Below are 72,089 nucleotides of genomic sequence, written 5' to 3'. Positions count from 1 at the left end.
GCAGCCTAAAGGCCTCTGCAGAATGTTCCGTTGGGTTTGCAGCCTAAAGGCCTCTGCAGAATGTTCCGTTGGGTTTGCAGCCTAAAGGCCTCTGCAGAATGTTCCGTTGGGTTTGCAGCCTAAAGGCCTCTGCAGAATGTTGGGTTTGCAGCCTAAAGGCCTCTGCAGAATGTTCCGTTGGGTTTGAAGCCTAAAGGCCTCTGCAGAATGTTGGGTTGGGTTTGAAGCCTAAAGGCCTCTGCAGAATGTTGGGTTTGAAGCCTAGCAGAACTCCACTAGGAGAAGTGAATGTCTGTGCCTCGCATACTCCCTTAAAATAAATGTTCTTAAAAAACCGCAATAATACTCTTTGTCCCTCTTGAGACTCCGTAGCCAGTATACACTTCCTCAAAATAATCAGAATTCATCGAAAATAACTCAAGAAATCTGTAATAAATTGACAGGTTTTTTTTTCCAGAGGGGGTTCTTAGTCACGCAATTTTGCATGTAACTAAGATGTTTGGTTCAGTATTTCTCTAGGGAATAAATGTGAAAATGAGTCGTCTCATTGAATGACAACCATCACTACATTGAAGAATCCCTACTGTTGACCGATCACCGCCTTTAAAAAGGCGTAGACTTCGGCTACCGAACTTCGGCTTGCCTCAAGAAAAATGTTGTGTGCACGAACAGACGGAAAAAAACATTGCCAAAGACCAAAACGAACCTAAACGAGACAAAAAAACGGCATCATAATATAGTATACGCAGAAACTGTTTCGGATGGGAAGCATGTGGATGCCTTTAGGGTGGCTATGCAAACACAGCCTCTTAAACCAGATCTCCATCCTCCCCCATCTTAAATCAGTGTAAAGCCAGCAGGCGGGGTAGAGAAACTAGAGAGTAATCTAACCTTACCCTGGCCCAGGAGAAAGCCCCGGCCCACTGTCTCTGTTTTAGCCTTTGTTTGTTTACATCGGTAGTGAGTAAAGACTAGAAAACCCCAGGCAATAGAAACCCCAAGACCAGTTAACCTCCAGTGAATGAAACACCCCTCCTGTCTCTTTCTGATTGTACTCCCTACTCTCTATCTCCAGCAGATTAAACCCTACTGCTCTATAGAATACACTGTGTACATTATAGTAGGCTAAATAGCTCCTGCTTGACTGTTAACACTCACTTTAAATAGCCTGGGTGCCCGTCTAGGTCTGTGGTTTATTGGACAGGGATGTTATTGCCAGACCGATGGTGACGGTCAGTCCTAGCTTGTTTATAGAGATGAGGGTTGGCATCCAGGCTATTTGCTGGTTATGCTTCTCGTGGAAGAGCTAATGTGAATCTGATATATATTTCTGTTTGTTTTAAACAGTTCATTGAAAGTCTTTTTGTCTGCAATGTTACAGATGACAAGGAATTTTCACCATAACGCTTTAAAAAGCTGTGAACAGTTTACCTTTGGGGAATCGTATATTTCTGTCACTAATCTTTTAAACCAAACCCTCTGTCAATACTTTGCTTTTTCACACTGTGTTTGAATGAAGCGATGGAAATAAATTATTAAACAAATCCAAATGTATATTATTTTGTCATCATTTATCACTGATATATTTTAATTAAAAAAAATATATGTATATTGACATTCCATTGTGTGGCTCCAGAGACTCCTAAAACCATGTCTAGCACCTCAGAATGATAGGAAGGTCTGGTTAGGGAGAACCCTACTGGAGTCTGATGGGCTTTTAGCATTGGGGGGTTCTGAGTATTCTGTACTAACATTCCTGATTCTTTATACCTGGACCATCCCATTACCTTAGGACAGGGTTCCCCAACTGGCGGCCCGCGGGTAATTTTTATTTGGACCCACAAGTTCTGATAAAAAAAAGAGTTGTGTTTTTTATTGTTGGAGATAAGACTGTAAAAACACCTGCAAATCAGCTCCGAGGGAATTTTATGGAGAGATACAGAGCCATCAGAAAGTATTCACACCCCTTGTCTTTTTCCACATTTTGGTTGTTACAGCCTGAATTTAAAATGGATGCAATTTAGATTTTTTTTCTCTGGCCTCTACACACAATACCCCTTAAAGTCAAAGTAGAATGATGTTTTTCTATTTTTTTAAACAAATTAATTAATAATGAAAAGCTCAAATGTATTGAGTCAATAAGTATTCCTCTGAACAGTTGACGTTGAGATAGATGTGTTTGTTACTTGAACTCTGTGAAGCATTTATTTGGGCTGCAATCTGACTTGCAGTTAATTCGAATTAACTTATCCTCTGCAGCAGAGGTAACTCTAATGAACTTATCCTCTGCATCAGAGGTAACTCTGGGTCTTCCCTTCCTGTGGTGGTCCTCATGAGAGCCAGTTTCATCATAGCGCTTGTTGGTTTTTGCAACTGCACTTGAAGAAACTTTGAAAGTTCTTGACATTTTCCATATTGACTGACCTTCATGTCTTAAAGTAATGATGGACTGTTGTTTCTCTTTGCTTATTTGAGCTGTTCTTGCCATAATATGGACTTGGTCTTTTACCAAATAGGGCTATCTTCTGTATACCCCCCCCCCCCCCCCCCCTTGTCACAACACAACTGATTGTCTCAAACGCATTAAGGAAAGAAATTCCACAAATTAACTTTTAACAAGGCACACCTGTTAATTGAAATGCATTCCATGCACCTCATGAAGCTGGTTGAGAGAATACCAAGAGTGTACAAAGCTGTCATCAAGGCAATGGGTGGCTACTTTGAAGAATCTCAAATCTAAAATATATGTTGATTTGTTTAACACTTTTTTGGTTACTACATGATTCCATATGTGTTATTTCATAGTTTTGATGTCTTCACTATTATTCTACAATGGCAAAAATAGTCAAATAAAGAAAAACCCTTGAATGAGTAGGTGTGTCCAAACGTATGACTGGTACTGTATGTATGCCATGTTAATGATATCTGAGTTAGAGTGACTAACAAAATCAAATGAGGGCCACCCTGGAGGTCAGGGCCCCTGGAGGTCAGGGCCCCTGGGCATGTGCCCTGCACACCGGGTCAGTATTCGTATATGATTACTACACATTTTGAAAAGTGAATAACTTACCAATAAAAAAAATGTTGTTAGCTGACATCACTAATTGAGTTACTGTCAGTGACTGACTAACCTAACGTAGCAGTCATAAAATAAACACCTGAAACTAGATCCCCCCCCCCCCCCCCATTCTGTCAGGGAAGGTTCTCTTGTGTTCAACCAATCCAGGAAATGTAGAGGAGTAAAACAATGGAAATCAAAAATGGAAATCAAGTCGCTCTCATGCCCTGAAAACCGGAATATCCCGTTTTTAACGACCCAGCTGAGACTAGTGACAAAGCAAGAGGAAAAACTGCTGATGCACAGCAATATTTATAACTTGCACCTGGTGTATTCTACTATTGTAACTCTCAACAGGAAGTTCCTAAAATAAAAATAAATAAACATTTAAAAGTCGTTTTTTGGGGGAGGGACCCTAAGCAACTGCATGTGTTTATAATGGCTGCCATTTTACAGGCTTCTAACCAACTGTAGTTGCTGCTAACGTCTCTTATGACTGAAAATATCTTCTGGATATCTGAACAAAACTCACCAAGGATTTTCTCTTTAATGAGTGAGATGCAAATGATATACTCATCGCCTGGTATGGCAACTGCTCATCATCCAACCGTAAGGCGCAACAGAGGGTAGTGCGTACGACCCAGTACATCACTGGGGCCAAGCTAACTGCCATCCAGGACCTACTACTATAGTCTATGTCAAAGACTCCAGTCACCCAAGTCATAGACTGTTCTCTCTGCTACCACACGGGAAGCGGTACCGGAGAGCCAAGTCTAGGTTCAAAAAGCTCCTTAACAGCTTCTACCCCCAAGCCATAAGACTGTTGAACAATTAATCAAAATGGCCACCTGGACTATTTACATTGACCCCCCCTTTGTTTTTACACTGCTGCTACTCACTGTTTATTATCTATGCATAGTCACTTCACCCTTACCTACATGTACAAATTACCTCAACTAACCTGTACACTGACTCGGTACCGTATATTGCCTCGTTATTGTTATTTTATTGTGTTACTTTTATTTTATTTTTTACTTTGTTTAATTTAGTAAATATTTTCTTAACTCTATTTCTTGAACTGCATTGTTGGTTAAGGGCTTGTAAAGTAAGCATTTCACGGTAAGGTCTACACTTGTTGTACTCAGCGCACGCGACAAATAAAATTGTATTTGATGTCGCTTATGCCCTGACAGCTATGCCCTGTTGTCTGTTGTGTGAAGGGGGTGAGAGGGTAAATGATATTGTAGCACAGCTATGTCATGCTGAATGGTTCAATGGGGGAATATTACTCAGAGGAAGAGGATATTGAATACAAAACATGAAGTAAAGTAAAGGTTCCTAACCCTGAGTCACAGAGAGACCGAAAATCACAAACCCGAACATACACACAACATACACTGAGTATACAAAAACATTAGGAACACCTTCTGGGTATGACCTCTACAAGGTATCCACAGGCATGCTGGTCCATGTTGACTCCAATACTTCCGACAGTTGTGACAAGTTGGCTGGATGTCCTTTTGGGTGGTGGACCATTCTTAATACACACGGGAAACTGTTGAATGCAAAAAAAACTGCAGCTTTGCAGTTCTTGAAACAAACTGGTGCACCTGGCACATACTACCATACCCCTTAAAGGCCCGCTGTCACGCCCTAACCGTAGAGAGCTTTTTATGTCTCTATTCTGGTTTGGTCAGGGTGTGATTTGGGGTGGGCATTCTATGTTCATTTTCTATGTTTTGTATTTCTTTGTGTTTGGCCGGGTGTGGTTCTCAATCAGAGGCAGCTGTCTATCTATCTGATTGAGAATCATACTTAGGCAGCTTTTTCCCACCTGTGTTTTGTGGGTAGTTGTTTTCTGTTTAGTGTTTTGCACCTGACAGGACTGTTTCGGTTATTCACTTTGTTATTTTTGTTTAGTGTTCAGTTTAAATAAAAAGTCATGAACACTTACCACGCTGCGCTTTGGTCCGATTCCTCTTCATCCGACGACGACACCCGTTACACCCGCAAATATTTTGTCTTGCCCGTTCCCCCTCTGAATGGCAGACATATACAATTCATGTCTCAATTGTTTCAATGCTTAAAGATCCTTCTTGAACCTTTCTCCTCCCCTTCATCTACACTGATTGAAGTGGATTTAACAATTGACATCAATAAGGGATCACAGCTTTCACCTGGATTCACCTGGTCAGTCTATGTCATGGAAAGAGCAGGTGTTCTTAATGTTCATTGAATAGTCAGTGTAGGTCAACAGTTTTCCAGAGAAGATATCAACACTGAGAAGATATCAACACTGAGAAGATATCAACACTGAGAAGATATCAACACAGAGAAGATATCAACACAGAGAAGATATCAACACAGAGAAGATATCAACACAGAGAAGATATCAACACAGAGAAGATATCAACACAGAGAAGATATCAACACTGAGAAGATATCAACACTGAGAAGATATCAACACTGAGAAGATATCAACACAGAGAAGATATCAACACTGAGAAGATATCAACACTGAGAAGATATCAACACTGAGAAGATATCAACACTGAGAAGATATCAACACAGAGAAGATATCAACAGTGATATTAAGACTCATACTTTAATGTTGACAGTGATGATACTATTACAGACATATGCATTGAGCAATCAAGGCCAAGTCGGACAGGTTTTACGTTCCCATGAGTCTCTCCCTCTCTCTCGAGGAGAGACATCCTTCTTTCTCTCTTCCCAGGGCTCCTTACATCCTCTGGCCACATGCCAGTTTCACTCGTGTGCATGTGTGTGTGAAACTCTAGTTTCACTCCAGTCATCTGCCAGACAACAAGTATATCTAAAGATGGCTCCAGATGATTGGCTAATACATATTACCTACCCCACTACCTGGCCAACCAAATCCACCGTTACAGTTATGCCCTATAGACACTGTTATGACTTGACATTGACATGGCACTGCTGTCACCTAATGTCACTTTCTCACAAAGAGACACCGAACGAACCGACGTTGCGATGCTCTTTTTTGGCAAGATGTAACTGTAGGAATCTGAGGCAAGTTTGTGTCGTTATCTGAGGGGAGGAGGGAGGTGGGTACCACTGTGGTTCAATGCTAATTTGGGTGGAGAGTTTACCTGCCCCGATGAAGAGATACGTTTCGGGCCAATTCTGTGCAGTATACGTTACTTCTAGGGGATATGTTAGGTAGTTACAAATGTGCCTATTCTTATAAAAAGTCATCTGAAATTCTCTACTGTAGTCAAATTTGCACCAGAGTTTTGTTTCAGGAAAACAAACCAACAAAGGCGTAAAACAAGCCAACCCATCAGTCTGTCTCTACTTCCTCTATATCCTCTAACCCCAACCCATCAGTCTGTCTCTACTTCCTCTATATCCTCTAACCCCAACCCATCAGTCTGTCTCTACTTCCTCTATATCCTCTAACCCATCAGTCTGTCTCTACTTCCTCTATATCCTCTAACCCATCAGTCTGTCTCTACTTCCTCTATATCCTAGAACATCCTCTAACCCATCAGTCTGTCTCTACTTCCTCTATATCCTAGAACATCCTCTAACCCATCAGTCTGTCTCTACTTCCTCTATATCCTAGAACATCCTCTAACCCATCAGTCTGTCTCTACTTCCTCTATATCCTCTAACCTCAACCCATCAGTCTTATCTACAATAGTAGCAGCTTGACAACTAGTAAACTGTAAACCGTCAGTTTTGTCTCTCTGCCTAATTGCCCATGGGAAGACATACTGTGCCTGAAGGCAATAACTTCTCATTATTTTCCCACACACCTCTCTCTCTCTCTCTCTCTCTCTCTCTCTCTCTCTCTCTCTCTCTCTCTCTCTCTCTCTCTCTCTCTGTCTCTCTCTGTCTCTCTCTGTCTCTCTCCCTCTCACTCTCTGATGGACAGAACCTGAGTTTCGACAGAGGGTGGTGTGGTTTAAAACTGTTGTTTTTTGTCGTTTTTGAAGTGGTGTCTTTGAATTAATACATGGGAACAGTTTTTATGTGTGTGATTAATGCGAACAAAACAAACAATTAAATGTAAATCTCAATCTAACATACATTTTGTGACATAACACATTGATGACACAACACATTGATGATGCACACATTAACTCTGGATAAGTGATAAACAAGGTTAGTGGATGTGATTTACATGATTTGTATCAATCAGTGGTGTAGTTGTGCCTGGAGAAGTGGGTAGACTGTAAAAAAAAAAAAAGAATTCTCAAACGGACCTGTTTCAAAAAATTATATGAGAAACAGTAACATGTACTCTGAAGGACCTAAAAGGATCGATCCCATATTGGTCTTTAACAGTCAGGCCAACCCAAGCTGTACTGTGCAGGTCGGCTATAAGTAGGACTACTATTGAAACAGATAAATTAGTCTGTCAACTGAGGCAGAAATTCACAGGTTTCCGATTTACCATTTTTTGGGAGGTTTTTGCTCTCAAAGCCACACTTTTTAAATAAAATAAAAATACAAAAATGGGATTTTCCAAGTCCACAACAATGCTTAAACCACATCAGGAAACCACTTTTGAGGTCCGGGAAAAATCTAAGAAATTTATATTTTTTTGTGTAGTTACCCTTTAATTCAAGTGAGCAGGCACCTAGCACTGTCGTTGAGTTAGCAGTGTTTCTGTAGTACAGGCACCTAGCACTGTTGTTGGGTTAGCAGTGTTTCTGTAGTACAGGCACCTAGCACTGTTGTTGGGTTAGCAGTGTTTCTGTAGTACAGGCACCTAGCACTGTTGTTGGGTTAGCAGTGTTTCTGTAGTACAGGCACCTAGCACTGTTGTTGGGTTAGCAGTGTTTCTGTAGTACAGGCACCTAGCACTGTTGTTGGGTTAGCTGTGTTTGTGTAGTACAGGCACCTAGCACTGTTGTTGGGTTAGCAGTGTTTCTGTAGTACAGGCACCTAGCACTGTTGTTGGGTTAGCTGTGTTTCTGTAGCACAGGCACCTAGCACTATTGTTAGTTAGCAATGTTTCTGTAGTACAGGCACCTAGCACTGTTGTTGGGTTAGCAGTGTTTGTGTAGCACACATGAGATGGAGTTGGAAAACAAAAGGCCACTGGATTGATGCAAGTTGTCATGATATCATTCTGACAGGTCAATCTGATAGGCTACTTTTTAGCTGGTTAACATTTAATAGAAGGTTTTTGGGAAAGCCTTTCCATCTATCAGAAGACAGTTAGGTCTATCATTACCATAGCTATATTGTTTGAAACCTGGACCATTTTTCTTCATATTATGAGGCATGTCTTACCTTGCTTCAAAGTAGCCTAAAGCCAAAATCCCACCATAGAAATGTTAAGTGAAATATTTTATAAAGACTTCCTCATATACGTTCTATTGTTTTCTTTCAACTTTATTTCGTTGTCTAGCAGCCAAAGGCATTATCCTAGTCATATTAGCATCCCGTGCTAGTTATTTCATCTTTAGATCTCCCCTCAACCATAAAAATGTTGAGGAGTACACCAAACATTAGGAACACCGTCCTAGAATCACCCCCCCCCCCCCCCCCCCCACTGCCCCCCCTCCCCCGCCGCCCATCAAAATCATGCTTGAGTGTTATATTGTTATTTACGCCATCTAAGCTATATACTTGGCCATTTAACAGAGTCGTGCTGGAGTGTTAGTGTAATTCTAAGTATGCCACCAACCAAGATTGCCTCGTACATTTAACACCTAGAGGCTGATGAGCTGATTACCACTTCAAACAACCGATCAGAGAGTCATTACACACACTCACTGACGACCCTGGGCAACACTGGCCTGGACTCAGGACAATATCAAACACTTCACGAGGCACACAGAAACACACGCACGCACACATACGCACGCACGCACGCACGGATAAACGCACACACACACACACAGCACTTCACGACTCATCATCGTTTTGGACAGGCTGCTGTGAAGTACATCGTCCAGGGAATAAATAAAGTATATTCTGCTACCAGGTGATGTAATTAACCTGCAGTACTATACACAGACAGGCTGCTGCAGTACTATACACAGACAGGCTGCTGCAGTACTATACACAGACAGGCTGCTGCAGTACTATACACAGACAGGCTGCTGCAGTACTATACACAGACAGGCTGCTGCAGTACTATACACAGACAGGCTGCTGCAGTACTATACACAGACAGGCTGCTGCAGTACTATACACAGACAGGCTGCTGTAGTACTATACACAGACAGGCTGCTGCAGTACTATACACAGACAGGCTGCTGCAGTACTATACACAGACAGGCTGCTGCAGTACTATACACAGACAGACTGCTGCAGTACTATACACAGACAGACTGCTGCAGTACTATACACAGACAGGCTGCTGCAGTACTATACACAGACAGGCTGCTGCAGTACTATACACAGACAGGCTGCTGCAGTACTATACACAGACAGGCTGCTGCAGTACTATACACAGACAGGCTGCTGCAGTACTATACACAGACAGGCTGCTGCAGTACTATACACAGACAGGCTGCTGCAGTACTATACACAGACAGACTGCTGCAGTACCCTACACAGACAGGCTGCTACAGTACTATACACAGACAGGCTGCTGCAGTACCCTACACAGACAGGCTGCTGTAGTACTATACACAGACAGACTGCTGCAGTACTATACACAGACAGGCTGCTGCAGTACTATACACAGTTAGGCTGCTGCAGTACTATACACAGACAGGCTGCTGCAGTACTATACACAGACAGACTGCTGCAGTACTATACACAGACAGGCTGCTGCAGTACTATACACAGACAGGTTGCTGCAGTACTATACACAGACAGCCTGCTTCAGTACTATACACAGACAGGTTGCTGCAGTACTATACACAGACAGGCTGCTGCAGTACTATACACAGACAGGTTGCTGCAGTACTGTACACAGACAGGCTGCTGCAGTACTGTACACAGACAGGCTGCTGCAGTACTATACACAGACAGGCTGCTGCAGTACTATACACAGACAGACTGCTGCAGTACTATACACAGACAGGCTGCTGCAGTACTATACACAGACAGGCTGCTGCAGTACTATACACAGCCAGGCTGCTGCAGTACTATACACAGACAGACTGCTGCAGTACTATACACAGACAGGCTGCTGCAGAACCCTACACAGACAGGCTGCTGCAGTACTATACACAGACAGGCTGCTACAGTACTATACACAGACAGGCTGCTACAGTACTATACACAGACAGGCTGCTGCAGTACTATACAGAGACAGCCTGCTGCAGTACTATACACAGACAGGCTGCTGCAGTACTATACAGACAGGCTGCTGCAATACTATACACAGACAGGCTGCTGCAGTACTATACACAGACAGGCTGCTACAGTACTATACACAGACAGCCTGCTGCAGTACTATACACAGACAGGCTGCTGCAGTACTATACAGACAGGCTGCTGCAATACTATACACAGACAGGCTCCTGCAGTACTATACACAGACAGGCTGCTACAGTACTATACACAGACAGGCTCCTGCAGTACTATACACAGACAGACTGCTGCAGTACTATACACAGACAGGCTGCTGCAGTACTATACACAGACAGGCTGCTGCAGTACTATACACAGACAGGCTGCTGCAGTACTATACACAGACAGGCTGCTGCAGTACTATACACAGACAGACTGCTGCAGTACTATACACAGACAGGCTGCTGCAGTACTATACACAGACAGGCTGCTGCAGTACTATACACAGACAGGTTGCTGCAGTACTATACACAGACAGGCTGCTGCAGTACCCTACACAGACAGGCTGCTGCAGTACTATACACAGACAGGCTGCTGCAGTACTATACACAGACAGGCTGCTGCAGTACTATACACAGACAGGCTGCTGCAGTACTATACACAGACAGGCTGCTGCAGTACTATACACAGACAGGCTGCTGCAGTACTATACACAGACAGCCTGCTGCAGCCCAACAACTAGAATATATTATGGATGGTTTTTATAATTCTATGGATCCAAAGTACAATAGGTAGTATATAACGATGAGAATACCTTAGTGTTATCGTTACATATGCTGAATACAAAGCTGTGCCATTAAAACATGTTGAGTCACATTGAGTAACACACTACCCACCTTCAAAAGCAACACAATCTTATCAGCAGACACCGAGTCCTTCAATCCAGAGGACACATCTAACCACTCAACATGTTTTACAGAGCAGATCACTGATTAATGATCATTGTTGACGTACAGACACTTCAGAAAGCGAGGTGTGAGAGTCAGAGACGCCCCCAGATCTGAGAACGCTCGTCTCCATCTGTGTGAACAGAGATATTGTTCTAACACCAGATGTAGTGTAGTCTGATGTGTGAACAGAGTGTGAATGTAAATACTGACATTGTGATGAGAGAGAGAGAAGGGCATTCTATGCCATCAAAAGGAACATAAATTTCAACATACCAATTAGGATCTGGCTAAAAATACTTGAATCAGTCATAGAGCCCATTGCCCTTTATGGTTGTGAGGTCTGGGGTCCGCTCACCAACCAAGACTTCACAAAATGGGACAAACACCAAATTGAGACTCTGCATGCAGAATTCTGCAAAAATATCCTCCGTGTACAACGTAGAACACCAAATAATGCATGCAGAGCAGAATTAGGCCGATACCCACTAATTATCAAAATCCAGAAAAGAGCCGTTAAATTCTACAACCACCTAAAAGGAAGCGATTCCCAAACCTTCCATAACAAAGCCCTCACCTACAGAGAGATGAACCTGGAGAAGAGTCCCCTAAGCAAGCTGGTCCTAGGGCTCTGTTCACAAACACAAACACACCCCACAGAGCCCCAGGACAACAGCACAATTAGACCCAACCAAATCATGAGAAAACAAAAAGATAATTACTTGACACATTGGAAAGAATTAACAAAAAAACAGAGCAAACTAGAATGCTATTTGGCCCTAAACAGAGAGTACACAGTGGCAGAATACCTGACCACTGTGACTGACCCAAACTTAAGGAAAGCTTTGACTATGTACAGACTCAGTGAGCATAGCCTTGCTATTGACAAAAGGCCGCCGTAGGCAGACATGGCTCTCAAGAGAAGACAGGCTATGTGCACACTGCCCACAAAATGAGGTGGAAACTGAGCTGCACTTCCTAACCTCCTGCCCAATGTATGACCATATTAGAGACACATATTTCCCTCAGATTACACAGATCCACAAAGAATTCGAAAACAAATCCAATTTTGATAAACTCCCATATCTACTGGGTGAAATTCCACAGTGTGCCATCACAGCAGCAAGATTTGTGACCTGTTGCCACAAGAAAAGGGCAACCAGTGAAGAACAAACACCATTGTAAATACAACCCATATTTATGCTTATTTATTTTAACTTGTGTGCTTTAACCATTTGTACATTGTTACAACACTGTATATATATAATATGACATTTGTAATGTCTTTATTGTTTTGAAACTTCTGTATGTGTAATGTTTACTGTTAATTTGTATTTTTTGTTTCACTTTTGTGTATTGTCTACCTCACTTGCTTTGGCAATGTTAACACATGTTTCCCATGCCAATAAAGCCCCTTGAATTGAATTGAATTGAATTGAATTGAATTGAGAGAGAGAGAGAGAGAGAGAGAGAGAGAGAGAGAGAGAGAGAGAGAGAGAGAGAGAGAGAGAGAGAGAGAGAGAGAGACATATATAATATGACATTTGTAATGTCTTTATTGTTTTGAAACTTCTGTATGTGTATTGTTAACTGTTAATTTTTATTGTTTATTTCACTTTTGTATATTATCTACCTCACTTGCTTTGGCAATGTTAACACATGTTTCCCATGCCAATAAAGCCCCTTGAATTGAATTGAATTGAATGAGAGAGAGAGAGAGAGAGAGAGAGAGAGAGAGAGAGAGAGAGAGAGAGAGAGGTTCCCGAGCCTGACACCAGATGGTCATTGTTTCATCATCACCTAGGTGTCAGATACACACTGATTGCTGTTGATTAGGAGAAAGACTCCTCCTACTGTATTATCAACAGAACTTTGTCTGTGTAGCACCATTATTCTCCATGTTATATGTAAAATTCTCCCCAACTACAGAAATTGTCTTCTTTCCTTTAGGTTTGTTCTTCCATGACCACTGCTACTGTAGGTCAAAGGTTACGCTTTTACATCATGGTTTTCTATTTCAGCCATATTGTCCATTTAGACCAGAGGTCATGAAGGAAAGGTGATGAGGAGATGAGGATAGGGAGCTATTGTGACAGGAGACTTGTAAAGCTCTATACCTGTGGGATCCTCGGTTTCATGAAAAGTGACAGAGAAAAATGAGCATACTCCCCGTAGAGACTGATTGGCTGGAAGATCCCAGATTGGGAGTGTCCTTGTCTGGGAATCAGGTGGGGGTGATGTTCTCACACTGGGGGATGTGTGTGTGTGTGTTGTGACAAACACAAGACACACGTTAGATAAGTGGCGCAGGGGCAAGTGAGGACATGATGCCACCACCACCGAAACAACCAACATTGTTCCACACACACACACACACACACACACACACACACACACACACACACACACGCACACGCACACACACCCACCCCTCCTTTCCCAACAGTGAGAGACATTGATGACATTGACAGGAGCGCTTGTTGATACGCAGAGGTTAGTCTCGGTGGGTATTAGTTTGTACTACAGATCAGCTTTCCCACGACAGACTCATAAAGGCATGTTATGACATGTTGTGACTGACTGGTTGAGTGGACATTAGTCATACGACATCCTATTCCTCTGGATGATTCATGTCTTACAGTCTATTATACTATATCCCAGTGGTTGATTCATGTCTTGCATTGTGTCATCTGTCATGATTGGTGAGGTGATGAAATCTAAAGCCTCTGTATTGATTGTATTGTATAATTAAATTTACATTTAGTAGACACTTTTCCAGAGCTTAGAGTATAATAATATCTTGATTGTAATCTCACTAGATGGTCAACAGGCAGGCAATCTAAATACAATACAGGTCATCAGAATAGACTTGAATAGAATACTTTGTTGTCTGATCTCTTTGCATTCTCATACAGCTTAACCACACAGTCAGTTATGCAGAGAGAGAGTTATACAGAGAGAGAGAGGGAGACAGAGAGAGAGAGAGAAAGAGAGATGGAGAGGAGAGAGAGAGAGAGAGAGAGAGAGAGAGAGAGAGAGAGAGAGAGAGAGAGAGAGAGAGAGAGAGAGAGAGAGAGAAAGCCTACGGGTCAAAGCTGGGAAGCTGCAGTGACTAGACAGAAGGAGACTCCTTTTACCAGTGCACAGGGGCAGCGGGTATCCTAGCGTTTAAGAGTGTTGGGCCAGTAACTGAAAGGCCAGGGCCCCAGCTAACACACCTGACTCCAACAAGAATGTAATTTGATTAAATCAGCTGTGTTTGCTAGGGATGGAGAAAAAGCGTGACACCAATCAGGCCCTCGAGGACTGGAGTTGCCCAACCCTACACTAGACGAAAGAAATCCCAGGCCAGGAACATTATCTGTAAACTTCTTGTGTGATCCTGTGCGGAACACATTTTGACTGCATTTAGAAGCACTTCCTATACATTTATAAAAGCTTGTAATGAGACGATATGCTTGGTTATAAATGTTTATAGCAAGTATGATAATATATAAGGATATTCTAACATTATGGGGGGATAGTCTCCATTATAAAGGTGCATTATAGAGGTGCTGACTTGCTGCACCCTCGACAACTACTGTGATTATTATTATTTGACCACACTGGTCATTTATGAACATTTGAACATCTTGGCCATGTTCTGTTATAATCTCCACCCGGCACAAGCCAGTAGAGGACTGGCCACCCCTCAGAGCCTGGTTCCTCTCTAGGTTTCTTCCTAGGTTTTGGCCTTTCTAGGGAGTTTTTCCTAGCCACCGTGCTTCTACACCTGCATTGCTTGCTGTTTGGGGTTTTAGGCTGGGTTTCTGTACAGCACTTTGAGATATCAGCTGATGTAAGAAGGGCTATATAAATTGATTTGATTTGATAAAGCAGCATCAGTAACAATGGTCACTTCCTGTTCAATAGAAAGTAAATACCTCATATGGGTTTCCTGTCTGCTGGTTATGTCGTCATACCTGTCTGTACGGGTCATTATTTATTACATTTTTTACTATCGGGATATGACAACAAAACCTTCCCTAAAAGATCTCCCTCTTTTCAACTAAGTTATGCTCAAAAAGTCATCAATCATGGTTTCATCTTAACCAATGATGTCATTGGTGTCAAACGTCATTCCTGGCAGTCCACAGCAGTGGCTGTCTCAAGGCAAAGGATGCTTCCTATACAGTGCACTACTGAGCTCTATAGAGGAAAAGGATGCCGTTTTGGGAACGTGGGCGAAGACAAGACGCCACGGCAAATCAAATCAAATTTTATTTGTCACGTACACATGGTTAGCAGATGTTAATGCGAGTGTAGCGAAACGCTTTGTGCTTCTAGTTCCGACAATGCAGTAATATCTAACAAGTAATCTAACAATTCCCCAACAACTACCTGATACACACCAATCTAAAAGGGGTGAATGAGAATATGTACATATAAATATATGGATGAGCGATGGCCGAGCGGCATAGGCAAGGTGCAGTAGATGGTATAAAATACAGTATATACATGTGATATGAGTAATGTAAGATATGTAAACATGATTAAAGTGACATTATTTAAAGAGGAATTGTTTAAAGTGACTTGTGATCCATTTGTTAAAGTGGCCAGTGATTTGGTCTCCATGTAGGCAGCAGCCTCTCTGAGTTAGTGATGGCAGTTCAGCAGTCTGAGTTGGAGGCGTGCATGGCCACGCAGTCGTGGGTGAACAGGGAGTACAGGAGGGGGCTGAGAACGCACCCTTGTGGGGCCCCAGTGTTGAGGGTCAGCGAAGTGGAGATGTTGTTTCATACCTTCACCACCTGGGGACGGCCCGTCAGAAAGTCCAGGACCCAATTGCACAGGGCGGGGTTGAGACCCAGCTTGATGATGAGTTTGGAGGGTACTATGGTGTTGAATGCTGAGCTGTAGTCAATGAACAGCATTCTTACATAGGTATTCTTCTTGCCCAGATGGGTTAGGGCAGTGTGCAGTGTGATGGCGATTGCATCGTCTGTGGATCTATTGGGGCGGTATGCAAATTGCAGTGGGTCTAGGGTGGCCAGTAAGGTGGCGGTGATATGATCCTTGACTAGTCTCTCAAAGCACTTCATGATGACAGAAGTGAGTGCTACGGGGCGGTAGTCATTTAGTTCAGTTATCTTAGCCTTCTTGGGTACAGGAACAATGGTAGCCATCTTGAGAAGCATGTGGGTACAACAGACTGGGATAGGAAGCGATTGAATATGTCCGTAAACACACCAGCCGGCACCAATGATAACGTCCTACACTCTGACAGAATGCAGTGATCAGACCAGGCACTCTGCTTTACATGAGGCAGTACTTCTTCACCGAGTGACTGGGGAAGTTTTATGGCCCATAATCATCACTCCTCTTCTTACTACACCTTGAGTACCTGCACAGGTGAGTAGTCCTGCTATTCTCAATGAGACTGCTGGGGGAAGACAGAGCTCCTATGGAGGTCTGTGTCATGCACGCACACACACAGTTCTATACTTAATCTGGCTAGCATTAGCATTAGCCTCCTACTATAGAAACTCATGGAGAATGATGCTATCACTATTGGCCCTTGTTGCTGCACGCTCTTCTCCCCAGCTCTCACCAGACAGGCTGGGCAGGCTGAGTAAAGTGTAATCCATCCAAAGCGGGTAGAACAGAGAGTCACCGCAGCACAGCCAGTCTGACAGGTAGCACTGACTAGCACACCTCACTGGAGAGGGAGGGCGGGCGGGCGAAGGAGGCAGAGCAGTTTATTTTAGAAGGGTTTCATTTCAATGCCATTTTCCATTTTAAAAGTAGGCAGTTACATTAAAAGTACTACATTGGATAATGACTGTACGTGCAGGGTGAAACAGTGATCAGAGACATACACAATTACAAGGGCAAACAACCAGAATATGTACAGTATAGTCTGTCACACACTTCTTAATGAATGGTAGACTTTGGACATCAGACACTGTGGGAGGAGCAGGCTGAGGCTGGGAGGTTTGAACAGAGAACCCTGGGTAAATATGGCAACATCCGCATTGACTAACACTGAGACTGACATGTACGTACGAGGGGATGAGTGGAGGCCACCGGGCTTTCCTGTCCTGCCCAGGGAAGGGAACCCGTCTCTGGGTAAACATAAACCAAATCCCCTGTCAACTGATTAAATCACCCAGGACTAAAAACACCCTGGTTTAGAACCAATCCAATGTTGTTAGGCTATTGTACTGGTAAGGGGCTGGAATCCCAGTGTTGTTAGGCTATTGTACTGGTAAGGGGCTGGAATCCCAGTGTTGTTAGGCTATTGTACTGGTAAGGGGCTGGAATCCCAATGTTGTGAATGTGTGTAGATAGATATACAGAAGCCCTGTACACACATACGCCTACGCTCTCTGTAAACAATTTGTCTACTAAAAAACTAAATCTCTTAATCCTTGACATAACATTGGCTACAGATGTAGGATCTTAATTTGATCCGAATTGCTACAGAAGGAAAACAATCCTGAAGCAACATGAAATGTGATTTATTACTTGGAGTATAATTAACTGACATTTTCTGCTACATTTGTTGTGAGGGCATATCAAGTCTGAAATTTAAAAGTGGAAATTACAAACTTCAGAAGCCTTTTCAAACCTGAAATACACTACAAGTTTTACATTTCCTGGGGTGATCAAATTAAGATCCTACACCTGTATGGCCCAATGTGTCCCATTGGGATTGAACACAGGTCTACTGTGCACCAAAAGTGCTATCCTGATGAGCTAAAGCCTAACATGACGACAAACTGTATGTTGTCTGGATGTAAGGTACCGTCTGGGAACGATGACATCATCACACGTTAATATTTCAGAATCCTCACCCGTCTCCTCTAAAGCTTCTATTGTCAATGTTGATACGCCAGACCTAAAGACCCGGAGGCTCAGTGATCTGGTACGAACACGTCCCAATCTGGTGCTGGGACGATGCCCTCTGAGACGTTGAGGAGCAGTTGCATTATCTGTATAAAGAGAATGTAGAGCTTTCTTTTTGGGTGAGAGTGCAGTTCTTTAGAATACCGATGACTGATGTTACCGACAGACTACACTGGACTAGAAAAGCCTGACAAACACAGTCAGAATGGAGACAAAAGAAGAGAGGGAAGGAGGAGGGAGAAAGAGAGAGAGAAATAGAGAAGGATTATTAGAAATTGTGAGGGAGGAAATTTATTTTGTGAAAGAGAGAGAGAGAGATTATCGGAAATAAAGAAAAACGTTGAAGAGAACAATAGATTACAAAGATGTCAGTTAGAAGTGTATTTGAATACACAAGGCAAGCTCAGGTGACTTGAGAGAGAGATGGTGTTAGTCTCCACAATTCAGAGGTTAAATGCCTACTCTTCGCAGATGACCTATGCCTGCTGTCACCCACAGCACATGGCCTACAGCAGAGCCTGGACCTGCTAGAGCAGTACTGCCAGACCTGGGCCCTGGCAGTAAACCCCAAAAAGAGTAAAATAATGATTTTCCAGAGAAGATCCAGATCTCAGGGAATTAGACCAAAGTTCTTAAATCGGTACACAATATATAGAGCACTGTACATACTACAATTACTTAGGTTTAAAAATAAGCTCAACTGGATACCTTAATGAGGCAGTGAATGAACTGAGAAAGAAAGCACGCAGGGCATTCAATGCCATTAAAAAACAAATTCAAATTGAAATACCTATTCAAATTTGGCTAAAACTAATTGAATATGTCATTGAACCAATTGCACTTTATGGCAGCGAGGTGTGGGGTCCACTTGCAAAACAAGATTTCATCAAATGGAACAAACACCCCATTGAAACCCTGCATTCAGAGTTCTGTAAGATTCTCCTACATGTCCAGAGGAAAACTACAAACAATGCATGCAGGGCAGAATTAGGCCAATATCCACTAATAATAAAAACTCAAAAAAGTGCAATGAAGTTTTGGAAACATCTAAAATACATTGACCCCCTCTCATATCATTACCAAGCCCTGCAATGCCAAGAGCTGAGCAAAGAAAAGAGTCCCCTCATCCAGCTGGTCCTGGGGCTGAGTTCACAAACTTGTTCTACTAACACACTGAAGCCTCAGGACCAGACCATTCAGTCAATCAGAATAAAACAAATTACAACACAGTCAAAACAAAACTATATTGCTTATTGGGAAACACAAGCACAAACACAAAGCAAAATGCAGTGCTATCTGGCCCTAAATCGACAGTACACTGTGGCTAAATATTTCACCATGGTTACTGATCAAAACCTTAGAAAAACCTTGACAAAGTACAGGCTCAGTGAGCACAGCCATGTCATTGAGAAGGGTAGACACAGGAAAACCTGGCTCCCTGTAGTGGGAAGGCTGTGCAACCACTGCACAACAGCAGAACCTGAGACGGAGCTGCATTTCCTGACAAAATGTCAAAAATATAAAACAATTAGAGTGTCATTTTCCCAAATTTGAAACCCTTATTCAAGGTTTCAAAGACCTCTCTGATGAGAGTAGGCTACCCGTCCTGTTGGGGGAGGACGCAGAGAGCTGTGGGTTGGCAGCGCACATTGCTGCCTGCCATAAGATGAGGGACAGTGTCTGACAGACCAATCAACCTGCACATGTCCTCTATGACATTATTATTGTTATTGTTCAATGTATGTGTCACAATTCGTGTGTATAGGTGGCAGGGAAGTCAGGCGCAGGATAATTAAACTTGGTAAAATGGAGTAATTTAATAAAACAAAACATAACTCCAAAAACCATAAATACAAATGAAACAAATTGGGTACGAGGACCCGTCGCGCACAAAATACAAACAACACTGAACATAAAACGACACTGAACATAAAACAAACTCTGACAAAGACATGATGGGAAACAGAGGGTTTAATAGACATGATAGACTGGAAAGACAGACAGACAAACACACACAGAGAGAGAGAGAGATTCTACCATAATATAATTCAGCTTTCACCCCTGCAGTGTCTACTCTTGAATGATCTAGAACATACGACACAGTGTCTCTTGACTGATCTAGAACATAAGACACAGTGTCTCTTGACTGATCTAGAACATATGACACAGTGTCTCTTGACTGATCTAGAACATAAGACACAGTGTCTCTTGACTGATCTAGAACATAAGACACAGTGTCTCTTGACTGATCTAGAACATATGACACAGTGTCTCTTGACTGATCTAGAACATACGACACAGTGTCTCTTGACTGATCTAGAACATATGACACAGTGTCTCTTGACTGATCTAGAGCATATGACACAGTGTCTCTTGACTGATCTAGAACATAAGACACAGTGTCTCTTGACTGATCTAGAACATACGACACAGTGTCTCTTGACTGATCTAGAACATAAGACACAGTGTCTCTTGACTGATCTAGAACATACGACACAGTGTCTCTTGACTGATCTAGAACATAAGACACAGTGTCTCTTGACTGATCTAGAACATATGACACAGTGTCTCTTGACTGATCTAAAACATAAGACACAGTGTCTCTTGACCGATCTAGAACATACGACACAGTGTCTCTTGACTGATCTAGAACATAAGACACAGTGTCTCTTGACTGATCTAGAACATACGACACAGTGTCTCTTGACTTATCTAGAACATATGACACAGTGTCTCTTGACTGATCTAGAACATAAGACACAGTGTCTCTTGACCGATCTAGAACATACGACACAGTGTCTCTTGACTGATCTAGAACATACGACACAGTGTCTCTTGACTCTTGACTCACAGTCTAGCCCAGCAACCACCTACTACCTACTAACCCGTCAATCTGGGGTAGGTGGGACTCCATAGAAAACAGAGACATGAACTCCTTTGAAAAAATACCCCAAACCCCTCAGGTGTATGTGTGGTCTGTCGGCTGGGGACTGATACAGTATGTATAGCTTAGCACTGAGCCGGGCAACAAGCATCACCTCGGAAAGATGTCTATCAATCATATCACATCACATCACTATCAACCATATCACTATCAACCATATCACTATCAATCCTATCACATCACATCACTATCAACCATATCACTATCAACCATATCACTATCAACCATATCACTATCAATCATATCACATCACTATCAACCATATCACTATCAAAATATCACATCACAATCAATCATATCACTATCAATCATATCACATCACTATCAACCATATCACTATCAATCATATCATTATCAACCATATCACTATCAATCATATCATATCACTATCAATCATATCACTATCAATCATATCACTATCAAAATATCACATCACAATCAATCATATCACTATCAAAATATCACATCACAATCAATCATATCACTATCAATCATATCATTATCAACCATATCACTATCAATCATATCACATCACTATCAACCATATCACTATCAAAATATCACATCACAATCAATCATATCACTATCAATCATATCACATCACTATCAACCATATCACTATCAAAATATCACATCACAATCAATCATATCACTATCAATCATATCATTATCAACCATATCACTATCAACCATATCACTATCAATCATATCACTATCAATCATATCACTATCAATCATATCACTATCAACCATATCACTATCAATCATATCATTATCAATCATATCATTATCAACCATATCATTATCAACCATATCACTATCAACCATATCAGTATCAATCATATCACTATCAACCATATCAGTATCAAAATATCACATCACTATCAATCATATCACTATCAATCATATCACTATCAACCATATCACTATCAATCATATCATTATCAACCCTATCACTATCAAAATATCACATCACAATCAATCATATCACTATCAATCATATCACTATCAAAATATCACATCACAATCAATCATATCACTATCAAAATATCACATCACAATCAATCATATCACTATCAATCATATCATTATCAACCATATCACTATCAATCATATCACTATCAACCATATCACTATCAAAATATCACTATCAACCATATCACTATCAAAATATCACATCACAATCAATCATATCACTATCAATCATATCATTATCAACCATATCACTATCAATCATATCACTATCACTATCAATCATATCACATCACTATCAATCATATCACTATCAACCATATCACTATCAATCATATCATATCACTATCAATCATATCACTATCAACCATATCACTATCAACCATATCACTATCAATCATATCACTATCAAAATATCACTATCAATCATATCATTATCAACCATATCACTATCAATCATATCATATCACTATCAACCATATCACTATCAATCATATCACTATAAATCACATCACTATCAACTATATCACTACCAACCATATCACTATCAATCATATCACTATCAATCATATCACTATCAACTATATCACTATCAACTATATCACTACCAACCATATCACTATCAATCATATCACTATCAATCACATCACTATCAACCATATCACTATCAACCATATCACATCACATCACTATCAACCATATCACTATCAATCATATCACTATCAACTATATCACTATCAATCTGAACAGTAACACAAGTAAACAATATGGACGATTACACCGTAATATTTCTTCATAGGTTACAGCGTCGGTATTGCTTCATTTGACATTTTTTGGGGGGGGGCGTCAAAACGAGCAGCAAGGTGTGAGTCTACGGGCCGCTGTGTGTGTGTGTGTGTGTGTGTGTAAGTGTGTGTGTGTGTGTGTGTGTGTGTGTAAAATGACAGAGCAGCGTGTTGAGTTCACACTGTATGTGAGTTGGTGTGGCGGTGATGGTGTGGTACACTGCTGTGAAAAGGAGGTCTCTGACAGATTAATAGAGCCCACGACGAAAGAGAGGAGGAGGTGGAGGTGTGAAACAGTCAGGAACCAGAGGGACCAGGCCCAGAGGCAATAACCTGGGAGTGACCGACCAACACCTCCCCACATCTCAGGTCCACTGAACGGGCACAGTAAACTACAGACACCCGCGGATCTTAAATCAGAACCAGCAGGGGGTTAGAGCTGGGGATGGTAGAGGAGCTGGGAGGGCAGAGGAGAGGGGCTTTCCCAAGCAGGGGGCAGATTAGACGTGCACTGTCAGGTATCAACTCACACTCTTCTGCTTGTTTTAACGCCCCTGGAGCAGGACTGGAGTATAGGGGGGGGGGGGGGGGGTTGACACAGGGGGAGGACAGGGGGAAGTAGGGGGGGGGGGGGGGGTCTGGGTTCACAGGCCTGGAGGGCTACAAATGGTCCACAGGACAGAGGGAAAGCCCCTGTTGAGGAAGTTAATGAGGTTTGTTGAACTTTGACCTATAAGCTAAGTGGTGTTACAGTATCAGGCCTGATCCTGCTCTGATGTGCTACAGGGGTGTTATGGTTCATACCAATTCTGTTTGGCGAAGAAGTTCTCTTGAACAAATGGGGTGGCAAGTAGCCTTGTGGTTAGCACGTTGGGCTAGTAACTGCGAGGTTGCAAGATCGAATCCCCAAGCAGATAAGGTAAAAATATATTGTTCTGCTCCTGAACAAGGCAGGCACTGTTCCCTGGTAGGCTGTCATTGTAAATAAGACTTTGTTCTTAACTAACTTGCCTAGTTAAATAATGGATAATAAATAAAAACAGGTATCTTTTCAAGTGAAAGTAACCCAGTAAATAAATATTTCCTGTGAAGCAGTGATGGAGCGCAGATAAGAGCTTTTAATAAAGGAGGCAAACCTGACTAACCGCTTCAATGGCTTTATATGCAACAGAACAGATGGAGAACGGAGAGACTATTTACAGGGAGTGTTGAGGCTGAGATACAGAAGAGAGGCGTGGGACAGAAAAAACATAATTATCTGGTACGCTCAACTGAAAAAACATTGTTAAATGGCACCGAGCTTCTCTTCAGGCATTATATCAGACAGCCTACTGTGACGGTAGAGATCAAAATAAAGGAGGCCTACATAGCCAAAGGGTGCTTCCCAAATGACATCCTATTCAGTGTAGTGCACATCTTTAGTAGATAGTATTGGTGCACTACACTGAGTGTACAAAACATTAAGAACACCTGCTCTTTCCATGACATAGACTGACCAGGTGAATCCAGTTGAAAGCTATGATCCCTCGTTGATGTCACCTGTTAAATCCACTTCAATCAGTGTAGTTGAAGGGGAGGAGACCGGTTAAAGAAGGATTTTTAAGCCTTGAGACAATTGAGACATGGATTGTGTATGTGTGCCATTCTGAGGATGAACGGGCAAGACAAAAGATTTAAGTGCCTTTGAACAAGGTATGGTAGTAGGTGCCAGGCACACCGGTTTGAGTGTGTGTGTGTGTTTGTGTGTGGGGGGGGGTGCAACTCAATATTAAGAAGGTGGTCCAAATGTTTGGTATACTCGGTGTATATAAGGAATACTGTGCCGTTTGGGACACAAAGACAGAGAACTGTTATGATACAAACATTAGTGTAGCTTTGTCCAAAACTGTCTATTTAGTTAGTTATTAACGGATGGCATCGGCAGCCGCCCTGAGCACAATGTCATTTTGTCCTTGGCCTCAATCCCCATGACAACTGCTGGATTCAACGACTACCAAAAAATAATCACACACACACAAGTAAAACAAGTTCTATCAACAAACTAGCTAAATCATACCCTCATTGAGCCTATGTTAATTGGGGTTCAAACCCTTCCAACCCTCTTTAAGTCCTTATCAGTTCCTGCTGTGTTAAATACCAACAGTAGACTAGCAGCTCTAAAGCTAACAGCCACAGGGAACCTAACAGTGCTGATATTATGTCGATGAAACAGACACGTGGGTTTTGCCTACAGAACAAAGTGAGAGGTGCTCAGTCTTATGAAACGGCGCGCATCCTAAATAGCACCCGATTCCCTACATAGTGCACTAGTGGGCCCCTGGTCAATAGGGCTCTGATTAACAGTAGTGCACTACATAGGGAATAGGGTGCCATAGGGCTCTAGTCAACACTATTTAGGGAATAGGGTGCCATAGGGCTCTGGTTAAAGGTAGTGCACTATATAGGGAATAGGGTGCCATAGGGCTCTGGTTAAAGGTAGTGCACTATATAGGGAATAGGGTGCCATAGGGCTCTGGTTAAAGGTAGTGCACTATATAGGGAATAGGGTGCCATTTGTGAGACATACTTTATCTCTGGATCCCCTGGGGGAGATAAGCTCAGTACTGAACGGATGCAAAACGACCACACCGAGAGGACAGTTTGGACAGAAAACATTTCCTGACAGAAAATATACTGCATAACGAAATCACAAAGTGCTGCCCTGACTGACCCACCAGTAGTTATATAATCTAGATCAGTGGAGGCTGGTGAGGGGAGGACGGCTCATAATAATGGATGGAACGGAGTCAATGGAGTGGTATCAACCACATCAAAGAGGTGGTTTCCATGGTTTCCATGTGGTTGATACCACTCCACTGACTCCATTCCATCCATTATTATGAGTCGTCCCCCCCTCAGCAGCCTCCACTGATCTAGACCATATGACACAGTGTCTATCTAGACCCTATGACACAGTGTCTATCTAGACCCTATGACACAGTGTCTATCTAGACCCTATGACACAGTGTCTATCTAGACCCTATGACACAGTGTCTATCTAGACCCTATGACACAGTGTCTATCTAGACCCTATGACACAGTGTCTATCTAGACCCTATGACAGTGTCTATCTAGACCCTATGACACAGTGTCTATCTAGACCATATGACACAGTGTCTATCTAGACCATATGACACAGTGTCTATCTAGACCCTATTACACAGTGTATATCTAGACCACATGACACAGTGTCTATCTAGACCATATGACACAGTGTCTATCTAGACCATATGACAGTGTCTATCTAGACCATATGAAAGTGTCTATCTAGACCATATGAAAGTGTCTTTCTCCTTTCGGCAAATCTGGCCACGACTCCATTTTGCTCCTCCCTTCCTGTAGACAGAAACTCAAACAGGAAGTACCTGTGCAAAGGACTATTCAACGCTGGTCTGACCAATCGGAATCCACGCTTCAAGATTGTTTTGATCACGCGGACTGGGATATGTTCCAGGTAGCTTCAGAGAATAATGTTAACGAATATACTGATACGGTGAGTGAGTTTATCAGAAAGTGTACAGGGATGTTGTACCCACCGTGACTATTAAAACCTACCCTAACCAGAAATGTGGATAGATGGCAGCATTCACGCAAAACTGAAAGTGCGAACCACCGTATTTAACCATAGCAAGGTGCCTGGGAATATGCCAGAATACAAACAGTGTTGTTATTCCCCCTGCAAGGCAATCAAACAAGTGAAACGTCAGTATAGAGACAAAGTGGTGTCGCAAATCAACGGCTCAGACACGAGACGTATGTGGCAGGGTCTACAGACAATCACGGACTACAAAAAGAAAACCAGCCACATCACGGACACCGACGTCACGCTTCCGGACAAGCTAAACACCATCTTCACCCGCTTTGAGGATAACACAGTGCCATCGACGCGGCCCACTAACAAGAACTGTGGGCTCTCCTTCTCCGTGGCCGACGTAAGACATTTAAGCGTGTTAACCCTTGCAAGGCTGCCGGCCCAGAGAGCATCCCTAGCCGCGGCCTCAGAGCATGTGCAGACCAGCTGGCTGGTGTGTTTACGGAGATATTCAATCTCTCCCTATCCCAGTCTGCTGTCCCCACATGCTTCAAGACGGCCACCACTGTTCCTGTACTCAATAAGGCAAGGGTAACTGAACTAAATGACTATCGCCCTGACTAACTACTGTCATCATGAAGTACTTCGAGAGACTAGTCAAGGATCAAATAACCTCTACCTTGTCACCCTAGACCCACTTCAATTACCTTCCCGCCGCAATAGATCCACAGATGATGCAATCGCCATTGCACTGCACACAGCCATATCCCATATGGATGAGAGGATTACCTTTGTAAAAATGCTGTTCATTGACTATAGCTCAGCATTCAACACCAAGAGGGAGAGTGATGGAGTGCTGCATCAGATGACCTGGTCTCCACAATCCCCCGACCTCAACCAAATTTAGATGTTTTGGGATGAGTTGGACCGCAGTGGGAAGGAAAAGCAGCCAACAAGTGCTCAGCATATGTGGGAACTCCCTCAAGACTGTTGGAAAAGCATTCCAGGTGAAGCTGGTTGAGAGAATGCCAAAAGTGTGCAAAGCTGTCATCAAGGCAAAGGGTAGCTATTTGAAGAATCTCAAATCTAAAATATATTTTGATTTGTTCACCACTTTTTTGTTTACTACATGATTCCATATGTGTTATTTGATAGTTTTGATGTCTTCACTATTATTCTACAGTGTAGAAAATAGTACAAATAAAGAAAAACCCTTGAATGAGTAGTTGTGTCCAAACTTTTGACCGGTAGTATATGTATATTTAAAACCAACTACTTTTAGTCCGAATGGATAATAATTTTAACAAACCCACATCGCAACCCATGCCAACCCTAACTGTTCCCACCACTCTTGTTGGCAGAGAGCAAATGTTGCAGTTTTAAAGCTAAATTCCCACAATTCTACACATTTTTCATGGGCAGATATATTTTGTAGCAGTTTTAAAACTAATTTCCTGCAATTCTATGCATTCTTCCATGTCTTATGTGCGTACATATGATACCTGCGGTCCGTATTGACCACGTTATGGAAGATCTAGACCACATAACACAGTGTCTGTCTAGATCAGCTGGTTTCAGGCTCATCCTTAATATTTTTCTTTACCATCTGCATAATTTGGCTGTAGGCCACTATGTCAGAAACCCCAAAAATCGCTTTTTTGGTCTTAAAAATATAGGGTTAGGCATAAGATAAGAAGTGCGTTTAAGGTCAGGGTTAAGTTTAAAAATCAGATTTTACGATTAGTATTGCTGAACTTATTGCAGGACTGCAGGCTTTCCAAGTAAATAATAGCAACCGTAGGATCCCCATTAGCCGACAGCAATGGCGACAGGTGGTTCTGTTCCGAGTTAAAGGTGGTAGGTCCTGCCCTCTACTGGCGATGGAAAGAATAGCAGCTAGTGACAGTACTTTATTTATTTATTTATTTATTTAACTAAGCAAGTCAGTATTAAGAACAAATTCTTATTTAAATTACATGATAAATACTATTAACTCTTCAAATGGAATACAATATTTGTAAATATATAATAATATAAAAATTTGCATCTAAGGAAGAAAGAGGCTATTTCTAAATTCATAGTTCCAACAGGAAATCCTTCAAGTTAACGAGCTTATCAAGTAGGGAAATAGTTACAGGTAAACACTGTTCAAATAGATGTATCAAATTCTAAGACATAGAAGTAAATAACAACATTAGGTAACACCAAATAAGGACTTACATTCATAAACTACTCTCTTACTGAGAATCTTAAGAGTATAGTATATTTTAGTGGGATGACCTAATGGATCCTGTCTTGCATTACTAAAAACTGGTGTGTGGAAAATGACCTGAAAATATATATTTTTTAAAAGACAATAATTTGACAATGACATGTGTATCATCAGTTTTTCTTTCCATTGAGAATTGATAACATAATCTGAGAAATATTCAAAACATGTTGCATGACTTGGTATGCGGCGAAGTCAGTGGTTTGAAGCATCGGAATGCAGTGATGTCAGCGACTGTGCTTTTCCCAAACATGACGTCAACGTGGTTCACCCAGACGGTTTACCAAATGACCAGGATGACATCATCACCCTCAGCACTTAGCTAGAATCTCCTGGCAGCTCTTGTACACTTTGACCAGGCAGTTCAGCCTTGGTTTTGAGCTCTGAAAGAGGAATGAAAGGTAGACTAGAATCAGACAGGTGGATATAGAGGTGAGAAAGGCTTCAACACAGGGTTATATGGCTTCAACACAGGGTTATATGGCATCAACACAGGGTTATATGGCATCAACACAGGGTTATATGGCATCAACACAGGGTTATATGGCATCAACACGGGGTTATTAGGCTTCAACACGGGGTTATTAGGCTTCAACACGGGGTTATATGGCATCAACACGGGGTTATATGGCATCAACACGGGGTTATATGGCATCAACACGGGGTTATTAGGCATCAACACGGGGTTATATGGCATCAACACGGGGTTATATGGCATCAACACAGGGTTATATGGCATCAACACAGGGTTATTAGGCATCAACACAGGGTTATTAGGCTTCAACACAGGGTTATTAGGCATCAACACAGGGTTATATGGCATCAACACAGGGTTATATGGCATCAACACAGGGTTATATGGCATCAACACAGGGTTATATGGCATCAACACAGGGTTATTAGGCTTCAACACAGGGTTATTAGGCATCAACACAGGGTTATTAGGCTTCAACACAGGGTTATTAGGCTTCAACACAGGGTTATTAGGCTTCAACACAGGGTTATTAGGCTTCAACACAGGGTTATTAGGCATCAACACAGGGTTATATGGCATCAACACAGGGTTATATGGCATCAACACAGGGTTATTAGGCATCAACACAGGGTTATATGGCATCAACACAGGGTTATATGGCATCAACACGGGGTTATATGGCATCAACACGGGGTTATATGGCATCAACACGGGGTTATATGGCATCAACACGGGGTTATTAGGCTTCAACACGGGGTTATATGGCATCAACACGGGGTTATATGGCATCAACACGGGGTTATTAGGCTTCAACACGGGGTTATTAGGCTTCAACACGGGGTTATATGGCATCAACACGGGGTTATATGGCATCAACACGGGGTTATATGGCATCAACACGGGGTTATTAGGCTTCAACACGGGGTTATTAGGCTTCAACACGGGGTTATTAGGCTTCAACACAGGGTTATTAGGCTTCAACACAGGGTTATTAGGCTTCAACACAGGGTTATTAGGCTTCAACACAGGGTTATTAGGCATCAACACAGGGTTATATGGCATCAACACAGGGTTATATGGCATCAACACAGGGTTATGGCTTCAACGCAGGGTTATGGCTTCAACACAGGGTTATTAGGCTTCAACACAGGGTTATTAGGCTTCAACACAGGGTTATTAGGCTTCAACACAGGGTTATTAGGCTTCAACACAGGGTTATTAGGCTTCAACACAGGGTTATTAGGCATCAACACAGGGTTATATGGCATCAACACAGGGTTATATGGCATCAACACAGGGTTATATGGCATCAACACAGGGTTATTAGGCTTCAACACAGGGTTATATGGCATCAACACAGGGTTATATGGCATCAACACAGGGTTATTAGGCTTCAACACAGGGTTATTAGGCTTCAACACAGGGTTATATGGCATCAACACAGGGTTATATGGCATCAACACAGGGTTATATGGCTTCAACACAGGGTTATTAGGCTTCAACACAGGGTAAAACTACATCAGATCCAAAGCCAAAGGTTTTATTTTATTCGTTTTTTTCCCCCTGTGAAGCACACAGGACATTTCACATGTCCGAAATGTGATGTATAAAAAAAGCTTGATTTGATTTAGTTTAGATACAGACATGCATTTTAAACAGTATGTTAGATCAATAATGATCCTAAGCTCACCTGAAACAGCGGGACCACGCTGGACACTGCCTCTGGATCTGAGGGGTCCTTCAAGAGGATGCAAAGGTAGTAGATGACTGTTTGCTGAAACAAAAGGGGCATATAAAATAAAATATAATAATACTGTATATACCATTTATCAGACTCTTTTATCCAAAAGCGACTTTCATTGTTAACTGTCCTGCCAATCATCAACGGTTAAGATAAGTCATAGCAGGATCCATCTAGCTTCATCTGAAGTCATAGCAGGATCCATCTAGCTTCATCTGAAGTCATAGCAGGATCCATCTAGATTCATCTGAAGTCATAGCAGGATCCATCTAGCTTCATCTGAAGTCATAGCAGGATCCATCTAGCTTCATCTGAAGTCATAGCAGTATCCATCTAGCTTCATCTGAAGTCATAGCAGGATCCATCTAGCTTCATCTGAAGTCATAGCAGGATCCATCTAGATTCATCTGAAGTCAGAGCAGGATCCATCTAGATTCATCTGAAGTCATAGCAGGATCCATCTAGCTTCATCTGAAGTCATAGAAGGATCTATCTAGCTTCATCTGAAGTCAGAGCAGGATCCATCTAGATTCATCTGAACGAGAAGCAGGATCCATCTAGCTTCATCTGAAGTCATAGCAGGATCCATCTAGATTCATCTGAAGTCATAGCAGGATCCATCTAGATTCATCTGAAGTCATAGCAGGATCCATCTAGATTCATCTGAAGTCAGAGCAGGATCCATCTAGCTTCATCTGAAGTCAGAGCAGGATCCATCTAGATTCATCTGAAGTCATAGCAGGATCCATCTAGATTCATCTGAAGTCATAGCAGGATCCATCTAGCTTCATCTGAAGTCAGAGCAGGATCCATCTAGATTCATCTGAAGTCATAGCAGGATCCATCTAGCTTCATCTGAAGTCATAGCAGGATCCATCTAGATTCATCTGAAGTCATAGCAGGATCCATCTAGATTCATCTGAATGAGAAGCAGGATCCATCTAGCTTCATCTGAAGTCATAGCAGGATCCATCTAGCTTCATCTGAACGAGAAGCAGGATCCATCTAGATTCATCTGAAGTCATAGCAGGATCTATCTAGCTTCATCTGAAGTCATAGCAGGATCCATCTAGCTTCATCTGAAGTCATAGCAGGATCCATCTAGATTCATCTGAAGTCATAGCAGGATCCATCTAGATTCATCTGAAGTCATAGCAGGATCCATCTAGCTTCATCTGAAGTCAGAGCAGGATCCATCTAGATTCATCTGAAGTCATAGCAGGATCCATCTAGCTTCATCTGAAGTCAGAGCAGGATCCATCTAGCTTCATCTGAAGTCATAGCAGGATCTATCTAGCTTCATCTGAAGTCATAGCAGGATCCATCTAGCTTCATCTGAAGTCATAGCAGGATCCATCTAGATTCATCTGAAGTCATAGCAGGATCCATCTAGCTTCATCTGAAGTCATAGCAGGATCTATCTAGATTCATCTGAAGTCATAGCAGGATCCATCTAGCTTCATCTGAAGTCATAGCAGGATCTATCTAGCTTCATCTGAAGTCATAGCAGGATCCATCTAGCTTCATCTGAACGAGAAGCAGGATCCATCTAGCTTCATCTGAAGTCATAGCAGGATCCATCTAGCTTCATCTGAATGAGAAGCAGTCAACGACTTCACTGACATTCAAATCAACTGTGGACATGTACCTTCATTGGCTAGATGATACAAACAGCTCAGTATCTTTATATTTCCTCACCATGTGAATAGCTTCATTAATTACTATGTCTTTGATCTTCCTCACCATGTGAATAGCTTCATTAATTACTATGTCTTTGATCTTCCTCACCATGTGAATAGTTTCATTAATTACTATGTCTTTAATCTTCCTCACCATGTGAATAGCTTCATTAATTCCTATGTCTTTAATTTTCCTCACCATGTGAATAGCTTCATTAATTACTATGTCTTTGATCTTCCCCATCTCTATGAAGTCTGTAGACTCCCTGCCGGAGGCGTAGCTAGAAGACACCTGGACACCCAGGGAACCAATGATGAGCAGCGTCTCATGGTCCACCTTCACAAAGTGGATGTGGACCATCATACCGACCAGGGTGATGATTATGGCACTGGAGAGAACGGCTGTGTTCTGGAGAGAGATGAAGAGACTGGCATTGAAGTAAAAAAATAAATACAAATAATTTCTCTGTAGACTCAGGGTGCTCTGCATACAGCGACTTAGAGAAGAGACCAGCATTGAACTGATTGAACCACAACAGGCACAACAACAACAACAATAATACTTAGTTATAGGTGTAGGCTATATTGTTAAATGATTAATCTAGCTTAGTAGGTTACCGACACTGGCCCTAAAGCGCTATAGGGACACGCTTTTGTTCTAGACCTGCACTAACACACCTGATACAACCACACAACACCTGATGAGCAGTTGGTTGAATCAGATGTGTTAGTGTCGGGCCGGAACAAAATCCTGCACACCCAGTAGCTTCCAGGAACTGGATTGTTGACCACTGACGCAGGTGCCAGTGGGTATCTGGAGGGAGTCCCAAATGGAACCCTTTACCCTATATAGTGCACTACATTTCACGAGAGCCCCATGGGTCATGGTCAAAACTATTACACTGTATAGCGAATAGGGTGCCATTTGGGACTCTGCGCCAGTCTCCTTACCTCAGTGACGAAAAATATGATGTAGGCCGATAGCCAGACGGCGCAAGTGTAAGCCATCACTCTGCCTATGGAGACTTTAGCCGAGCTAACCGTGAACTCCCTGCAGAAACCCGAGTGACTTTGACATTCCAGAGAGATGGCCTTGCCGTCGATGTCCGTGTAGGTTTCATCTTCCATGCTGTAATGCTGGTCACCGTTCTGCATAAACTCTAGATTACTGGATATCAATAGCTGGAACTGGAGTGATGTCTAGCTAACGTCGAACTAATGTAGGCTAGCTCTAACGTCTTCGGTGAGTAGACAGCTTACTAGCTAGCTAACAATGTTGAGACTGAAAAAACTATAAAAATGAACAATGACTAACATATTTTCATACGCTACTAGTTTACTTCAAAGCCAGCAAACGTGAATCCGGGAATGCACTTCCTCTCAGTATTGACTATTAATTGCACAAAACTAGGACAACATCGATGAGAAAACCTCTTTGACCTAACTGGCAAGCTACAAACTTTGAGGTGCATTGTGGGGAATGATTCAAAAATCGATTCAAAACAACAACTCTAGGAGTAATACTACATATTCCAGGATGCTTCGCGGTCTCTAACTTTTGACCTCTGGATGAAAACAAGCCGATCAGCTGATGAAACTGTGAACAACATCTAGCTGTTGGGCAGCGAAATTATCCTTACAAGATATATATATTTTTTTTTAAATACAACGGTATCTTTGTGATTGACACTGCATACCATGTTTGTTTATTAAAAGAGTATTGCGTTGTTTTGTATGTAGAAGGTGAAGGAACGTGTTTAGGTTAGGAAACATCTGGGCAATCTAGCTAGTTTCTTGTACTAACTAGGTCAATATTTTTGGCTTGATGAAGGCTTTTGTTGATGTGTTGGTTCTTGAGAAATGGGTCGTTTCAGTTGATGTAGAGTAACTGACAAATATGTAAGTGTTTTCTTTTTATATATATTCAGATTTGTTTTTGCACAGAGTCACCGTTGTCAATTTCTACTCTCAAAGTCACTTAGCCAACAACAACGGCTAAACAAACACTAGGCTAGCTAACGTTAGCTAATGCCAATGTTATTGGTGGTTGACAGCTATCGATTGCTTGCAGGTGGTGCTAGCTGCATGTCTGGACATGTATGTAGGAAATCGTTGTGATTGTTTTGCTGACAGACAGACAGATCTGTAACTTAGAGTAATTTGATGTCAAAGTGATCTGTCACAGTTCATTTTGAAAATTGATCTGCTAAGTGTTTTGGGGAGTATAGAAGAGGCACTACTACCATAACGTACTAAAGAAGAAAACATTTAAATCTTTAACATCTTATAGACTATAGCCATAAACATATTCTACATCAGTCTGGTTTCGTTATCCTCGTGTAGTTTTCGACTCTTCAGCAACAGTTCCTCGGGCACAGATTATCGGCATAAAGGCCCACTTGTTAGCAGTACCACACCGAAGTGTTAATTATGAGTGGTCAAGGTCCGTCTGTAGATAAGGGGATGAACACCATCCTGGTGTGTCAGGAGAGCTACGCCTGCGGCGGCTCAGACGAGGCCGCCTTCGAATGCGACGAGTGCGGCAGCCTGCAGTGCGTCCTTTGCGAGCTTGAGCTCCATCGTCAGGAACGCATGAGGAATCATGACAGGGTCCGCATCGCCCCGGGACACGTTCCTTTCTGTGACTCCTGTAAAGGGAACAACAGCGGCTTTGGCGTGAACAGGGGCAGGCTGAGGGCGGTGGTGCGCTGCCAGGGCTGTAAGATGAACCTCTGTTTGGACTGCCAGAAGCGGACCCACAGCGGGGTGAATAAGAGGAAGCACCCCGTGACCCCATACCCTCCTCCGGTGAAAGCCCAGGATAGTAGCCTGGATACTGGGGATGGAGGAGAGATGGAGGCCCTGAAAGCAAAACTGGAGGAGGTGTGCAGCTTCTTACTGGTGGATGAGAAGGAGGAGATGCAGGTGAGTAACATCTTGGCTGCTTCCCAAATGGTTTCCTGTTCCCTATATAGTGTACTTATTTTTGACCAGGCCCCACAGAGTCATACTCAACCCCCTAACTGTAGACACTAATCAACCCCCTAACTGTAGACACTAATCACTAGGAACTTGTGTATATCTGAAAAGATTGGATGATAGGTATAAGGCAGTTTGCAATTTGACAATCTCTATGAAACGCCAAGGAGAAATATCTTAAATAATCATCCTTCGATTCAGATTGGAGGACTGCCGGTTGTCCAAGAAAATATTGGTTAAGAAGACCAATAATCGTGTGAGTGTCAATCTATTGTGCAATCATGCCAACTCCTTGTCAGTCATTGACATGTCAATGAACAATGGAGCTGGCAAGCGCACAAACAGATCTGGGACCAGGCTATAGAAGTAGACAACAGATCTGGGACCAGTCTATAGGAGGAGACAACAGATCTGGGACCAGGCTATAGAAGTAGACAACAGATCTGGGACCAGGCTATAGAAGTAGACAACAGATCTGGGACCAGGCTATAGAAGTAGACAACAGAATAGAAGTAGACAACAGATCTGGGACCAGGCTATAGAAGGAGACAACAGATCTGGGACCAGGCTATAGAAGTAGAAAACAGATCTGGGACCAGGCTATAGAAAGAGACAACAGATCTGGGACCACGCTATAGAAGTAGACAACAGATCTGGGACCAGGCTATAGAAGTAGACAACAGATCTGGGACTAGGCTATAGAAGTAGACAACAGATCTAGGACCAGGCTATAGAAGGAGACAACAGATCTGGGACTAGGTTATAGAAGTAGACAACAGATCTGGGACCAGGCTATAGAAGGAGACAACAGATCTGGGCCTAGGCTATAGAAGTAGACAAAAGATCTGGGACCAGGCTATAGAAGGAGACAACAGATCTGGGACCACGCTATAGAAGTAGACAACAGATCTAGGACCAGGCTATAGAAGGAGACAACAGATCTGGGACTAGGCTATAGAAGTAGACAACAGATCTAGGACCAGGCTATAGAAGGAGACAACAGATCTAGGACCAGGCTATAGAAGGAGACAACAGATCTGGGCCTAGGCTATAGAAGTAGACAAAAGATCTGGGACCAGGCTATAGAAGTAGACAACAGATCTGGGACCAGGCTATAGAAGGAGACAACAGATCTGGGTCCAGGCTATAGAAGTAGACAACAGATCTGGGACCAGGCTATAGAAGTAGACAACAGATCTGGGACCAGGCTATAGAAGGAGACAACAGATCTGGGACCAGGCTATAGAAGGAGACAACAGATCTGGGACCAGGCTATAGAAGGAGACAACAGATCTGGGACCAGGCTATAGAAGTAGACAACAGATCTGGGACCAGGCTATAGAAGTAGACAACAGATCTGGGACCAGGCTATAGAAGTAGACAACAGATCTAGGACCAGGCTATAGAAGTAGACAACAGATCTGGGACCAGGCTATAGAAGGAGACAACAGATCTGGGACCAGGCTATAGAAGTAGACAACAGATCTAGGACCAGGCTATAGAAGTAGACAACAGATCTGGGACCAGGCTATAGAAGGAGACAACAGATCTGGGACCAGGCTATAGAAGTAGACAACAGATCTAGGACCAGGCTATAGAAGTAGACAACAGATCTGGGACCAGGCTATAGAAGTAGACAACAGATCTGGGACCAGGCTATAGAAGTAGAAAACAGATCTAGGACCAGGCTATAGAAGTAGACAACAGATCTGGGACCAGGCTATAGAAGTAGACAACAGATCTGGGACCAGGCTATAGAAGGAGACAACAGATCTAGGACCAGGCTATAGAAGTAGACAACAGATCTGGGACCAGGCTATAGAAGTAGACAACAGATCTGGGACCAGGCTATAGAAGGAGACAACAGATCTAGGACCAGGCTATAGAAGGAGACAACAGATCTGGGACCAGGCTATAGAAGGAGACAACAGATCTGGGACCAGGCTATAGAAGTAGACAACAGATATGGGACCAGGCTATAGAAGGAGACAACAGATCTGGGACCAGGCTATAGAAGTAGACAACAGATCTGGGTCCAGGCTATAGAAGTAGACAACAGATCTGGGACTAGGCTATAGAAGGAGACAACAGATCTGGGACCAGGCTATAGAAGGAGACAACAGATCTGGGACCAGGCTATAGAAGGAGACAACAGATCTGGGACCAGGCTATAGAAGTAGACAACAGATCTGGGACCAGGCTATAGAAGTAGACAACAGATCTGGGACCAGGCTATAGAAGTAGACAACAGATCTAGGACCAGGCTATAGAAGTAGACAACAGATCTGGGACCAGGCTATAGAAGGAGACAACAGATCTGGGACCAGGCTATAGAAGTAGACAACAGATCTAGGACCAGGCTATAGAAGTAGACAACAGATCTGGGACCAGGCTAAAGAAGTAGACAACAGATCTGGGACCAGGCTATAGAAGTAGACAACAGATCTGGGACCAGGCTATAGAAGTAGACAACAGATCTGGGACCAGGCTATAGAAGGAGACAACAGATCTAGGACCAGGCTATAGAAGGAGACAACAGATCTGGGACCAGGCTATAGAAGGAGACAACAGATCTGGGACCAGGCTATAGAAGTAGACAACAGATCTGGGACCAGGCTATAGAAGGAGACAACAGATCTGGGACCAGGCTATAGAAGTAGACAACAGATCTGGGACCAGGCTATAGAAGGAGACAACAGATCTGGGACTAGGCTATAGAAGTAGACAACAGATCTGGGACCAGGCTATAGAAGTAGACAACAGATCTGGGACTAGGCTATAGAAGTAGACAACAGATCTAGGACCAGGCTATAGAAGGAGACAACAGATCTAGGACCAGGCTATAGAAGTAGACAACAGATCTGGGACCAGGCTATAGAAGTAGACAACAGATCTGGGACCAGGCTATAGAAGTAGACAACAGATCTGGGACCAGGCTATAGAAGTAGACAACAGATCTGGGACCAGGCTATAGAAGTAGACAACAGATCTGGGACCAGGCTATAGAAGTAGACAACAGATCTGGGACCAGGCTATAGAAGTAGACAACAGATCTGGGACCAGGCTAGACCGATACTCTGTTTGGTTGAGGAAAGTACTTCACCACAAACTGACCTCTGTTGTATTGAATCTTTAGTTAAAGGATGAGGAAGACTTTGTGAGCCGGCTGGACTGCAGGCCAGAGGAACTCCTCAAGGTCGTGTCTATCTTTGGAAACACGGGGGAGGGGAAGTCCCACACCCTGAATCACACCTTCTTCCTGGGGCGAGAGGTGTTCCAGACATCCCCCACCCAGGAGTCCTGCACCGTGGGGGTCTGGGCTGCCATGGACCCCATCCACAGGGTGGTGGTGATCGACACAGAGGGACTGCTGGGGGCAGGTACAGAATTAAACATGACTAAATGTGACACAGGAGCTGGACAAATACACTGATGGTAGCTAGAAACAACAGCAAGGCTTCAACTGACATCTGATTGGTCAAAACCTTGTTGTATCAAAAGACTAGACTAGAGTATAACTTATTTTAGTCTGAGGGGAACGCCGTGTGTCTGTCTGAGGGGAACGCCGTGTGTCTGTCTGAGGGGAACGCCGTGTGTCTGTCTGAGGGGAACGCCGTGTGTCTGTCTGAGGGGAACGCCGTGTGTCTGTCTGAGGGGAACGCCGTGTGTCTGTCTGAGGGGAACGCCGTGTGTCTGTCTGAGGGGAACGCCGTGTGTCTGTCTGAGGGGAACGCCGCGTGTCTGTCTGAGGGGAACGCCGCGTGTCTGTCTGAGGGGAACGCCGCGTGTCTGTCTGAGGGGAACGCCGCGTGTCTGTCTGAGGGGAACGCCGCGTGTCTGTCGAGGGGAACGCCGGCTGTCTGTCGAGGGGAATGCCTAAAGGCCTTTGATTACTACACTTCATCTTCCTCGGTTCCTAACTAGGATCCAATCAGGGCCAGCGTACCCGGCTGCTCCTCAAAGTCCTTGCCGTCTCCGACCTCGTCATCTACCGTACCCATGCCGACCGTCTCCACGACGACCTGTTCAAGTTCCTAGGTGATGCTTCGGAAGCCTATCTGAAGCACTTCACCAGGGAGCTGAAGGCCACTACGACCCGGTGTGGCCTGGACGTCCCTCTGTCCACTCTGGGACCAGCTGTTATTATCTTCCATGAGACCGTCCACACCAAGCTACTGAGCTCAGGTAGGTGGTTCTGGTTGGCTTAGCCTGAGTGCCAGTCTGTTTGTGCTGTCATGTCAGGGGTTGAGACAGAGAAACAGCTGGGTTCAGGTTGGGGGTCAGGGGTTGAGACAGACAAACAGCTGGGTTCAGGTTGGGGGACAGGGTCAGGGGTTGAGACAGACAAACAGCTGGGTTCAGGTTGGGGGACAGGGGTTGAGACAGACAAACAGCTGCGTTCAGGTTGGACAGGGTCAGGGGTTGAGACAGACAAACAGCTGGGTTCAGGTTGGGGGACAGGGTCAGGGGTTGAGACAGACAAACAGCTGGGATCAGGTTGGGGGACAGGGGTTGAGACAGACAAACAGCTGCGTTCAGGTTGGACAGGGTCAGGGGTTGAGACAGACAAACAGCTGGGTTCAGGTTGGGGGTCAGGGGTTGAGACAGACAAACAGCTGGGTTCAGGTTGGGGGTCAGGGGTTGAGACAGACAAACAGCTGGGATCAGGTTGGGGGACAGGGTCAGGGGTTGAGACAGACAAACAGCTGGGATCAGGTTGGGGGACAGGGTCAGGGGTTGAGACAGACAAACAGCTGGGTTCAGGTTGGCCATTCACCTCTAACATCAAGACTGTCTTCCCCTCTTTTCTCTTCCTCATCCACTGCTCTCTCTCTCTCTCTCTCTCTCTCTCTCTCTCTCTCTCTCTCTCTCTCTCTCTCTCTCTCTCTCTCTCTTCCCCTCTCTCCTCTACATCTCTCTCTGTCTTTCTCCCTCTCTCCTCTACATCTCTCTCTTCCCCTCTCCTCTACATCTCTCTCTGTCTTTCTCCCTCTCTCCTCTACATCTCTCTCTCTCTCTCTCCCTCTCTCCTCTACATCTCTCTCTCTCTCCCTCTCTCCTCTACATCTCTCTCTCTCTTCCCCATCTCTGTCTTTCTCCCTCTCTCCTCTACACCTCTCTCTCTCTTCCTCTCCTCTACACCTCCTTCCCTCTCCTCTACATGTCTCTCGCTCCCCCTCTCTCCAGACAACCCATCAGAGTCTGCAGAGCGTCTGCTCCAGGAGCGTTTCAGGAAGTTGGGTCTGTTTCCCGAGGCCTTCAGCTCCATCCAGTACCGCGGGACTCGAACCTACAACCCCCCGACAGATTTTAGTGGTCTGCTGCGTAGCCTGGAGCAACAGTTAGATAACAACACTACCCGCTCACCTCGTTCCGCAAGCGTCATATACAGAGCCCTGCAGGTTGGTGTGTGTAAGCAATGAATGACATTGTCAACACCTGTTGCAAAGCTCTCCCTCTCTCTAATCTCCCCCGCTCTCTCTCTACTCTCTCTCTACTCTCTCTCTCCCTCCCTCCCTCTCTCCCTTCTAGGCCCTGAGTGAACGTTTCAGTGGGGATATCCCAGAAGACCACCTGGCCAGTAACTCTTTCTTCCCTGATGAATACTTCACCTGCTCTGGTATCTGTCTCAGCTGTGGGTTAGTATTTCACCTGCTCTGGTATCTGTCTCAGCTGTAGGTTAGTTCTTCACCTGCTCTGGTATCTGTCTCAGCTGTATGTTAGTTCCTCACCTGGTCCAGTATCTGTCTCAGCTGTAGGTTAGTTCTTCACCTGGTCCAGTATCTGTCTCAGCTGTGGGTTAGTTCTTCACCTGGTCCAGTATCTGTCTCAGCTGTATGTTAGTTATTCACCTGGTCCAGTATCTGTCTCAGCTGTAGGTTAGTTCTTCACCTGCTCTGGTATCTGTCTCAGCTGTATGTTAGTTATTCACCTGGTCCAGTATCTGTCTCAGCTGTATGTTAGTTCCTCACCTGGTCCAGTATCTGTCTCAGCTGTAGGTTAGTTCTTCACCTGGTCCAGTATCTGTCTCAGCTGTAGGTTAGTTCTTCACCTGGTCCAGTATCTGTCTCAGCTGTATGTTAGTTCCTCACCTGGTCCAATATCTGTCTCAGCTGTATGTTAGTTCCTCACCTGGTCCAGTATCTGTCTCAGCTGTAGGCTAGTTCTTCACCTGGTCCAGTATCTGTCTCAGCTGTGGGTTAGTTCTTCACCTGGTCCAGTATCTGTCTCAGCTGTATGTTAGTTCTTCACCTGGTCCAGTATCTGTCTCAGCTGTAGGTTAGTTCTTCACCTGGTCCAGTATCTGTCTCAGCTGTATGTTAGTTATTCACCTGGTCCAGTATCTGTCTCAGCTGTAGGTTAGTTCTTCACCTGGTCCAGTATCTGTCTCAGCTGTAGGTTAGTTCTTCACCTGGTCCAGTATCTGTCTCAGCTGTGTGTATCTGACAATGCTTCCATCTGTTTTCATTTATTGTTTCTGTTACCGTCTCAGCTGTGGTACCTCGCGCTGTATTCTCTGTTTCCAGTTCTGCTTTCTATTACAGTCCAATATTGACCATTTTTTTGTGTTTTATAATTTACATGGTGAATTAGCCTTAGCTGTGTGATGGCTCAGTTTACACTAATGCTTCAGTCCACTGTTTACTTGGTATTTTGTTATTTAATGGTTAATGTGTATTACATTGGAGTTGCATAGTTATTCCCTATCGGTAGTAATTACCTGATAATCACACTAAAATAGCATCTCAAACAGGACAGAACAATAATATGTTTTCTACAGCCATAATGTACAGTAATAACAAAGTAATTAAACACTGTGGACTAACCCTTTTCCTGTCAGGTCTGGCTGTAAGAACAACACAGTAATAACAAAGTAATTAAACACTGTGGACTAACCCTTTTCCTGTCAGGTCTGGCTGTAAGAACAACACAGTAATAACAAAGTAATTAAACACTGTGGACTAACCCTTTTCCTGTCAGGTCTGGCTGTAAGAACAACACAGTAATAACAAAGTAATTAAACACTGTGGACTAACCCTTTTCCTGTCAGGTCTGGCTGTAAGAACAACACAGTAATAACAAAGTAATTAAACACTGTGGACTAACCCTTTTCCTGTCAGGTCTGGCTGTAAGAACAACACAGTAATAACAAAGTAATTAAACACTGTGGACTAACCCTTTTCCTGTCAGGTCTGGCTGTAAGAACAACACAGTAATAACAAAGTAATTAAACACTGTGGACTAACCCTTTTCCTGTCAGGTCTGGCTGTAAGAACAACACAGTAATAACAAAGTAATTAAACACTGTGGACTAACCCTTTTCCTGTCAGGTCTGGCTGTAAGAACAACACAGTAATAACAAAGTAATTAAACACTGTGGACTAACCCTTTTCCTGTCAGGTCTGGCTGTAAGAACAACACAGTAATAACAAAGTAATTAAACACTGTGGACTAACCCTTTTCCTGTCAGGTCTGGCTGTAAGAACAACACAGTAATAACAAAGTAATTAAACACTGTGGACTAACCCTTTTCCTGTCAGGTCTGGCTGTAAGAACAACACAGTAATAACAAAGTAATTAAACACTGTGGACTAACCCTTTTCCTGTCAGGTCTGGCTGTAAGAACAACACAGTAATAACAAAGTAATTAAACACTGTGGACTAACCCTTTTCCTGTCAGGTCTGGCTGTAAGAACAACACAGTAATAACAAAGTAATTAAACACTGTGGACTAACCCTTTTCCTGTCAGGTCTGGCTGTAAGAACAACACAGTAATAACAAAGTAATTAAACACTGTGGACTAACCCTTTTCCTGTCAGGTCTGGCTGTAAGAACAACACAGTAATAACAAAGTAATTAAACACTGTGGACTAACCCTTTTCCTGTCAGGTCTGGCTGTAAGAACAACACAGTAATAACAAAGTAATTAAACACTGTGGACTAACCCTTTTCCTGTCAGGTCTGGCTGTAAGAACAACACAGTAATAACAAAGTAATTAAACACTGTGGACTAACCCTTTTCCTGTCAGGTCTGGCTGTAAGAACAACACAGTAATAACAAAGTAATTAAACACTGTGGACTAACCCTTTTCCTGTCAGGTCTGGCTGTAAGAACAACACAGTAATAACAAAGTAATTAAACACTGTGGACTAACCCTTTTCCTGTCAGGTCTGGCTGTAAGAACAACACAGTAATAACAAAGTAATTAAACACTGTGGACTAACCCTTTTCCTGTCAGGTCTGGCTGTAAGAACAACACAGTAATAACAAAGTAATTAAACACTGTGGACTAACCCTTTTCCTGTCAGGTCTGGCTGTAAGAACAACACAGTAATAACAAAGTAATTAAACACTGTGGACTAACCCTTTTCCTGTCAGGTCTGGCTGTAAGAACAACACAGTAATAACAAAGTAATTAAACACTGTGGACTAACCCTTTTCCTGTCAGGTCTGGCTGTAAGAACAACACAGTAATAACAAAGTAATTAAACACTGTGGACTAACCCTTTTCCTGTCAGGTCTGGCTGTAAGAACAACACAGTAATAACAAAGTAATTAAACACTGTGGACTAACCCTTTTCCTGTCAGGTCTGGCTGTAAGAACAACACAGTAATAACAAAGTAATTAAACACTGTGGACTAACCCTTTTCCTGTCAGGTCTGGCTGTAAGAACAACACAGTAATAACAAAGTAATTAAACACTGTGGACTAACCCTTTTCCTGTCAGGTCTGGCTGTAAGAACAACACAGTAATAACAAAGTAATTAAACACTGTGGACTAACCCTTTTCCTGTCAGGTCTGGCTGTAAGAACAACACAGTAATAACAAAGTAATTAAACACTGTGGACTAACCCTTTTCCTGTCAGGTCTGGCTGTAAGAACAACACAGTAATAACAAAGTAATTAAACACTGTGGACTAACCCTTTTCCTGTCAGGTCTGGCTGTAAGAACAACACAGTAATAACAAAGTAATTAAACACTGTGGACTAACCCTTTTCCTGTCAGGTCTGGCTGTAAGAACAACACAGTAATAACAAAGTAATTAAACACTGTGGACTAACCCTTTTCCTGTCAGGTCTGGCTGTAAGAACAACACAGTAATAACAAAGTAATTAAACACTGTGGACTAACCCTTTTCCTGTCAGGTCTGGCTGTAAGAACAACACAGTAATAACAAAGTAATTAAACACTGTGGACTAACCCTTTTCCTGTCAGGTCTGGCTGTAAGAACAACACAGTAATAACAAAGTAATTAAACACTGTGGACTAACCCTTTTCCTGTCAGGTCTGGCTGTAAGAACAACACAGTAATAACATAGTAATTGAATCATCAATCCATCATGTATTTATAACGCCCTTTTTACATCAGACGATGTCACAAAGTGCTGTACAGAAACCCAGCCTAAAACCCCAAACAGCAAGCAATGCAGTTGTAGAAGCACGGTGGCTAGGAAAAACTCCCTAGAAAGGCCAAAACCTAGGAAGAAACCTAGAGAGGAACCAGGCTCTGAGGGGTGGCCAGTCCTCTTCTGGCTGTGCCGGGTGGAGATTATAACAGAACATGGCCAAGATGTTCAAACGTTCATAGATGACCAGCAGGGTCAAATAATAATCACAGTGGTTGTAGAGGGTACAACAGGTCAGCACCTCAGGAGTAAATGTCAGTTGGCTTTTCATAGCCGATCATTCAGAGTTAGAGACAGCAGGTGCGGTAGAGAGAGAGTCCAAAACAGACCAACCCGGACAGGAAGAAAACAGACTAACCCACTCAAGTGGGTTGAGACAGCAAGGGAGGTTCGTCGCTCCAGTGCCTTTCCGTTCACCTTCACACTCCTGTGCCAGACTACACTCAATCATAGGACCTACTGAAGAGACGAGTCTTCAATAAAGACTTAAAGGTTGAGACCGAGTCTGCGTCTCTCACATGGATAGGCAGACCATTCCATAAAAATGGAGATCTATAGGAGAAAGTCCTGCCTCCAGCTGTTTGCTTAGAAATTCTAGGGACAATAAGGAGGCCTGCGTCTTGTGACCGTAGCGTACGTGTAGGTATGTACGGTAGGACCAAATCGGAAAGATAGGTAGGAGTAAGCCCATGTAATGCTTTGTAGGTTAGCAGTACAACCTTGAAATCAGCCCTAGCCTTAACAAGAAGCACCTGGAGTAATATGATCAAATATTTTGATTCTAGTCAAGATTCCAGCAGCCGTGTTTAGCACTAACTGAAGTTTATTAAGTTCTTTATCCGGGTAGCCGGAAAGTAGAGCATTGCAGTAGTCTAATCAAGAAGTGACAAAAGCATGGATACATTTTTCTGCATCATTTATGGCGAGAAAGTTTCAGATTTTTGCAATTTTACGAAGATGTAAAAAAGCTGTCCTTGAAATATTCTTGATATGTTCGTCAAAAGAGAGATCAGGGTCCAGAGTAACGCCGAGGTCCATCACAGTTTTATTTGAGACGACTGTACAACCATCAAGATTAATTGTCAGATTCAACAGAAGATCTCTTTGTTTCTTGGGACCTAGAACTAGCATCTCTGTTGTGTCCGAGTTTAAAAGTAAAACATTATCCGCCATCCACTTCCTTATGTCTGAAACACAGGCTTCCAGGGAGGGCAATTTTGGGGCTTCACCATGGTTCATCGAAATGTACAGCTGTGTGTCGTCCGCATAGCAGTGAAAGTTAACATTATGTTTCCGAATGACATCACCAAGAGGTAAAATATACAGTGAAAACAATAGTGGTTCTAAAACGGAAGCTTGAAGAACACCGAATTTTACAGTTGATTTGTCAGAGGACAAACCATCCACAGAGACACACTGATATCTTTCCGACAGATAAGATCTAAACCAGGCCAGAACTTGTCCGTGTAGACCAATTTGGATTCCCATTCTCTCAAAAAGAATGTTGTGATGGTATCAAAAGCAGCGCTAAGGTCTAGGAGCACGAGGACAGATGCAGAGCCTCGGTCTGACGCAATTAAAAGGTAATTTACTACCTTCACGAGTGCAGTCTCAGTGCTATGATGGGGTCTAAAACCAGACTGAAGTGTTTCGGTTTCATTGTCTTCAGGAAGGCAGTGAGTTGCTGTGCAACAGCTTTTAAATATATTTTTTTAAAGGAATCCCCCATTCGATATATTCGATATAGGCTGATAGTTTTTTACATTTTCTGGGTCACGGTTTGGCTTTTTCAGAGAGGGTTTATTACTGCCACTTTTAGTGAGTTTGGAACAGATCCAGTGGACAGGGAGCCGTTTATTATGTTCAACATAGGAGGGCCAAGCACAGGAAGCAGCTCTTTCAGTAGTTAAGTTGGAACAGGGTCGAGAATGCAGCTTGAAGGTTTAGAGGCCAAGACTATTTTCATCAATGTGTCAATAGATATCATATTAAAAAAACTTGAGTGTCTCACTTGATCCTAGATCCTGGCAGTGTTGTGCTGACTCAGGACAACTGAGCTTTGGAGGAATACGCAGATTTAAAGAGGAGTCCGTAATTTGCTTTCTAATGATCATGATCTTTTCGTCAAAGAAGTTCATGAATTTATCACTGCTGAAGTGAAAGCCATCCTCTCTTGGGGAATGCTGCTTTTTAGTTACTTATTCTTCTCAATTTGTACTAACTGTGTACTAACCCTCTTCCTGTCAGGTCTGGCTGTGAGAACAGTATGAACCACCTGAAGGAGGAAGTGGACCACGAGGCTAAACACCGCTGTCGCTACTCTGCTCAGTATGACAACCGTATCTACACTTGTAAGGTAGGAACACACACACACACACACACACACACACACACACACACACACACACACACACACACACACACACTAGTTATTCCTCTGATCTGAACGTCTGTACTCTGATCCTCAGGCGTGCTATGAGGGAGGGAAGGAGGTGATTGTGGTTCCCAAGGCGACAGCCTCCTCTGACTCTCCCTGGTTTGGTCTGGCCATCTATGCCTGGTCAGGGTGAGTACCGGTCTACTGGTTATTCAGAAAGTAGTGCACTACATAGGGAATAGGGTGCCATTTGGGACTGGTTTGGTCTGGCCATCTATGCCTGGTCAGGGTGAGTACCGGTCTACTGGTTATTCAGAAAGTAGTGCACTACATAGGGAATAGGGACCCATAGGACTCTGGTCTAAAGTAGTGCACTACATAGGGAATAGGGTGCCATTTGGGATGCACACCGGGTGTGGTCCTTCAGAATGAAGGGAGGAAGCTATTGACTCTGTATCAGTGTATGAAAGGCTGTGGAGAAAAGGAGAATAATGGTCCTTTAAGAGTGGTATGAGACCAACGGGTAGATTCTGTTTCAACGCTATCTGCTGTCGCTGGCTGAACTGTAGTGTTGTTCGCTTGTACAGTACCAGTCAAAAGTTTGGACACACCTACTTATCTTCTGCAGAGGTAACTCTTCCCTTCCTGTGGCGGTCCTCATCAGAGCCAGTATCATCATAGCGCTTGATGGTTTTTGCGACTGCACTTGAAGAAACTTTCACATTTCATGAAATTTTCCGTATTGACTGACCTTCATGTCTTAAAGTAATGATGGACTGTCGTTTCTCTTTGCTTATTTGAGCTGTTCTTGCCATAATATTGACTTGGTCTTTTACCAGATAGGTCTATCTTCTGTATACCACCCCTACCTTGTCACAACACAACTAATTGTCTGAAACGCATTAAGAAGGAAAGACATTCCACAAATTAACTTTTAACAAGGCACACCTGTTAATTGAAATGCATTCCAGGTGACTACCTGATGAAGCTGGTTGAGAGAATGCCAAGAGTGTGTGTAACAGTATAACTTTAGTACGTCCCCTCGCCCCGACCCGGGCGCGAACCAGGGACCCTCTGCACACATCAACAACGGTCGCCCACGAAGCATCGTTACCCATCGCTCCACAAAGGCCGCGGCCCTTGCAGAGCAAGGGGCAACACTACTTCTAGGTTTCAGAGCAAGTGACGTAACTGATTGAAACGCTACTAGCGCGTACCCGCTAACTAGCTAGCCATTTCACATCCGTTACACTCACCCCCCTTTCAACCTCCTCCTTTTTCCGCAGCAACCAGTGATCCGGGTCAACAGCATCAATGTAACAGTATAACTTTAAACCGTCCCCTCGCCCCGACACGGGCGCGAACCAGGGACCCTCTGCACACATCAACAACAGTCACCCACAAAGCGTCGTTACCCATCGCTCCACAAAAGCCGCGGCCCTTGCAGAGCAAGGGGCAACACTACTAATAGGTTTCAGAGCAAGTGACGTAACTGATTGAAACGCTACTAGCGCGTACCCGCTAACTAGCTAGCCATTTCACATCCGTTACATGTGCAAAGCTGTCATCAAGGCAAAACGTGGCTACTTTGAAGAATCTAAAATATATGTTGATTTGTTTACCACTTTTTTTGGTTACTACATGATTCCATATATGTTATTTCATAGTTTTGATGTCTTCACTATTATTCTACAATGTAGAAAATAGTACAAATAAAGAAAAACCGTTGAATGAGGAGGTGTTCTAAAACTTTTTAAACTAAAGTAGTGCTGTTGTTGTTTACAGGTATGTGATAGAGTGTCCCAACTGTGGGGTGATCTACAGAAGCAGGCAGTACTGGTACGGGAACCAGGACCCAGTGGACACAGTGGTCAGGACTGAAATACAACACGTCTGGCCTGGGGTAAGAACAAGAGGAGCTAGGACTTGACATTGGTTAATCAAATCTCCCCATTCTTGCTCAATTTTGCATGCCTTCTTAAACATCTGTATATGTATTCACACATCAAGTCTTGAGATGGAACAACTGTTCAACATCTGCGCTTTTGGTTGTTTGTGGGGGAAGGGTGGAGTGTGTGTGTGTGTGTCCGTGTGTGTGTGTCCCACATCTGTTGCTATGGGGTAATGATGTTAGGGACATTACAGGATGAATCACAATAATTGTTTGCCAAAAAAAAGTTTTTATTTTGTAATGCCAATCCTGGTTGTATGTAACAATCCTTCGTATGAACTGGCAACATTATATTGCATATTATTCCTTAATTGTGGAAATAAATTAAGATATGTACGATTTTTGAAAATAATAATACAATACCAGTCAAAAGTTTGGATGCACCTCCTCATTCAAGAGTTTTTCTTTATTTTTACTATTTTCTATATTGTAGAATAATAGTGAAGACATCAAAACTATGGAATAACACATATGGAATCATGTAGTAACCAAAAAAGTGTTAAACAAAACATATTTTATATTTGAGATCCTTCAAAGTAGCCACCCTTTGCCTTGATGACAGCTTTGCACACTCTTGGCCTTCTCTTCATCCAGCTTCATGAGGAATGCTTTTCCAACAGTCTTGAAGGAGTTCCCACATATGCTGAGCACTTGTTGGCTGCTTTACCTTCACTGTGTGGTCCAACTCATTCCAAACCGTCTCAATTGGGTTGAGGTCGGGTGATTGTGGAGGCCAGGTCATCTGATGCAGCATTCCATCACTCTCCTTGCTCAATCTTTTGATTGGTACTGTACATATTTACAAAAAAAATATGGGGGATTAAAAATTATGCAGACAATTACATTGATGGAAGCTACCATCTATCTGCAGTATTAAAGCTGATCTACATAAGAAATAACATTTAAAAAAGAACAAGAGAGGAGGGAACCAGGACACAGTAGTCAGGACTGAGATACAGCACATCTGGCCTGGGGTAAGAACAAGAGACGAGGGAACCAGGACACAGTAGTCAGGACTGAGATACAGCACATCTGACCTGGGGTAAGAACAAGAGACGAGGGAACCAGGACACAGTAGTCAGGACTGAGATACAGCACATCTGACCTGGGGTAAGAACAAGAGAGGAGGGAACCAGGACACAGTAGTCAGGACTGAGATACAGCACATCTGGCCTGGGGTAAGAACAAGAGACGAGGGAACCAGGACACAGTAGTCAGGACTGAGATACAGCACATCTGACCTGGGGTAAGAACAAGAGATGAGGGAACCAGGACACAGTAGTCAGGACTGAGATACAGCACATCTGACCTGGGGTAAGAACAAGAGACGAGGGAACCAGAACACAGTAGTCAGGACTGAGATACAGCACATCTGACCTGGGGTAAGAACAAGAGAGGAGGGAACCAGGACACAGTAGTCAGGACTGAGATACAGCACATCTGACCTGGGGTAAGAACAAGAGAGGAGGGAACCAGGACACAGTAGTCAGGACTGAGATACAGCACATCTGGCCTGGGGTAAGAACAAGAGACGAGGGAACCAGGACACAGTAGTCAGGACTGAGATACAGCACATCTGACCTGGGGTAAGAACAAGAGACGAGGGAACCAGGACACAGTAGTCAGGACTGAGATACAGCACATCTGACCTGGGGTAAGAACAAGAGAGGAGGGAACCAGGACACAGTAGTCAGGACTGAGATACAGCACATCTGGCCTGGGGTAAGAACAAGAGACGAGGGAACCAGGACACAGTAGTCAGGACTGAGATACAGCACATCTGGCCTGGGGTAAGAACAAGAGAGGAGGGAACCAGGACACAGTAGTCAGGACTGAGATACAGCACATCTGGCCTGGGGTAAGAACAAGAGAGGAGGGAACCAGGACACAGTAGTCAGGACTGAGATACAGCACATCTGGCCTGGGGTAAGAACAAGAGAGGAGGGAACCAGGACACAGTAGTCAGGACTGAGATACAGCACATCTGACCTGGGGTAAGAACAAGAGACGAGGGAACCAGGACACAGTAGTCAGGACTGAGATACAGCACATCTGACCTGGGGTAAGAACAAGAGAGGACTCCCCTACTCATCCCACGGCCCATATTCATAAAGCGTCAGAGTTCTGATCGAGGATCTCTGTCACTCTGTCATCTAGGATCTCTGTCACTCTGTCATCTAGGATCTCTGTCACTCTGTCATCTAGGATCTCCATCACTCTGTCATCTAGGATCTCTGTCACTCTGTCATCTAGGATCTCTGTCACTCTGTCATCTAGGATCTCTGTCACTCTGTCATCTAGGATCTCCATCACTCTGTCATCTAGGATCTCTGTCACTCTGTCATCTAGGATCTCCATCACTCTGTCATCTAGGATCTCTGTCACTCTGTCATCTAGGATCTCTGTCACAGGGCGGCAGCGTAGCCTAGTGGTTAGAGCGTTCGACTAGTAACCAAAAGGTTGCAAGATCGAATCCCTGAGCTGACAAGGTACAAATCTGTTGTTCTGCCCCTGAACAAGGCAGTTAACCTACTGTTCCTAGGCCGTCATTGAAAATAAGAATTTGTTCTAAACTGACTTGCCTAGTGAAATAAAAGTAAAATAAAAAATAAACTCATACTACTGCCATTGTCTCTCTCTTTCTCCTCTCTCTGTCTCGCTCTTTCCTCTCTCCCTCTCTTTCCTCCCTTCTCTCCTCCCTTCTCTCCTCTCTCCAGTCAGATGGTTTTCTGAAGGACAACAACAATGCAGCTCAGAGACTGTTGGACGGTGTGAACTACATCTCCCAGAGTGTGTCAGAGCTCAGTGTGAAACCTGCCAAAGCTGTCACTTCCTGGCTCACCGACCAGATCGCCCCGGCCTACTGGAAACCCAACTCCCTCATCCTGGTACGTGGTCCTCACAGCCATACTGATATAGACACAGCATGGATCCAACATAACCTAACCCTAACCCTCATCCTGGTACGTGGTCCTCACAGCCATACTGATATAGACACAGCATGGATCCAACATAACCTAACCCTAACCCTCATCCTGGTACGTGGTCCTCACAGCCATACTGATATAGACACAGCATGGATCCAACATAACCTAACCCTAACCCTCATCCTGGTACGTGGTCCTCACAGCCATACTGATATAGACACAGCATGGATCCAACATAACCTAACCCTAACCCTCATCCTGGTACGTGGTCCTCACAGCCATACTGATATAGACACAGCATGGATCCAACATAACCTAACCCAACTCCCTCATCCTGGTACGTGGTCCTCACAGCCATACTGATATAGACACAGCATGGATCCAACATAACCTAACCCTCATCCTGGTACGTGGTCCTCACAGCCATACTGATATAGACACAGCATGGATCCAACATAACCTAACCCTAACCCTCATCCTGGTACGTGGTCCTCATAGCCATACTGATATAGACACAGCATGGATCCAACATAACCTAACCCTAACCCTCATCCTGGTACGTGGTCCTCACAGCCATACTGATATAGACACAGCATGGATCCAACATAACCTAACCCTAACCCTCATCCTGGTACGTGGTCCTCACAGCCATACTGATATAGACACAGCATGGATCCAACATAACCTAACCCTAACCCTCATCCTGGTACGTGGTCCTCATAGCCATACTGATATAGACACAGCATGGATCCAACATAACCTAACCCTAACCCTCATCCTGGTACGTGGTCCTCACAGCCATACTGATATAGACACAGCATGGATCCAACATAACCTAACCCTAACCCTCATCCTGGTACGTGGTCCTCACAGCCATACTGATATAGACACAGCATGGATCCAACATAACCTAACCCTAACCCTCATCCTGGTACGTGGTCCTCACAGCCATACTGATATAGACACAGCATGGATCCAACATAACCTAACCCAACTCCCTCATCCTGGTACGTGGTCCTCACAGCCATACTGATATAGACACAGCATGGATCCAACATAACCTAACCCTCATCCTGGTACGTGGTCCTCACAGCCATACTGATATAGACACAGCATGGATCCAACATAACCTAACCCTAACCCTCATCCTGGTACGTGGTCCTCATAGCCATACTGATATAGACACAGCATGGATCCAACATAACCTAACCCTAACCCTCATCCTGGTACGTGGTCCTCACAGCCATACTGATATAGACACAGCATGGATCCAACATAACCTAACCCTAACCCTCATCCTGGTACGTGGTCCTCACAGCCATACTGATATAGACACAGCATGGATCCAACATAACCTAACCCTAACCCTCATCCTGGTACGTGGTCCTCATAGCCATACTGATATAGACACAGCATGGATCCAACATAACCTAACCCTAACCCTCATCCTGGTACGTGGTCCTCACAGCCATACTGATATAGACACAGCATGGATCCAACATAACCTAACCCTAACCCTCATCCTGGTACGTGGTCCTCACAGCCATACTGATATAGACACAGCATGGATCCAACATAACCTAACCCTAACCCTCATCCTGGTACGTGGTCCTCACAGCCATACTGATATAGACACAGCATAGATCCAACATGGCTGACATATGCATTTTAAGAACCAACATGGAGATGCAGTGACTCACTGGCAATGAAGGTTATTTTGAGGGTTGTAATGCAGAGGTTTTTAAAGTATGTCTCTTTCTCCCTCTCTTCCTCCCTCTCTTTCACCCTCTTTCTTACTCCCTCTCTTTCCCCCTCTTTCTTACTCCCTCTCTTTCCCCCTCTTTCTTACTCCCTCTCTTTCTCCCTCTCTTTCCCCCTCTTACTCCCTTTCTTTCTCCCTCTCTTACTCCCTCTCTTACTCCCTCTCTTTCCCCCTCTTTCTTACTCCCTCTCTTTCTCCCTCTCTTTCCCCCTCTTACTCCCTTTCTTTCTCCCTCTCTTACTCCCTCTCTTTCTCCCTCTCTTTCTCTCTCTTTTACTCCCTCTCTTTCCCCCTCTTACTCCCTCTCTTACTCCCTCTCTTACTCCCTCTCTTTCTCCCTCTCTTTCTCCTTCTCTTTCCCCCTCTTTCTTACTCCCTCTCTTTCTCCCTCTCTCTTACCCTCCTCCCCTCTTTCTCCCTCTCCCTCTCTCTCTCTCTCTTATGAAGAGGTATGTAGGGCAGTCAGATGTACTTCATTCCAACCCAGGGAATCCCTAAGTTCTCAAGCCTCAGCTGTGCAGTGGAAATCTTTAGACATGTCCATGCTGTCTTGGTTTATTGTCTATGACTGTGTAAAGACTGTCCATTCCTCCTATGACTGTGTAAAGACTGTCCATTGCCCCTATGACTGTGTAAAGACTGTCCATTCCTCCTATGACTGTGTAAAGACTGTCCATTCCTCCTATGACTGTGTAAAGACTGTCCATTCCTCCTATGACTGTGTAAAGACTGTCCATTCCTCCTATGACTGTGTAAAGACTCTCCATTCCTCCTATGACTGTGTAAAGACTCTCCATTCCTCCTATGACTGTGTAAAGACTGTCCATTGCTCCTATGACTGTGTAAAGACTGTCCATTGCTCCTATGACTGTGTAAAGACTGTCCATTGCTCCTATGACTGTGTAAAGACTGTCCATTCCTCCTATGACTGTGTAAAGACTGTCCATTGCTCCTATGACTGTGTAAAGACTGTCCATTGCTCCTATGACTGTGTAAAGACTGTCCATTGCTCCTATGACTGTGTAAAGACTGTCCATTCCTCCTATGACTGTGTAAAGACTGTCCATTCCTCCTATGACTGTGTAAAGACTGTCCATTCCTCCTATGACTGTGTAAAGACTGTCCATTCCTCCTATGACTGTGTAAAGACTGTCCATTCCTCCTATGACTGTGTAAAGACTGTCCATTCCTCCTATGACTGTGTAAAGACTGTCCATTCCTCCTATGACTGTGTAAAGACTGTCCATTGCTCCTGTGTGTGCTTGTGTTTTCAGCCTGTGATATAGTCTCTCTCCTGTGCTCTCTGTGTCTCTGTAACAGAAATGTTGTAAGTGCAGTGAGGTGTTCCAGGACAACGATACTAAGCATCACTGCCGTGCCTGTGGAGAGGGCTTCTGTGACGGCTGCTCCACCAAGAACCGTCCCGTTCCAGAGAGGGGCTGGGGGCTCGCCCCCGTACGGGTCTGTGATGCCTGCTTCCAGAACCGGGGCATCTCAGAAGGTAAGGACGGGCCTCCCGAGTGGCGCAGTGCTAGCTGTGCTGTGATTCTGGTTTGAGTTCAGGCTCTGTCACAGCCGGCCGCGACTGGGAGACCAATGGGGCGGCGCACAATTGGCCCAGCGTCGTCCGGGTTAGGGGAGGGTTTGGCCCAGCGTCGTCCGGGTTAGGGGAGGGTTTGGCCCAGCGTCGTCCGGGTTAGGGGAGGGTTTGGCCCAGCGTCGTCCGGGTTAGGGGAGGGTTTGGCCCAGCGTCGTCCGGGTTAGGGGAGGGTTTGGCCCAGCGTCGTCCGGGTTAGGGGAGGGTTTGGCCCAGCGTCGTCCGGGTTAGGGGAGGGTTTGGCTGGCAGGGATATCCTTGTCCCATCGCGCACTAGTGACTCCAGTGGCGGGCCGGGCGCAATGCACGCTGACACGGTCGCCAGGTGTACGGTGTTTCCTACGACACATTGGTGCGGCTGGCTTCCGGGTTAAGCGGGCATTGGTGTCAAGAAGCAGTGCGGCTTGGCTGCGTTGTGTTTCGGAGGACGCACGGCTCTCGACCTTCGCCTCTCCTGAGTCCGTACGGGAGTTGCAGCGATGAGACAAGACTGTAACTACCATTTGGGGAGGAAAAAGGGGTAAAAAAAACTAAAAATAAAATAAAAAAACTTTCAAAAAAGAATGTAAGGACATGTTTTTTCTACAGTGATCCTATGATGTCCCAATAGGTCTTTAAAGAATACTCTTTAGATAAAACTGTATGCCATATGAACTAGAGCTGGGAATTGCCAGTACCTCACAATACGATATTAACATGATACTTACTGTAGGTGACTGTACGGTACTGTACAGTGCATTCTGAAAGTATTCCGACCCCTTGACTTTTTCAAAATGTTGTTACCTTACAGCCTTATTCTAAAATTGATTAAATACATGTTTACACACAAATCTACACACAAAACCCCATAATGACAAAGCGAAAACAGGTTTTGAGAAATGTTTGCTGATTTATTAAATAAAATGAAAAACAGAAATACCTTATATACATAAGTATTCAGACCCTTTGTTATGAGACTCCAAGTTGAGCTCAGGTGCATCCTGTTTCCACTGATCATCCTTGAGATGTTTCTACAACTTGATTGGAGCACCTGTGGTAAATTCAATTGATTGGACATGATTTGGAAAGGCACACACACCTGTCTATATAAGGTCCCACAGTTGACAGTGCATGTCAGAGCAAAAACCAAGCCATGAGGTAGAAGGAATTGTCCGTAGAGCTCCGAGACAGGATTGTGTCGATGCACAGATCTGGGGAAGGGTACCAAAACATTTCTGCAGCATTGAAGGTCCCCAAGAACACAGCGGCCTACATCATTCTTAAATGGAAGAAGTTTGGAACCACCAAGACTCTTCCTAGAGCTGGTCGCCCGGCCAAACTGAGCAATCGGGCGAGAAGGGCCTTGGTCAGGGAGGCGACCAAGACCCCAATGGTTACTCTGATAGAGCTCCAGAGTTCCTCTGTGGAGATGGGAGAACCTTCCAGAAGGACAACCATCTCTGCAGCACTTCACCAATCAGGTCTTTATGGTATGGAGGAAACCTGGCACCATCCCTACGGTGAAGCATGGTGGTGGCAGCATCATGCTGTGGGGATGTTTTTCAGCGGCAGGGACTGGGAGACTAGTCAGGATCGAGGGAAAGATTAATGGAGCAAAGTACAGAGAGATCCTTGATGAAAACCTGCTCCAGAGCACTCAGGACCTCAGACTGGGGCAAAGGTTCACCTTCCAACAGAACAATGACCCTAAGCACACAGCCAAGACAACGCAGGAGTGGCTTCAGGACAAGTCTCTGAATGTTTTTGAGTGACCCAGCCAGAGCCCGGACTTGAACCCGATCGAACATGTCTGGGGAGACCAGAAAATAGCTGTGCAGCAACGCTCCCCATCCAACCTGACAGAGCTTGTGAGGATCTGCAGAGAAGAATGGGACAAATTCCCCAAATACAGGTGTGCCAAGCTTGTAGCGTCATACCCAAGAAGACTCGAGGCTGTAATCACTGCTAAAGGTGCTTCAACAATGTACTGAGTAAAGGGTCAGAATACTTATGTGAATGTGATATTTCAGTTTTTTATTTGTAATAAATGTGCAAAAATTGATAAACAGTTTTTGCTTTGTCATTATGGGGTATTGTGATGTCATTATGGGGTATTGTGATGTCATTATGGGGTATTGTGATGTCATTATTGGGTATTTTGTGTCTATTTAATCCATTTTAGAATATGGCTGTAACGTAACAAAATGTGAAAAAGTGAATGGGTCTGAATACATTCCGAATATGTATTGCGATTCCATACTGTGATTTTTTTTTTATTGCGATTCAATGTTCCAAACATATTGCTCACCATATGTCTGCTGCAGAGGGACAAGAGAGAGACGTGAGAAAACAAGTTTTGATCAGTCATGGAAATAAAAGTGCTGAAAACAAATTGGCTCCTTATTTAAAAAGATGGAGAACAAACGATGAAAGAAAAATACTGGAGTTTTGGTGCAGGTACAGCCAACTAGCACAAAAAAATTATATTGCGATATTGTCAAAACAATATGATATATCGTCAAAAATAATATTCCAATATTTATCTGGAGTTTTCCCCCATCACTAACATGATCATCAAAATTAGGCGGGAAATCGTGTATCCAGATTAACAGACAGAGAAAATATTTCCCCCTTTTTAATGTTTATTTCTTACTATCGGATTTACAAATCTTATAAATTAATATGTGGTTGTTTTCTTCTTTCTTTCGTGTGTGTGTGTGTGTGTGTGTGTGTGTGTGTGTGTGTGTGTGTGTGTGTGTGTGTGTGTGTGTGTGTGTGTGTGTGTGTGTGTGTGTGTGTGTGTGTGTGTGTGTGTGTGTGTGTGTGTGTGTGTGTGTGTGTGTGTGTGTGTGTGTGTGTGTGTGTGTGGTAGAGCTGCTGGATGCAGAGTTGGAGGAGGAGGAAGGAGGGACACTCAGTAGAAGAGTAGGAGAGGCTGTTCAGAATACACTGGGAGCTGTGGTCACTGCTACATACATCCCTCTGGGTGAGTACTGTAGCCCTCTGGGTGAGTACTGTAGCCCTCTGGGTGAGTACTGTAGCCCTCTGGGTGAGTACTGTAGCCCTCTGGGTGAGTACTGTAGCCCGCTGGGTGAGTACTGTAGCCCGCTGGGTGAGTACTGTAGCCCTCTGGGTGAGTACTGTAGCCCTCTGGGTGAGTACTGTAGCCCTCTGGGTGAGTACTGTAGCCCGCTGGGTGAGTACTGTAGCCCGCTGGGTGAGTACTGTAGCCCTCTGGGTGAGTACTGTAGCCCGCTGGGTGAGTACTGTAGCCCTCTGGGTGAGTACTGTAGCCCGCTGGGTGAGTACTGTAGCCCGCTGGGTGAGTACTGTAGCCCGCTGGGTGAGTACTGTAGCCCGCTGGGTGAGTACTGTAGCCCTCTGGGTGAGTACTGTAGCCCTCTGGGTGAGTACTGTAGCCCTCTGGGTGAGTACTGTAGCCCTCTTTCTATCAGCCTAATAGAGTCTTAAAGGTACAACACGTTGTTTTTGCATATTTGTAACTTCAGAGAATGCCCATAATACCATGCCCTGACCAATTGAGGCTGTTCTACCTGTAGCACCTTTTAAAGGAACGGTTCACCCATTTTGAATGTTATGTAGTTTTTTGTGCATCTCTGAGCGACGTTCTTTAGGTTCCCGGGTCATTTCATGTTTTCATGTCTATCTGAGTTATATAGCTGTTCATTAAGCAGAAATACAGCCGCGATGATGACTTTTTCATCATGTGATATACATCGTTCAATATAAACTGTGATGGACTGGTCACTTTCACATAACCGCATGTCCCCGCAAAACTAATGTGTGTGTGTGTGTGTGTGTGTCCGTCTGTGTGTGTGTGTGTGTTTGTGTCCGTCTGCGTCTGTGTGTGTGTGTACGCCCTCTCCTCTCCCTCTCTCTCCAGGTCTGATGAAGGATGCAGCTCGTCCAGCCTACTGGGTTCCAGACCAGAACATCCGGTGCTGCTGTGAGTGTCAGAGAGACTTCTCCGCTCCGCGTCTCTCCATCCACCACTGCAGGGCCTGCGGCCAGGGCGTGTGTGACGACTGCTCCCCTGAACGCAGAGCGGTGCCCTCTAGGGGTTGGGACCACCCGGTGCGGGTCTGCAACACCTGCCACCAGAAACCAGGGGACCTCTAGCAGGAGACGGGGGGGGGGGGAGAACACATTGGCATCCTATTTCCTATAAACCCTGGTCAAAAATAGTATACTGTATATGAACTAGGGTGCCATTTGGGACACAGACAGTCCAGGGTTGTGTTCATTAGGTATGAAATTGAAGAAACGTTTGGCTACGGTGTGCCTTAATGAACACGGTCCAGGTTCTACCTAACAGCTGTGGAGCTGGTGGAACACCCCTCTCTCTGTGGCTGCAGTGGTTCAGCCCAGTTTTGAAGGGAATTCTTCTTACTCATTGTGATGTCATCAGTAGTAAGGCTGGGACGTGACGTCAGATGTCCTGACTTTGTCCTCAGTTCTTCCATCCTTACAGGACACCTTTTAATCCCTTTACTGCACTGTTTCACTTTATCCTGCCTGAATTCTCTCTCTCTCTCACACACACAGAGAGAGATTTATATTAATGCACACAGAAGAAACCAGAAATCTTTGAATGACAGTCTATCCGAAGGAATGACCTCGACCTAGTAGACCACCTGTACTGTACCTGACAACAGTATCTGATACCACCTGTACTGTACCTGACAACAGTATCTGATACCACCTGTACTGTACCTGATACCACCTGTACTGTACCTGATACCACCTGTACTGTACCTGACAACAGTATCTGAGACCACCTGTACTGTACCTGATACCACCTGTACTGTACCTGATACCACCTGTACTGTACCTGATACCACCTGTACTGTACCTGATACCACCTGTACTGTACCTGATACCACCTGTACTGTACCTGACACCACCTGTACTGTACCTGATACCACCTGTACTGTACCTGATACCACCTGTACTGTACCTGATACCACCTGTACTGTACCTGACAACAGTATCTGAGACCACCTGTACTGTACCTGATACCACCTGTACTGTACCTGATACCACCTGTACTGTACCTGACACCACCTGTACTGTACCTGACAACAGTACCTGATACCACCTGTACTGTACCTGACACCACCTGTACTGTACCTGACAACAGTATCTGAGACCACCTGTACTGTACCTGATACCACCTGTACTGTACCTGACAACAGTATCTGAGACCACCTGTACTGTACCTGATACCACCTGTACTGTACCTGACAACAGTATCTGAGACCACCTGTACTGTACCTGACACCACCTGTACTGTACCTGACAACAGTATCTGAGACCACCTGTACTGTACCTGACAACAGTATCTGATACCACCTGTACTGTACCTGATACCACCTGTACTGTACCTGATACCACCTGTACTGTACCTGACAACAGTATCTGATACCACCTGTACTGTACCTGATACCACCTGTACTGTACCTGATACCACCTGTACTGTACCTGATACCACCTGTACTGTACCTGATACCACCTGTACTGTACCTGATACCACCTGTACTGTACCTGACACCACCTGTACTGTACCTGACAACAGTATCTGATACCACCTGTACTGTACCTGATACCACCTGTACTGTACCTGATACCACCTGTACTGTACCTGACAACAGTATCTGATACCACATGACTAAGAGGAACTAGGAGACAACAATTAAGCAATAAGGCCCGAGGGGGTGTGGTATATGGCCAATATACCACGGCTAAGGGCTGTTCTTAAGCACGACGCAACGTGGAGTGCCTGGACACAGGCTTCAGCCGTGGTATATTGGCAATATACCACCAACCCCCGAGGTGCCTTACTGCTATTATAAACTGGTTACCAACGTAATTAGAGCAGTAAAAACAAATGTTTTGTCATACCCTTGGTATAGGGTCTGATATACCATGGCTGTCAGCCAATCAGCATTCAGGGCTCGAGCCACCCAGTTTATCATACCTGATACCACCTGGCTAAGAGGAACTAGGAGAGAAGAGGAGGAGCATCGGAGAGGAAAGATGATCTGGAGGAAGGAAAAGATCACTGTGCTCTCGTCTTTCTGCTTCGGTCCTCATCCTTCAGCATCGCGCTTGTCATAGCTTATACTGTCTGCTTGAAGAGGAATCACAACCGTTATGTAGCAGCATAGATGCATTCCATGTTTATGATGATTAGCTTAATTAACTACCGACTACCACAGTGTGACTGGCCCACAGCACAGAATGTAGAATAACATGGAAGGATATGAACACACTTTGGGGCTGGAGCCTTAAACATAATATACATTCAATTCATAGTGTATAATATCACGTAATCGTTACACTATCCTCTCAGGCTGTGTAGCAGCCAGCCGTGCTCAATATGATTAGCTGCAATTATGTAGTCTGGTCGCAGATGTGTTTCTGCTGTCTTGCCTACTGGTATGGGCAACGACCATAGGAGTTGACAAGACGGCACAAACAGATCTGGGACCCAGGCTAAGAAGTATGGGGTCGGAGCAGAATAACTGACTGGAATCAGCTTGTACATAAAATGGAACGTTGTAAAGTTCTAGAACCTTGAAGAGAACAGTGATCATGGTGATTCATCTGACAAAGGGAACCCGGCGAGAACACATCAGACTGAAGATACACACTCTTATGTTTACTACACCATGAATGCATAGTAATAAACTTGACAACCTCAATGTGTGTGTGTGTGTGCATGTAAACTGTGTATATGCATGTGATTATAGAAATTGCAGATTTCTTGTGAGGTTTGTTGACAATCCATCCCTTTAACCAGAGTATTTTCTTATAATAATTCCAGTCTCTCCTGGCTCAAAGTGGAGGAGAGATTGACTTTAACACTACTTGTATTTGTGAGAGCTATTGACATGTTGCATGCACCGAGCTGTCTGTTTGAACTACTGGCACAGAGCTCGGACACCCATCCATACCCCACAAGACATGCCACCAGAGGTCTCTTCACAGGTCCAGGTCCCCAGGTCCAGAACAGACTATGGGAGGAGCACAGTACTACATAGAGCCATGACTACATGGAACTCTATTCCACATCAGGTAACTGATGCAAGCAGTAGAATCAGATTTAAAAACAGGTAAAAATACACCTTATGGAACAGCAGGCACTGTGAAGTAACACAAACACAGACACAGACACAAGCATACACACACAATAGCATAAGTGCTATACACACATACACATGGATTATGTGTTGTGGATATGTGGTAGTGGAGTAGGGGCTTGAAGGCACACACTTAGTGTGTTGTGAATGTATTGTAATGTTTAAAAAATGGAGAACTGCCTTAATGTTGCTGGACCCCAGGAAGAGTAGTTGCTGCCTTGACAGGAACTAATGGGGATCCATAATAAACCCCAGAAAGAGTAGCTGCTGCCTTGATAGGAACTAATGGGGATCCATAATAAACCCCAGGAAGAGTAGCTGCTGCCTTGGCAGGAACTAATGTGGATCCATAATAAACCCCAGGAAGAGTAGTTGCTGCCTTGGCAGGAACTAATGGGGATCCATAATAAACCCCAGGAAGAGTAGTTGCAGCCTTGGCAGGAACTAATGTGGATCCATAATAAACCCCAGGAAAAGTAGTTGCTGCCTTGGCAGGAACTAATGTGGATCCATAATAAACCCCAGGAATAGTAGTTGCTGCCTTGGCATGAACTAATGGGGATCCATAATAAACCCCAGGAAGAGTAGCTGCTGCCTTGACAGGAACTAATGGGGATCCATAATAAACCCCAGGAAGAGTAGCTGCTGCCTTGACAGGAACTAATGGGGATCCATAATAAACCCCAGGAAGAGTAGTTGCTGCCTTGGCAGGAACTAATGGGGATCCATTATAAACCCCAGGAAGAGTAGCTGCTGCCTTGGCATGAACTAATGGGGATCCATAATAAACTCCAGGAAGAGTAGTTGCTGCCTTGACAGGAACTAATGGGGATCCATAATAAACCCCAGGAATAGTAGTTGCTGCCTTGGCAGGAACTAATGGGGATCCATTATAAACCCCAGGAAGAGTAGCTGCTGCCTTGGCATGAACTAATGGGGATCCATAATAAACCACAGGAAGAGTAGCTGCTGCCTTGACAGGAACTAATGGGGATCCTTAATAAACCCCAGGAAGAGTAGCTGCTGCCTTGACAGGAACTAATGGGCATCCATAATAAACCCCAGGAAGAGTAGTTGCTGCCTTGACAGGAACTAATGGGGATCCATAATAAACCCCAGGAAGAGTAGCTGCTGCCTTGACAGGAACTAATGGGGATCCATAATAAACTCCAGGAAGAGTAGTTGCTAGCTTGGCAGGAACTAATGGGGATCCATAATAAACCCCAGGAAGAGTAGTTGCTGCCTTGGCAGGAACTAATGGGGATCCATAATAAACCCCAGGAAGAATAGCTGCTGCCTTGACAGGAACTAATGGGGATCCATAATAAACCCCAGGAAGAGTAGCTGCTGTCTTGACAGGAACTAATGCGGATCCATAATAAACCCCAGGAAGAGTAGTTGCTGCCTTGGCAGGAACTAATGGGGATCCATAATAAACCCCAGGAAGAGTAGCTGCAGCCTTGACAGGAACTAATGGGGATCCATAATAAACCCCAGGAAGAGTAGCTGCTGCCTTGACAGGAACTAATGGGGATCCATAATAAACCCCAGGAAGAGTAGCTGCTGCCTTGACAGGAACTAATGGGGATCCATAATAAACCCCAGGAAGAGTAGCTGCTGCCTTGACAGGAACTAATGGGGATCCATAATAAACCCCAGGAAGAGTAGCTGCTGCCTTGACAGGAACTAATGCGGATCCATAATAAACCCCAGGAAGAGTAGCTGCTGTCTTGACAGGAACTAATGCGGATCCATAATAAACCCCAGGAAGAGTAGTTGCTGCCTTGGCAGGAACTAATGGGGATCCATAATAAACCCCAGGAAGAGTAGCTGCAGCCTTGACAGGAACTAATGGGGATCCATAATAAACCCCAGGAAGAGTAGCTGCTGCCTTGACAGGAACTAATGGGGATCCATAATAAACCCCAGGAAGAGTAGCTGCTGCCTTGACAGGAACTAATGGGGATCCATAATAAACTCCAGGAAGAGTAGTTGCTAGCTTGGCAGGAACTAATGGGGATCCATAATAAACCCCAGGAAGAGTAGTTGCTGCCTTGGCAGGAACTAATGGGGATCCATAATAAACCCCAGGAAGAATAGCTGCTGCCTTGACAGGAACTAATGGGGATCCATAATAAACCCCAGGAAGAGTAGCTGCTGCCTTGACAGGAACTAATGTGGATCCATAATAAACCCCAGGAAGAGTAGCTGCTGTCTTGACAGGAACTAATGCGGATCCATAATAAACCCCAGGAAGAGTAGTTGCTGCCTTGGCAGGAACTAATGGGGATCCATAATAAACCCCAGGAAGAGTAGCTGCAGCCTTGACAGGAACTAATGGGGATCCATAATAAACCCCAGGAAGAGTAGCTGCTGCCTTGACAGGAACTAATGGGGATCCATAATAAACCCCAGGAAGAGTAGCTGCTGCCTTGACAGGAACTAATGGGGATCCATAATAAACCCCAGGAAGAGTAGCTGCTGCCTTGACAGGAACTAATGGGGATCCATAATAAACCCCAGGAAGAGTAGCTGCTGCCTTGGCAGGAACTAATGTGGATCCATAATAAACCCCAGGAAGAGTAGTTGCTGCCTTGGCAAGAACTAATGGGGATCCATAATAAACCCCAGGAATAGTAGTTGCTGCCTTGGCAGGAACTAATGGGGATCCATTATAAACCCCAGGAAGAGTAGCTGCTGCCTTGGCATGAACTAATGGGGATCCATAATAAACCACAGGAAGAGTAGCTGCTGCCTTGACAGGAACTAATGGGGATCCTTAATAAACCACAGGAAGAGTAGCTGCTGCCTTGACAGGAACTAATGGGCATCCATAATAAACCCCAGGAAGAGTAGTTGCTGCCTTGACAGGAACTAATGGGGATCCATAATAAACCCCAGGAAGAGTAGCTGCTGCCTTGGCAGGAACTAATGGGGATCCATAATAAACCCCAGGAAGAGTAGTTGCTGCCTTGACAGGAACTAATGGGGATCCATAATAAACCCCAGGAAGAGTAGCTGCTGCCTTGACAGGAACTAATGGGGATCCATAATAAACTCCAGGAAGAGTAGTTGCTAGCTTGGCAGGAACTAATGGGGATCCATAATAAACCCCAGGAAGAGTAGCTGCTGCCTTGGCATGAACTAATGGGGATCCATAATAAACCACAGGAAGAGTAGCTGCTTTCTTGACAGGAACTAATGGGGATCCTTAATAAACCCCAGGAAGAGTAGCTGCTGCCTTGACAGGAACTAATGGGCATCCATAATAAACCCCAGGAAGAGTAGTTGCTGCCTTGACAGGAACTAATGGGGATCCATAATAAACCCCAGGAAGAGTAGCTGCTGCCTTGACAGGAACTAATGGGCATCCATAATAAACTCCAGGAAGAGTAGTTGCTAGCTTGGCAGGAACTAATGGGGATCCATAATAAACCCCAGGAAGAGTAGTTGCTGCCTTGGCAGGAACTAATGGGGATCCATAATAAACCCCAGGAAGAATAGCTGCTGCCTTGACAGGAACTAATGGGGATCCATAATAAACCCCAGGAAGAGTAGCTGCTGTCTTGACAGGAACTAATGCGGATCCATAATAAACCCCAGGAAGAGTAGTTGCTGCCTTGGCAGGAACTAATGGGGATCCATAATAAACCCCAGGAAGAGTAGCTGCAGCCTTGACAGGAACTAATGGGGATCCATAATAAACCCCAGGAAGAGTAGCTGCTGCCTTGACAGGAACTAATGGGGATCCATAATAAACCCCAGGAAGAGTAGCTGCTGCCTTGGCAGGAACTAATGTGGATCCATAATAAACCCCAGGAAGAGTAGTTGCTGCCTTGGCAGGAACTAATGGGGATCCATAATAAACCCCAGGAATAGTAGTTGCTGCCTTGGCAGGAACTAATGGGGATCCATTATAAACCCCAGGAAGAGTAGCTGCTGCCTTGGCATGAACTAATGGGGATCCATAATAAACCACAGGAAGAGTAGCTGCTGCCTTGACAGGAACTAATGGGGATCCTTAATAAACCCCAGGAAGAGTAGCTGCTGCCTTGACAGGAACTAATGGGCATCCATAATAAACCCCAGGAAGAGTAGTTGCTGCCTTGACAGGAACTAATGGGGATCCATAATAAACCCCAGGAAGAGTAGCTGCTGCCTTGGCAGGAACTAATGGGGATCCATAATAAACCCCAGGAAGAGTAGTTGCTGCCTTGACAGGAACTAATGGGGATCCATAATAAACCCCAGGAAGAGTAGCTGCTGCCTTGACAGGAACTAATGGGGATCCATAATAAACTCCAGGAAGAGTAGTTGCTAGCTTGGCAGGAACTAATGGGGATCCATAATAAACCCCAGGAAGAGTAGTTGCTGCCTTGGCAGGAACTAATGGGGATCCATAATAAACCACAGGAAGAATAGCTGCTGCCTTGACAGGAACTAATGGGGATCCATAATAAACCCCAGGAAGAGTAGCTGCTGCCTTGACAGGAACTAATGCGGATCCATAATAAACCCCAGGAAGAGTAGTTGCTGCCTTGGCAGGAACTAATGGGGATCCATAATAAACCCCAGGAAGAGTAGCTGCAGCCTTGACAGGAACTAATGGGGATCCATAATAAACCCCAGGAAGAGTAGCTGCTGCCTTGACAGGAACTAATGGGGATCCATAATAAACCCCAGGAAGAGTAGCTGCTGCCTTGACAGGAACTAATGGGGATCCATAATAAACCCCAGGAAGAGTAGCTGCTGCCTTGACAGGAACTAATGGGGATCCATAATAAACCCCAGGAAGAGTAGCTGCTACCTTGGCAGGAACTAATGTGGATCCATAATAAACCCCAGGAAGAGTAGTTGCTGCCTTGGCAGGAACTAATGGGGATCCATAATAAACCCCAGGAAGAGTAGTTGCTGCCTTGGCAGGAACTAATGGGGATCCATAATAAACCCCAGGAAGAGTAGCTGCTGTCTTGACAGGAACTAATGGGGATCCATAATAAACCCCAGGAAGAGTAGTTGCTGCCTTGGCAGGAACTAATGGGGATCCATAATAAACCCCAGGAAGATTAGCTGCAGCCTTGGCAGGAACTAATGTGGATCCATAATAAACCCCAGGAAGAGTAGTTGCTGCCTTGGCAGGAACTAATGGGGATCCATAATAAACCCCAGGAATAGTAGTTGCTGCCTTGGCAGGAACTAATGGGGATCCATAATAAACCCCAGGAAGAGTAGCTGCTGTCTTGACAGGAACTAATGGGGATCCATAATAAACCCCAGGAAGAGTAGTTGCTGCCTTGGCAGGAACTAATGGGGATCCATAATAAACCCCAGGAAGATTAGCTGCAGCCTTGACAGGAACTAATGGGGATCCATAATAAACCCCAGGAAGAGTAGCTGCTGCCTTGACAGGAACTAATGGGGATCCATAATAAACCCCAGGAAGAGTAGCTGCTGCCTTGACAGGAACTAATGGAGATCCATAATAAACCCCAGGAAGAGTAGCTGCTGCCTTGACAGGAACTAATGGGGATCCATAATAAACCCCAGGAAGAGTAGCTGCTGCCTTGACAGGAACTAATGGGGATCCATAATAAACCCCAGGAAGAGTAGCTGCTGCCTTGACAGGAACTAATGGGGATCCATAATAAACCCCAGGAAGAGTAGCTGCTGTCTTGACAGGAACTAATGGGGATCCATTATAAACCCCAGGAAGAGTAGCTGCTGCCTTGACAGGAACTAATGGGGATCCATAATAAATACAAAGTATACATCAGTTAGCTACATTTTGATTGGTCTTGTAAGTTAGCTATAGGCTACACTGACTAATTTAGTCCAACCAACCAACCAACCTGATCACCATCATACCTTTCTACCTGTTTCTGTGATCTCTTCTGTGGCTCGCGCGGCCTCGTTGCCAGTCCAAGCGGTAACCGTGTCACCCGCTGCAATGCCAATTCCCTTTCTTCAACCCTGCTCTTGCTGTGGACCCAAATACCGGACAGTAAACATCAACATGAGATCTGTCACTCACTTCTGTGTAGTTTACTTTGTAGTATGTTAGCTAATTCGGCTAGCCATTTCGCTTCTTTGACATAAGCCATAAGCAAAGTAGACAATTTTAATGATCTATCTTTATCATATTTAAAGATGCTTTATGCCCGAAATTGCTCCACCATTAAAATTCTAATAGTTCGTCAAATTTCAGTTTATGTTCAGTTCCCGCTCAGCCCAGTCAAAACTGTTCGCTGCTCTGGCACCCCAATGGTGGAACAAACTCCCTCACGACGCCAGGTCAGCGGAGTCAATCACCACCTTCCGGAGACACCTGAAACCCCACCTCTTTAAGGAATACCTAGGATAGGATAAAGTAATCCTTCTAACCCCCCCCCCCTTAAAAGATTTAGATGCACTATTGTAAAGTGGTTGTTCCACTGGATATCATAAGGTGAATGCACCAATTTGTAAGTCGCTCTGGATAAGAGCGTCTGCTAAATGACTTAAATGTAAATGTATGTGACTAAACAAGCAAGTATAGTATAGAAAATCCTTGTACCATCTAAACCACTGTGGAATATTTTTTCGATAACCATAAAGATTGTATTTTCAGATGTTTGAAGCTGATCTACTAAACCGAGAGTAAAATAAGCAAAAAAACAAAACTTAAGCACAAGAAGCATAGAAATAGTGCACATAGAACAGATCTACCGCTTCTTAGACTTGCTTTCAATGAGAATGACAGATCTATAACTCACATTTCTATGTTAATTTTGTCAGGTCGCCCAAAAAGTGACATAGTGTAGCTTTAAAATAAATTGGTGTTATCCGTGTATTAATAAAAGATTGCGATGTTGATCAAATATATTATTGAACATGCTGTACACCTGCATTGCTTGCTGTTTGGGGTTTTAGGCTGGGTTTCTATACAGCACTTTGTGACATCAGCTGATGTAAGAAGGGCTTTATAAATACATTTGATTGATTGTAGGAGCTTGACACAAAGTTCCTCTACCTGCTGCAATTTTGCGTCCATGTGACCAATTTAACACCCGCCAGCCAAATCTCATTGGTTTATCGCTGACAATAATGGCCCTCTTTGCGGCTTTACGATTGGATGCGTGTGCTTTCAATCACTCTCCCCTCCTCTAAAAGGAAATCTAACATTTTTAACATCATTCTCATGAACTGAACATTGTAACAGAGAGTGGAAAAGATGAATTTGTTGTCTGTAGTGTGACAGTAGTTGTGATTTGTTTACATTCTAGATAGAGCATCAGCCATTGCTTTGTTTGAATTTCCCGTGTAAACAAACCTTCATGTGTAACTTATGCTTCTACAATATACTCATCTAAATCTACCTCATGTTAATGTGTTTTACTACACTGCTACATAATATTATATATATCTTCTAGTACCATTCTATTTGTTTTGCTAAATGCCACTGAATGAAGAAGTGTCTCCATATAAGCATTTCGCTACACTCGCAATAACATCTGCTAACCATGTGTATGTGACCAATAACATTTGATTTGATATGCTGAGAAAATAAAGATGGTCTGTTTGGGACAGGCACAAAGGAACACAGGACAACTGGCAATGCTTTTCTTTTCCTTGCTAGAAAATGCAGCCACTCCTTGCTATATCTGTTTCATATGCCCCGGGGATATACCTACACTATGTAAATGACTTATACTGACTATGTACACTGTAACGATTTGCATGTGTGCAATATAAAGTTGTACTGTATGTAGCCTTGGCTCATCGTCTTTATGGAACGCTTTTGACAGTTTTCTCCTAAACCACGCCTTTACTCCTGCATCCTGGTATTGTATTGGTTAAGGAGCAGGTCGCCTAGGCCCTTACTGGTTGTTTTTTTCATAGGGTCCCAAACAGCTTTGAGATTTGGCATATTTGCTTACTGTCTAGCAGCAAAATGGCGACTGTCATTCAGAATCCTCTCAAATCGTAAGTAATTCTTTAAATGCTATATTCTATACCAAGAAAACGTTTTCGCTGGCATGCAATGGTTGCGTTCAATAAAGTAGAAAAGGACAACAAATTGAGTGGAATAATGCAATTTGCTATTTTGATGTTATATGATGTTTATAAACATATCACACCGTGCACGTTAGGACAAATATGCGTATTTTGTTCGTATTTATTGGCTTCTACACGAATGTTTTCGGAGTACAAAGCATATCATGCGCACGCTTTTAAGAAAATATTTGTCTATGCATGAAACAACAATGTTCTTCTGCGCTCCGATTTAACGCTGTGTGGACAAGTCAATTGTGGAGTTTCTTTTCTTTTTGCAAAAGTTCTTCCATATTTGGCTACATTTATAGACTAAGAAGCTTAGAATAAGTGTTTGTTGATCTTTCACATTTACTATTCCATTGTCCTGGTCCGTTTTATTACTTGGAATTAATGTCAACCAACAAGCGCTTCTGGTGCGCCTGCTTATTGAGAGACAGCCTACCCATCACTCAAAGAGGTATAATGTGGGTTTATTTTCCCACTGAAACACATATGGAGTACCCTGATAGCCTGTCATTTTTGCAACACTTGTGAGTGTCTATCATTTCAGTATGCATCGGACAGCTTTTTACTGTCTGCGACAAATTTACAGAGCGAGAGGTCCGATCAGGCTGAGCGGGCATAAGCCGTGTCGGCGAAGGGAAACTACAGTATTTACAATCAGTGCCATCAGGGATCGCTTTCTAGGATCCGCGTATAGGCCTAGTTGTGTAATGTGATGAATAACAAGTCTGACTGTGTGTGTCAATATTGTCAACACTGTTTTGGACTCTTCTCTCGTCATTGCTGCTCTCCTGTAGTCATTGCGGCTCTCCTGTAGTCATTGCGGCTCTCCTGTAGTCATTGTTTCCCTCCTGTAGTCACTGCTGCCTGCTGCCTGAATATAACCTTGTCTCTGTGTAAAGGCCTTACAGCTATATCTGTCTGTGAGAATTGACATGGATCTATTCACAGTATGACTCTGTCCCAAATGGAACCCTATTCCCTATATAGTGCACTACTTTTGACACCCTATTTATGGAACAGGGAGCCATTTGGGACACAATCAGACTCTCCCTGGTAGACATAGACTATCAGGAAATATTTACCCACATTTGCAGTGGAATGTAGTGAAGGGGTCTGGCACAGAGTTATGACACAGCTTATTGTTGGGGTGGTAGTCATGAGAACAAGCTGCATTCCAGGTCTTCACTGAATAAGCTACGTTGTTTGGTCTAACAGATGGTCCTTCACTAACAGCAGAGCAACCAGACACAGTGCAGTCAACATGTTTGTGTCTGGATATAGGCTGAAATATGCATTCAGTTACACAAGATACCGACTTCCTTATGATG

At 44.0% G+C, this 72,089-nt stretch overlaps 2 protein-coding genes across 2 annotated transcripts; one reads left to right on the top strand and one right to left on the bottom strand.

Annotated features, from left to right (window-relative positions):
- Positions 1-28,327: 28,327 nt before the first annotated feature.
- pigh (phosphatidylinositol glycan anchor biosynthesis, class H) lies at positions 28,328-34,034 on the bottom strand. Its single transcript, XM_038962786.1, has 4 exons — positions 33,526-34,034; positions 32,774-32,983; positions 30,845-30,928; positions 28,328-29,062 (listed from the first exon to the last, which is right to left on the bottom strand). The coding sequence occupies exons 1-4, from the start codon at positions 33,727-33,729 to the stop codon at positions 28,991-28,993; spliced, it is 570 nt and encodes a 189-aa protein (XP_038818714.1). The 5' UTR covers positions 33,730-34,034; the 3' UTR covers positions 28,328-28,990.
- A 115-nt stretch (positions 34,035-34,149) lies between these two features.
- On the top strand, positions 34,150-61,363 carry LOC120019193 (zinc finger FYVE domain-containing protein 1-like). The gene is made up of 12 exons (XM_038962504.1): positions 34,150-35,499; positions 38,690-38,933; positions 39,478-39,738; positions 40,741-40,955; positions 41,086-41,192; positions 47,213-47,321; positions 47,434-47,531; positions 49,128-49,245; positions 52,011-52,181; positions 55,303-55,483; positions 58,431-58,544; positions 59,463-61,363. The coding sequence occupies exons 1-12, from the start codon at positions 35,005-35,007 to the stop codon at positions 59,696-59,698; spliced, it is 2,349 nt and encodes a 782-aa protein (XP_038818432.1). The 5' UTR covers positions 34,150-35,004; the 3' UTR covers positions 59,699-61,363.
- The last annotated feature ends 10,726 nt before the right edge of the window (positions 61,364-72,089 follow it).

Source organism: Salvelinus namaycush, chromosome 24 (assembly GCF_016432855.1).
Source record: "Salvelinus namaycush isolate Seneca chromosome 24, SaNama_1.0, whole genome shotgun sequence".
NCBI lineage: Eukaryota > Metazoa > Chordata > Actinopteri > Salmoniformes > Salmonidae > Salvelinus > Salvelinus namaycush.
This window is presented reverse-complemented; position numbering and strand designations above follow the sequence as displayed.

Excerpts from the sequence above, each read along its gene's own strand:
- LOC120019193 (XM_038962504.1), top strand. The coding sequence starts at position 35,005 with ATGAGTGGTCAAGGTCCGTCTGTAGATAAGGGGATGAACACCATCCTG. Across the intron at positions 40,956-41,085 it reads TCATATACAGAGCCCTGCAG|GCCCTGAGTGAACGTTTCAG; the intron begins GTTGGTGTGTGT and ends TCTCCCTTCTAG. Across the intron at positions 47,322-47,433 it reads ACCGTATCTACACTTGTAAG|GCGTGCTATGAGGGAGGGAA; the intron begins GTAGGAACACAC and ends TCTGATCCTCAG.
- pigh (XM_038962786.1), bottom strand. The coding sequence starts at position 33,729 with ATGCAGAACGGTGACCAGCATTACAGCATGGAAGATGAAACCTACACG. Across the intron at positions 30,929-32,773 it reads TTAATGAAGCTATTCACATG|CAAACAGTCATCTACTACCT; the intron begins GTGAGGAAAATT and ends CTTTTGTTTCAG. Across the intron at positions 29,063-30,844 it reads GCGTGGTCCCGCTGTTTCAG|AGCTCAAAACCAAGGCTGAA; the intron begins GTGAGCTTAGGA and ends TTCCTCTTTCAG.